Source organism: Amphibalanus amphitrite, unplaced genomic scaffold (genome assembly GCF_019059575.1).
Source record: "Amphibalanus amphitrite isolate SeventyFive unplaced genomic scaffold, NRLGWU_Aamphi_draft 000714F_arrow, whole genome shotgun sequence".
NCBI classification, from domain to species: Eukaryota; Metazoa; Arthropoda; class Thecostraca; order Balanomorpha; family Balanidae; genus Amphibalanus; species Amphibalanus amphitrite.
Window position 1 is genome coordinate 286,404 of NW_024882208.1, and position 70,392 is coordinate 356,795.

Below are 70,392 nucleotides of genomic sequence, written 5' to 3' on the forward strand. Positions count from 1 at the left end.
CCAGGCTTTCCCAATGGGCAATGACCGCTACTTTTCATTCACATCCTAGGTATAGATTGATCGGGCGTGAACATGTTTGCATGGCTTGTTTTCATTTCTGATGTCTCTTTACTGTTTCATTTTCTACTCCATAAATTGAAGTGAAGGAAAGACGATCATATAAGCAAGGGAGCTCCGAGGTCTGATAGAAGCTGTTATCCATGAAAAACCGAACGGTTCGATTCCACCATTGGCACATTTCAAGGGCATGGGTTTTACGCCGCTGTCTATTCTTGTTTTACTGTTTGAAACGATGTTCGATTGGTTCACAAACGGTTCCAAACACATCTTCGTGACACCAAACAAACGATTACCACTCGATAAATTCAATGCAGCTGCATTAGGCCCATTGGTAATTCAATCAATAGGTGTACATTTTTTAACAAGGAGCTAATACAACCGATACCTCGCCGTGAACTAAGACGTGCATGCCCATACGTCATGTTTATGTCCTCGACAGTGACACGGAACGTGTCCAACTGCGGTTTAACGCCGGCTGTAATTACTTAACGTGCCACATTATTCCACGAGAGGCGATCGCCAAATTACCCCGCTTGATTCACCGTCCACATGGACATATTTTTGGCCTGATTGGTGCGGACAACACACAGGTGACGGTTAGCAAATAACGGAGAGGCCAAAAACACAAGAACAGACAACAGGCACGGGTTGACAGGAAGGCGGTAGCGGGCCCGAAGCCCTGCCAATCACGTCATAATGCAGTTAACACGCTACCGCAATCCAGGCATCACGTCATTTGGCGTCACGTCTCCAATGACAAGAGCGCTGTATTTGAAGGTCGACCCACAAGGTCTAACAGTCCGTGACGTCACACCAGTCGACATACCCATCAATCTGACACGTGTATGATGCCTCTCAGTCTGTCTACGTCATAGGTTTACTTGGTTTTCCGACGCCTATGAGTCCCACCCCACCCCGCCCCACCCCGTCTCGGTCCTCTCAGCGCCCTGGGCTGTGACGTCACGGCCCGGAAGCCCTCCAATTAGCTCGGTCCAGGAGCGGGCCGGTGGACGCGGACAATGGGCCGCCGGCCGGCCGGTCACTTTGATCCGACGCGTGACCGGCGGCCGCTGGACACGATCAGCTGAGCGGCGCCGAGCGCACGCGGCGTCACAGGTCAGCTGCTGGGTCAACAGGGGTCAGTGGGGTCAGACCGTCAGCTGACTATCAGTCAGCTGATGGTCCGTCATAGGTCAGCTGCCGGGTCACCGGGGGTCAGACGGTCAGCTGACCTATGGGAATCCGTCACAGGTCAGCTGACTCGCTGTCAGCGACAGTGGCACAAAAGTCTAGCGATTAGTCGACTGATTGTTTGAATTATTATTTGACTTCGGCGGAGTTTGTCGATACAGTATCGGTAACATATGCTTCCTTTCTGGCTGAAGTTCACTATGGTTAAGCGGACCAGAGACCCGAACGGACGAGAAAGGGGAATACGGAAGGGGAATAAGGAAGGGGAACATAAAGGAAGACGCAGGGAAGGGCACCTGCCAATAGACGCGCTCGAGCGACTCGTGCCGGCCGAAAAGTCAACGGAAGAACGGCTGAGGGCGCTTCACGACCCGGGGGAAGTCATAAATCCCATAGCGATCACGATAATCCACTGTGAGAGGGTGGGAACGAGCGGCTCACTGGCCCACCTCTGGCGGGGCGGCGGTGGGAACCGATGAGGTCCGGGTGGGACCGCTGTCCCGCCCGGTCGGTTCACGGGACGGGGAGAGGGACCGCCCCTCTGACTGACATCGCCCACTATCGACAGACCCCGGAGCGACTAACGAGCTTCAGTCCCCAGTTTCCCCGTCAAGTGGCGCGGTGAAGCCTCCCGCTAAGTGCCGTGCCGCGGCTGAGTTAGTCGGAGCCGGTCTGATCACTACCCAGTCCGATCGGCTGGTTAGTTTTACGGCCCGTGATGGCAGCGGTGTGATTTGAGACGCGGAGAGGGCTCCCGGTCAGCCCCGCTGATGAGGTTACCCCGCCGGGACCGGCAGGTGGCTACTCCTCAATCGAAGCTGATTGAGCCAGTTAGACGGCAGATGAGTGACGCAGTTATACCAGCAATAAATGCCGTAAGTAACTTGGTGAGTGCACATACGAACGTATAAACATTAATGGCGAAACGATGCGGATAGCGGATAGAAACGAACACATCCTTTGCATGATCATCTTAAATAACCAATACATATGTGTTCAAACGATAAATAGGTTCAAGAGATGAGAACCTCTGATATACACAAATATCATGCTTCATTGTATTGTGCCTGGCAGTCTCGGGAGAGGCCCACCTCCGCCCAGCCCTCGGGCCTGAAGCCAGTATACCTACCCGGCGGCTATGCGCGGCCCGTCGGTCCGCCGTCTCCCACCGTCCGCCGTCTCCGCTCCGTCTCCCAGGCGTGCCCATAAAGCGATCGACGTTTACTGCACGTATCGACCGTCTTCCGGCCGACGTCTCCATCGGCGGGTGAAACTCCCATTACAGGCTCGGCGCCGGCATCCCCGGGACAGCTGCGTGCCGACATTTTAGCCGCGTCTCTCCGAGCGGCGCCGTGAGAGATCGGAGACAAATTATCCGGCCGAATCGCCATCCAGACCGGCCCGTAATTAGGCGCACCTACCGTCTGTTTGGGGCCGGATAGCGGACAGGACAATGTCATCGGCTGTAATTCGATGAATTCGATACAGGATGGCGGCCAGGCCCAAGTCAAGAAGGTGAAATGAGCTGAAACACAAGGTCAACTGCACGCTAAGACTTACGAAGAGCAAATACACACAAAACAAAACCACAATTAAAAAACAAACAGCGAACAAAACAAACTAATATTCAAAGCATGAGTAACTCACAAACGAAAATAATCAAATAAATAGCTGCAACGCCTGTCGAAACTCTGCCGCCCGACCGGGAAAACACAGCCGTACTCGCCGGCTGTGAGTGCGTGTCGGAGTCGCGCACGGCGCCCGGTGACGGTGTGCGCCGTCCGAAAGTGACGGCCCGCCCGAGTAACGTAACGTGGCCGGCCGGCGTCGTGACGGGCGCCGTGACGGCTCGTGACCGGCGCACCGTTTTCACGGAAACTCGTGCCGGCGCGAAAGGCGGCACGTGCGTCTCGTGAGGTGCCGGCTCCGGCGGCCTGGCTTCAGCACGCCACCGAACCGGCCGCCGCCGTGGGTTTCGCCGCGTTTCAGCCACACGAACCGACGGCCACCCAGCAAAAAATCTCCTCGGACGAAACACAGCAGCCGAAAGAAAGCGCAAGAGGAAAATACAGAGCAAAACACTCAGAAAGGAACACAGTGTGACGATTAAAGAAACAGTACGAGGCAGCACAAGTCCATCGCATATTGTTCTGCATATAATTAGAGATAAATTGTTTGTTGGAATGATAACAAGAGGATGCAGAGAGACACCAGCCGAAAAGAGGACCCACCCACCGAACCCTCCCAGCACACCCAGCTGGCCACTGACGTTCTCAGCGGCGGCGGTGGCGGCGGCGGCATGACTTGCCCCCGCCGTCCGTCTCATTTGGGTCCGTCCCACTGTCGGCAGCCGTGCGATAAATGGAGCGCCACTGAGCTGGCCGCCCCCGCCCCCGCCCGGCGCCGGCCGCCCGTTCACCTCCAGTTGGCGCGCTCTCACGGCGTCGAGCTCGGGTGCGCCAAGCTGCTTCATTGCGCCATTAGCGCCGCAATCCAGCCACGCTTGAATACGTAGGTGAGACGGTGACGACGCGCCGCCCGGAAAAAGGCGCCGATCGCACGTCGGCCGGCGCGCCATAAAACGACCGAAAAAGCGCGCCACCCGAGCGCGCCGGTCAGCGGCGCCCAGGCGCGGTCAGGCGGGGCGGCGCGCCGGGCGCGGCGCGGCTCCTCGTGCGAGGGCAGCCGTCAGGACGGTGACACCCCCACAGGTCGGACAGCCGGCACGCTCAGAACAGCGCCGCCGAATGAACTACGAAACGTTACAGCGCGGTCGACAGTATGAGCGTCGGCAAAAATTCAATTCATTTCATTTTTTAATCGTTATATTTCTTATCCCTTTATAGCGAATATCGGCTACTGCCACTGATCACTGGGATCAGCCGCTGAACAGTTCCCCGCTGAGCCTGTGTGCTCTGTTAATCCCACTATCCATATTCTGCGACAAAACATTCAGTCTGCATTGTGCTACACTCTGGCCTGAACCCTGTCACGGCTCTTCACGACGTGTCTGACTGTCTATCAACCGTAACCGCGGTCTGCCGTTCCCGTGACGTGAAACATGACATAGGTATAGTTTTGCCGGCCACGGGCCATCAGTTGATGAAGACTAAAGAGCCGTTCTCGAATAATTACACTCGAATTTGTAGTTTTACCATCAATTTTTTTATTCATTCGGGGATTTTATCAATATGCTCATATAACGTAGAGCCCCCATATAACGTAGCGTTAAGTATGCGGCTGCTTTCGGCCATTACCGAATACAATCGAAACAACAGACACGAATAAAAAAACACTCCGCAAAAGAACCTAAATTTATTTAAACTTTTTTGCAGGGAATTTATCAAAATTTTACATACATATTCTTTGATCTCTGGGCGACCGAATCCATCTTGCCGCGCCGATCATACGCCCCCGCAGCCTGTCGGCGTTTACGGCCGAACCGCCGCACCGCACAAGACCTGGCGCTCGCCGCGCCGCGCCGCGGCCCGTGTGTTGCGGCACAGCATACCTGCCGCGGCGCTCCGGTGCTATCCACCGGCCGAGTTTCCCGGCGTTGCAGTCTCCGCAGCGCCCGCTCGGACCCAGCCTGGACGACGAGTCGCCGTCACGGATGACGGATAAATCGTGACTTGGGACGAGAGTGGGATCGGGAGACGTGCAGCGCTATACAGACTGAATGTTTTGTTCTAGACATGGATACACCAATCGCAATGCACACAGCACGGGTGAAAATGGTATTCACTATTTATTCATGGTGTACGGTTTCGGGCTTCCTCATCGGTCTTATGACAGTAAGTCGTGGGCTTTTGTTCATGAAAGTAAAATACAGAAAAAATGATTATTTTCTTTTCAAAATTCAAGTAACATTCAATTATTAATAAATAATGTCGTAACTCCAGAAAGATGTACTTTTAGTCAGTTTGCAATACCAGCTCTTTTCAACAAGAGCCGTCTCTTCAAAGCCATTGGCTTTTATTTTGCCACCAGGGTTGATGGCTACGATTTTTTCAATTTTTTTTTTCTGACTTGTTTGCTCTATTTGTTCTAAAAAAAATCGCATGCTTCAACAAAACGTTGACAAGAAAAGGTTGAAAGACGTGTCCGTGGGCATTTAGATAGCGCACCACAATCTTTCCTAGCACTGTTTTCAAAAGTTGTTTGTTGTTTGAATCAATTTAAACACGCGCAGTGGAAGGGTTTCGAGAACTACGCCCTGCGGAAGGAAGAGATCTCAGCTCCTACGGAAGCCAAAAAGACGGAATTCGGAGGGTGGGTGAAGGCGGTGGCAACTGTATTGTGTGCTTATCTCATGATACTAGGTCAATATTGTCACGGCCAAATGAGGACAAACGGGGTCAAATTTGCCAGATGAGGGTCCATGTTGTGTTTACACGTCCATACCTCAAAGGTACCGGCCGAATTTCTTATTTCCTTCACTATACGACGGCACATATAGTTTAGAGCATATGTAGAGAATCTCTAGTTAATCTAGCCATAATAATGACTAACGAGTACAGGGGTGCGGAGCCGTGGAATTTTCAGACGGCTCCGACTCCGGCTCCGGCTCCGAGTAAAATGGTCCGGCTCCAGCCGCAGCGGCTTCGGCTCCGACTCAATGCATACCCTATGCGATCAATTAAATACGAGTGGAAGAAAAAAGGCGATTGGATTGGTACACGCTGCTTCTATATTTGCATAACAAGGCTATTTTCTCAATAGTACATGCAATCAGCGAACAGGGTATATAAGCGCGTGGCGAAATATTATATATAGATATCTTTCTCAGAAAGAAATATTCGAGGCATTAATGGCCGGAACCAGGAAACAGGGAGGGGAGAGACGGCGGTGGGAGTGCAGTCCACTAAACTGGCTTCAAAACACGGGTCGTCACCTGATGACCGGTCCTCAGGTTCTGGGGATGCAGTAGACGTGGGGAGAAAGGAGCAGACAGGAGGTTGATTGCGTACTGTGGGACACTGAGATTCCGTATTCATCTTTTTTCATTCACGTGATGGCCCATGACGTACCACATGTTTTAACTACTGCCTGGCACTGTCAAACCGAACTACTAAAGATCACAATATATAGTCAAAATATTGTGTTTCCACACTCGTAGCTCAACATGTTACCGGTTGGTTTTCGTATTTCCTTCACCATAAGATTGTACATTTCTAAGTCTTCACAGAGACCTTGACGCGAATCTATCATTAGCAGTGGTAACCAGCGCAATGCAAAGAAGGAACCGTCCGGCGCCGGCAGCGAGAATCGGCCTGTATGTTTGACTTTACACACCTGTTACTAAAAAAGTTGTAGACCGATTTATTTATTGCTTTCACGGCAAGATGCGCAATTCAATGTTCGACAGGTTTTGAGAATCTGACGTTAATAAAATGATTATGGCGTGAAATATTTGCGAAAAAAAACAAGAGTGGGCGAAATTCACCCCACCCCTTCCACTGTTCGTGTTAACAAACGTGACCTTGCCATTTCAGGGCCACTTTATCATCCAATCTGAATTCACAGCCGATGAATGCATTCCACGAAAGTGATCGGACTCAGTTTGTCCGGGGGCGAGTACTACCGCCGTCCGTCCATCCATCACCAGTCCATCAGTGCTGGCCAGTCCGGTCCACCAGACTCTACCGCCAGTCTCCCGGGACAGGAAGGAAGCCACCGATTCCATTACCTGACCGGCCGGCGAATTAGCGTTTTTATGGTCATTGCCGAGAGGAGCTGTGAGAGCCACCGGGAGCGGCCATTTCGGGCGTGCCGGCCCGTTCCTTCATTAACCACCTGAGTGATCAGCCGCGGCCAATTTCGCCAGGAAGTCGGAAGAGTGACGGAACGGGCCTGAGTGGTGAGGAAGGCGGGTACGACAGGGTCCTGTCAGCGGACCCATTGTCGATCGGTGTCTCCGCATTGGCGTATGTCTGGTTAATTAGGACCCTTTTAACATTCCCTGATTTTGCGAATTCCGACAGCGCTCGACTGGATGTCAGTGACGAGGTACCTAATGCCTCGTTAACACATTTATCGAGTCGATCCATCTGGTCTCTAACAGAAGGATGTAAGCACGCCTTTATAGGTCTTTAAATGCGACCTTTTTAAAATGCCACCTCTTACCGCGGGATGAAACGACACGAAATCCAGATCCAGTTCCCTGGTTCTGGGATAGAAGAAGTTCAGGACATCCAAAGAGCATTGCGCTTAAAACGACACCCAAGGATCGTACGGAACGGTGGCCGGACTTATACTAACTCACCACAGGAATAAAGGGATACAATGAGGGATGCAACGCATGATACCCCACTAGCAGATACAGCGGATGGGCTGAACAGTGAACATCTCCACAGCTCCGATACCGGGTCAGTGGTTCTCCGTAAGTGCTGCAGTATTATACCGGATTTGCCTCCCGGTACCCCGGTACTGCGGTACTCAGAGGTCGTGCCGCCGTTCACGGCTCACTGCCGGCCCTACCAGCCGGCGGGAGGAAGGGCGGGGTCACGGAGAGGGTGAGGGCGGCGGCCGCCGGCCGGGGGTGGGTGGACCGCCGGGGCACCGGGTGACGCCGGGCCCAAGTAACGGTCGGACGGGGGCGGCGCCGGCGCCGACCGGCCGATCATGGCCCGTCACCGGGGCCAGCACGCGCTGCGCGGCCGGCCCATCACGACCCGGTCACGGCTGTCGGCGGCTCGGCGGCGCCGGCCGGCCGCTCGTGACGCCGCCGTCGTGTCGTGTCGCCGCCGCGGAGAAGAGTCGCCCGTTCTCCCCGGTCATGCCGGCCGGTCCGAGGGCCGTCACCCAGCGGCGCGCACCGGGCCGGCTCCCCGCCAAATTAGCAGACCGCACCACTGTGGCAGACACTGAGCGCGCCGTGACTCCGGCCCAAATTAGGGGCCGGCTTCCGGGGCTGTCACCAGGCAATGAGTTTTACCTCTGACTGGCGCCCAAATAAGGAAGACGGCGGAAATTCAAACCACAATTGTTCAACAATGTTTATCGTGCTACTAGGTAATTAGAGCTTAATCTGCTAAGCGTCATTTTTATCACCAATTAACAAATGAAGCCTTAGCAAGCCTTGACCGCAGTAATTTTAAACCAACACAGAAGCTCATAGCACTCACAAGAGTTTCCATACTGCTTTCATTAATCTTGTAACTCTTTCACCTTCCATTCACCCTTTTAATTCTTTCATCCTTCCGCCTTTTTCATTCGTCATTGTCATTAACCGATACATCCAGCTATTAGATTCGTCACACTCGCTAATGTATACCAACACTACCTCAATTTACCGTCCGTTCTTCTCGCGTCACGCGACGTAACCGACTCCCGTGCCGGCCAACAAAGGCCGACCGCCGCGTCCCGGGTCTTCCGGCCGACTCTGACCAGTCAGGCCCATCGGCTGCCCGTCCCGGTCCCGGGTCGGCGTCGGGAGGGACCCGCTCCGCCGGCCGAGTGCTCGTGACACTCCCCGGTGCCACGCACGAGCGGAGTCGGTCGAGAGCTTCTGTCGACGCCGCGGGTCGAACGATGTTGGACACTAGGCTGTCACCGAGGAACGGTCTCCGATCCTCGTCACCGATTTGTTACCTGTTTGCCATCGAGATGTCTGCGAGCAGTCACTGGGTTGTCACTTACCCGGCCGTCACCGACCTCTGTCAACAAGCTGTTAACGTGCCGTTACCTCACCGACCCCCGGTTACCGAACTCTGGTCACTACATAAGTAATGACCAGAACCTGCCACCGACCCGTCACCAAACCCTGTCATCAAACCATCACCGAGTTCAGGAGTGACCAATCCCTCACCAAGCCGTCATCGAGATCCAGTCACACCGAGTAGTCATAAAACTAAAACCGAGTCGCCGCCAAGGCCGATTACCAAACTGTCATAGAATTGAAACTCCCGTCATCCAGCTTCACTTGTCCACCCATACATGTGTCACTAAGCCCCCTGTCGCCCCCACGCTGAGGTCACCGCCGATCTGATATCGCGACCGAAGGAGCACGCTCGGCAGCGGCGCGCGCGCGCTAACCGCGGCGGTAGCGCGTTTCCGCCGTAAAAATGCCCTGGGCCGGTGCCGCCTATAAAGCTCGGTGAAGCGTGTAAATCAAAATAGATGGACGCAGTGGCGGTATCGTTAGCCGGCGGCCGGTGAGAGGCGGCCGGCGCGCCGCTATTGTCTCAGTGGCGCGCCGCTTCCGCCGCCGACGGGAGCGCGCCGCGCGCCGCCGGGGCGCCCCCGATACGCAGCCGGCCAAATCAGGACGGCGGGCAGCTGAGACAGGCCGATCGGTAAATGGAAATCATTGGACATGGGTAAAACTTGGAGCTGTTTTCATGGCATAAGATAAAATGGTGGTCAACAGGCCACAAAATAAGTAAAGCAATGCGCCACAACTAAAATCTAAATCGTGCTGGCACAGCGTTCTCTTATAATCCAGGCACTCCCATTCGCATCCATCAAAGGAAAAGGACGCTTGGACAGATCAGTTCTGTCTCGCACCTCAATAAAAACCATGTCACTGACATCACAACGGTAGCACAGACGAACTCCGTACAGGCCATCCTCCAACTATCTACAATCTGAGCCATTATTGACCTCAGATCTACCACTGTTCTGGAGTAAACGACCCGGCCGAGACCGACAGGACGGAAATGACCCGGCCTCACAAAAGGCGCCACATTTAGGGGGCCTCAGCGGCCCTGTCCGATCACCTAAAGTCGCTTCAGCCAGCCATCATGAAGTAATTAGCATAGCGGTGTGAGCTCCGGTCGGGTCGGTCGGTCAGCCGGCGGGCGCCGCGGCCCGGGGTGTACTGCCGCCCCTCTCTGGGTCCACTGCGGCTCCATTAGGGCAGCTCGACACAATGGCTGCGACGCGGCGCCGTTCCCACCACGCCATAGTCTGTCGAATCTCAGCGCGGTCCCTCACAGCCCGGCGCCGGCCATCGGTCTCATCTGAGATCTGTCGGAGCCATTGTTCTCCGTTCGGCCTCCCTGGTCCGACCCGGCCGCCGATATGTCTGTCTGTTCGATAGGCCGCCCTCCCACCGGGATGCGATCAGACAGGTGTGCTCAACGTGCTTAGATTCACCTTATGAATGTAACTTTGAAGAGTACTTGAATTGACGCAAAATTTAACCAGCGCAAAATTGGCAGGAACTAAACCAAGATATCCACCAATCTTGTGAGTCGAGTTAACCGAGTGGTTTGTTATGCTTAAGAAGATGATTAATAAACGCTAACTCATTTCCAACCACACCACACACAACAGCGAAACTGGACAGTGGACACGGAATAAGTGCGACCAATGCGTTGAATCTCAGGGCTCATGTCGAGGAAAAGCAACTTCATGTTCTCATTTCCAAATGCATTCAAAATGACGTTAACTTCTTCCTCGCGCAGACAGAAATTAATAGACAGGTTTTAACGTTTCTGTAGTAAAAGATGTAGCGAGAGCGATGAGCATGTCTACTCCCGCGTGAGTCGATTCTCGATGTGGGCAATAACTCACAGCAAGTAACATTGATGAAATATACCTACACTGGAGAAAATGATTTACTTATTACGGAGCGAGCGAAGCGAGCGTAGTCTTTCCTTAGATTAACGGAAATTTCTGAGTATGAGCGGCCGGCCGTGGTCACGGTTTTGCGAGGCCTATATCTCAGCAACCACTTGACCGATTTGCATGCGGTAATTTTTGTAGGGTAGCTTCATTCCTTCTACCAAGTATTGGACTATTCCCGATGCATGTGGGTGACCCCTTATGCACGTGCCACGTGCAAAAGGAAGAGGTGTCACTTTTGTAATAGTTGCAATATCTCGGTAACTACTGGGCCGATTGCGCTGAAAGTTGGCATGTAGGTAGGCACCCACTAGGCAATGCATATCCATGTGCCAGAGTTGGGCTGCTGCTGCACGTGCGCACGTGCAGGGGTCGATTCCAGATCTCGAGAACGGCTGGACCGATTGCGCTCGAATTTGGTACACGGATACGGAGCAGTTAGTAGGGTACCGTGCACAAGTCAGTTGGGACCCATTTTGCACGTGCGCACGTGCAGGGTGCCGCTCCCAGATCTCGAGAACGGCTGGGCCGATTGTGCTCAAATTTGGCCCATCGCTAGAGACCGGCTAGTAGGGTGCCGTGCACAAGTCAGTTAGAGGTACCCCTCGCAAGTTCGCACGTGCAAGGCCTACCCTCTCGCTCGCTCCGTTAGTCGCCCCAAAAGGCGTTATACTGGTGGAATGACATCCTGAACCTGAACGATTAAAGGAAAAAACAGCATGACCAAATCGAAAACGTGGCATAGAAAATGGAAAATAAATATGTTGTCTCATGTCTGTTTTCATGTACAAAACAGTAATGCGCTAGATGTTTATCTTATTATCATGATAAGTTCGATTTTTTTATGCGAACGAGGAGTAGACAATCGTGTAGCAGGCAGGGGAATAAATAACGAATAATTACCGATTAAACGCGTTTTAAGAAGCCACTCCATGACCTTAGTACAAAGTGCGGCCGTTGATGCATGTAAGCGTCCTTTCAAAACTGCAACCAGTGGTAAGGACACCGAAACGGAAAAGTATAGAAATGAGATTAATGCCACAAGTGCCATGTTACGTGTACTTTTATTTTCAGGGGCTTGCACGTTCGCATCTTTTTCTAAGATAGGCAGCTGAAGGTGTACATTCATTAAGTATAAGAATACTGCATTGCAACATGCAACAATTATGAGTCGTTAACACCCAACTCACCTAACCACAAACAGCATGGTGCACAATGCTATCACAGTGCTACCAGGCACCAGCAGACTCAGACGGCAGCGTAGACCACTTCTTTTGTAGATATTCAACACGGCTCATTACGAAAAAGGACATCGCCAGGTAAACAGCCGTAATCCGTCACCCGAAAGCCAGGCAAGGGAAACAAGTACCCAAATCGAGAAAGAAAGAAAGAAAGAAAAAACTCATCGCAGGCACAATTTCAATCAATGGCGGCTAAACCTGACAAAACCATTCCCATGTCTTCCACTCGACTCGGAGTGGATTGCCACTCAATGTCGCCATCAGTGTAGTGTCTCAACCTCATCGCCCTGTCCTTGGCACAGGGAGCGGCCCCAGCGAGACAGCGCTCGCGAGTCGCGAGACACGAGCTAATCAGAGAGCGGCGGCCTGCGACTGACCGGTCGACCGGTCGGTCCTCTGTCCGCCGCTCGCGGCGCGTGCCTTTAATTGGCCTCAGTGGCGTCGCGCCCGCCGCTCGGACACGTAATGAGCAAACTTCCTGTCGACCGGCCAGTCAGTGTGTGAACTATGGCGTCACCGGGGACCGGCCGGACCGGGCCGATCAGAGACGGTCCATGGCGCCGCTCTGAGGACAGCGGCCGGGGCCGGGGCGGGGGCGGGGGCGGGGGCGGGGGCGGACCTCTCAGGACCGGTCCGCCGACCGATCTCACGGGAACTCTATTGGCGGCGCCGGTTTTCGTAACTGGATCCGGCGCGTTCGGTAATTGTTTATAGCCGTCGTATCCAGCGCAGCTCTCCGTCGCCGTGATCCGTGTCTGAGGATCAGAGTGCTCCGTGGGATGGAGCGGTATTGGGCCGACTGCGCCGACCGGCTCCTTACCAACCGACGGGCCTTGTCCTGTTGGTACCCTGGGTTAAGCGAACATCGTGAACAGGTGGAGCTAGAAATTCAACATGGAGCTCATTCTTCAGGCTTTTGCTACAAACGTACATATTTCAACAAAAGCCAATTAATCAAGTGCTTGATTAAACAGCCCTGGCAAATTCCGATGTCTTGTAATATGTTCCAATTTTAAGAAGATTCCAGATAATGAAACATATGGGTACTAATAGGGACATTCCCTCATATTTGAATACATTAACCTCCTTGTGTGAGCAAGTATGTAGGTGTGCACATACCAACTTTTAACAGGCCGAAAATAAAGGACAGCAAAATGCAATCAGATATCACATCAGAAGAGCGTGCATGCCAAGGACGCGGGACGCAAAAATGGAGTCGACGTTTCTGGTACCGAGGGAGGGACGGCAAGGAAACTATTCAAATGCGTTACCCAGCGCCGCCACTTATTCATTAGGGTCATTATAAAACAGGAACACAAGGAGACTGGATCGACTGGATGGGATTCCAACAGCCACAAAAATCACATTTTACGCCTGAATAGACCGTGCACGTGCCACGTTCACTTCATAGAAGGTGCTGGAAAAACCTCGCCACCTACCTAACATTTCAGTACAAATGCGAGAAGAAAAACATACGTGATGGCTTGTCGAACCCACCATCACCTGAACAAAGCAGAAGGTAGTCCAATTTCAAACAATGTTCCACAACTTTATAAAATGCAGAGAGATGCGATCGGACACGGGGCGCAGGGGCGGCCATTTCCGTCAGGTGTCGGTCAGCGCCAGCGCCCCTGCACCGGGAGCGGGGCCGGGCTCTCAGTCGCGTGACCCGGCCGCCGCGCCGGCAGATGGCGCGATCTGAAAACGGCACCGCGCTAATACGTGCTGGCGTGACACGAAAATGGCCGTAAGAAATGGCGGCAGTTAGTAAAACCCACAGCAAAGTTGGCACTAACGTGTTACGCCGCCGCCACCGAAAACTCATTTTTCGGACTGAAAGCCGAATGGAAAGTTTGTTTGTACATAATGGATTATGAAACTAAATAGAAAATTCAGCAGCTTGGCGAATGCTTAGGTATCGTAAACAAACTAGTCTGGTCAGGAAATGGAATGAGAACGTGTCGGGAAGAGAGAGAGAGAGAGAGAGAGAGAGAGAGAGAGAGAGAGAGAGAGAGAGAGAGAGAGAGAGAGAGAGAGAGAGAGAGAGAGAGAGAGAGAGAGAGAGAGAGAGAGAGAGAGAGAGAGAGAGAGAGAGAGAAAAAAATGATCGGATTCATAAACTCATCTATAAGACCGATGTTACTGGGCACTGGTTAAAGGCTATGGGCACTTGCAGAGGAATGGGGGGGGGGGCGCGAGCTCATTTTCGGTAGTTCGACGGGCGCTTCTGTATACACGACTCGCTCTTAAATACAAGACAAGTAGAAGGTCCTGAAACAGGCGATGTTCCCAACATCAGCTTCATTCTTCTCATATCTATTTTCGAATATCAAAAACTATTTTTCGTGTATGGTTTTCTTATTCAATGACTATAGATCTAATGTCGATATTTCACCAGCTTTTTTCAGCGAACACCCCTGCGCTCCCCTCCAAGACAGTCCGGTCTATACGGCTCCGCCGGTGCCGGCTCTGTGTAGAAAGTGCGCGCGGCCCTCCCTATCGCCCGTCCAATGACCCGTGGTACAGCCCCGGCCACGCCGCTCCACAGAGCGGGCTGGGTCGCGCATGGCGGCTCAACCGGCAACACGCCGCGCCACCAACCCGTCCACGGGGTCATAGACTGGCTCAGAGGGTGTGGGAGGACCATGGACTGGCTCAGAGGACCATAGACTGGCTCAGAGGACCATAGACTGGCTCAGAGGGTGTGGGAGGATCATAGCCTGGCTCAGAGGGTGTGGGATGACGATATACTGGCTCAGAGGGTGTGGGAGGACCATAGACTGGCTCAGAGGGTGTGGAAAGACTAAAGGTAGGCTCAGAGGGCGTGGGAGGACCATAGGCAGGCTCAGAGGGTGTGGAAGGACCATAGGCAGGCTCAGAAGGTCAGCCGTCAGACTGGCTGAGGTTGTGGGAGGACCATAGGCAGGCTACGAGGGTGTAGAGAGGACCAAAGGCAGGCTCAGAGGGTGTGTGGGAGGACCAAAGGCAGGCTAAGAGGATGTGGGAAGACCATGGATAAGCTCAGAGCGTGTGGGAGGACCAAATACAGACGACGAGGCTTTAAAGATAGCGAGTCGAAACTTGGGAGATATATCGTTGACGTTCAGGAGCGCGATAGAAACTTATGAACGGCTGCGAAGATGCTCAGCGAGAATGAAGACTGAGTGGCGACTAAATGCGGACAACTCCGGAGTCAACTGTACTGCTCCCACCCCTGCTCGTTTACACTGCCCGCTGGATAGGTACTTGATCACTCGTGCATCGAAGCTGGATGGATGATCTGTGCTGAAAGTATGGCTTCGCTCTGATAGTTCTGATCCGAACACCTTCTCCATCTCGATTCAGTCCTCACCACCCAACGCTAGGCAGACACTTCCCTGTCCCTAGTGAACCTTCACGGAAGCCCTTCGCACCTCGCGAAATTCATCGACTTTCCGTTCTTTTCACCCGTCGCATACCAGCAATGCCATCCCGCTGTGCCATGCCGTTCTCTATCTGATATGCACAGTGCACACTTTCCTACATCATACCACCGAAGTACGTAGGCATACAGACATGCACGGCGTCGGGCAGACACCGCACCCCGGCCGACCAGTTCCGCATTGTTCGCACATGCAAAGGCATAGATGAACAATCAAGTCACAGGCGGCGCGTTGGTTGGCTATCGAGCCGTGAACGAGCAACACGAACCGGCGGCTACCGAACGACACGAGCCGCGGGCCCGGCCGACCGGGCGGCGCCGCCGCGCTCACACAAATAGAAACTGGTATCATCGGCAAGCGAGAAAACGAAGGAGAGATGTGATTAACCTGGAGAGGGAGGAATGCTAAGCATTTATGGTATTTCAAGGTGAATTTCCAACAACAGAAAAATAGATGCGTGTCATGATGCAATTCACGGAGTCCTTCACGAGAATGATGTGGCGCCCCTCCTGCGGTGAGTGTGCATCACTGGATCCCGTCTGTGGCACCGGCTCCCTCCTGAGACAGTGTGATACCGTCGCGGAAGGAAAGGAGAGAGGTGCCCGGGGTCCACCGAGGAGTACCGACCACCGGCCGGTCGCGGTCTCATTTCCGGTCCGGTCAGCGCGCTAATTGCTCGACACAAAGGACAGAGATGGCCAGATAGGCGGTCGCGGGTGCCGACCGACACAGATAGACAGAGCTAGCTGTCCTCCGGGTCAGATCAGAGCAGATCGGGACAGATCAGAACAGAGCGGGAGACGTGGGACGGCTCACACATCGATCGCAAGGTATTGATCTACCGATTATTGCCCATTGGTTAACAAGGTATCGGGTATCTTCCGGCCTGGCTGGTCAATGGGTGTCAAACGACATTGAATTACGGGATAGGAATGATAACCAGGGGTACATCAGACATCAGCGTCAATTAAAAGATCAAACTGATCAACAATGATCAATGGAAAAATGGAAATGCCATTGGCCAGTTCAATCTGTTAGGCAGCTGATGATTATTACTTAGACAACGTTTAAAATCACGGTTACTTACTTACTAACAACTAAGTATTTATATGCACTAAATTAATGAACGAATTATGATTTAATTTTACACCAAATTCAAACAGCGATGCAAAGGCACTCGACAAAATTGTATTCGACTCCTGTTCTTTGATTTCATACAATACTACATATAAGCACCGAACGATCAAATACGGTGGAAAGTCTGCCTCTGCGCGTGTCAAACAATTATGACCAATGCGGATTTGCATGCTTCTTGCTCTGATTTTTATACACATCTTCACTTTCCAAAAAGCTGCTATCCCAGATGCATCTAGATACGTGTCAGTGCAGAGCACGCACTCAACTGACGCATCGAGAGTTATTGTGACTCAACGCGGGGCTGAACCACAGAAGCTGATGAAACACCGAAGGATCCTGATGTGGCATATGTGGTAACGGGGAACGTGACGGAAATAGCCGTCTTTGTGGTCTGTCTGTGATTCTACTTACATACCTTAATTTCCTAGATGCCTTAGCACACTCGCTCACTCGTAATTTAGTGAGGAACAGTTACCTAACGATAGCTTATCAGCCTGTTGATACGGAACTATGTTTAAAAACTAACAAAGAAAAATTCATCAAACGTAATTAAGAACACCCAAGCAAATAAAAAGCCTATGGCAATCATTGGCCAGTTTGTTTGTTTGTTTGTTTTGTTGGGTTAGGCCCTTTCGGTCCAATGAGACCATTTCAGAGCCGGGAGGATGATAGGATATAGGGGGAGACATTGGTCTGGGCAGGCACCCTAGTGAGTCGCCGGGGCTGAGCCCGTCCAGAGGACAGGCCACCCAGCCCCAAGGCACTCACTGCACCCGGCTACGGGGTGCGCTCCCACGGGAGCAGCGGTGCCGCTCCAAGGGAGCAGCCCGCATGAGATAAAGATGCCTGTCCAGCCCGGAGGGGGGTTGCGGCGTGGAGGAGAAGGATTTCAGTATCCTGAGGATAGAAGCACGGAACGGTGGGAATTGGCCAGTGCACTGGTGGTGGTTATCAGTCTGGTAACTGATACTCTGAGTGTAGGCGACTGGTCAGTGTCCCAGCGACCTGGCCCGCCCTCTGCCGGTTGGACGTGACACTGGCAGTACCGAACCTGGCCGTCCCCACCTCCGCTCCTCAGAGTCTCGGACCCAATGTGACCGGGTGCAACAGACGGGACGTGGATAAATGGGTGCTCGAGAGGCAAACAAAAACAGCGGTGGAAATAAATGGACATTGGAAGCGTCTGAAAATCAATACACGACACCATCATTTTTTCGTCTCGAGCCCATTTTCACCATGCGCCTGATTAGGTATGAATAAAAAATGTCATAGACGTATAGCGTAGAAACCCATGTAACCAGAGTTCTCATGTTGCTCAGATCATTTTCTGGTAGTTAGTCAAGGAACCACAGAAATTAAGCCAGCTCCCGCAGCAGAACAATCGTCCCACCCAGCATCAGACCATAAAGCGTTGAAACCTTAGTGGCCATTTCGATCGAAGGGTCCCGGCGGGTCGAGCCCCACTTGTCGCGTTCATCATTGCAGGATCGATTGAACACGCTAATGACTTCGGGTCAGCGGCCGAGCGAGCCCTCCCTTCGTAACAGAACTGTACGTAACGGGAAACCTTAGACTCTCGCGAGGTCTGACCGACGCTATTCTATCTCTGCCCCCACTGTTACCACCTTAGCCAAGAATTCATTGTTACCGTCTAGTCTCAATGTCCCTCTGATAGTAACCCCAGTCTCTAGGATCGGCGTCTCAAGACCGTCCATCCGACAACTGGTTTTCACTTGGCACTACCACTAGCACCAACACCAGTGTCAGCACCACATAACCGACCATTTCCAGTCACCACTCAGCTCACCAGCACCACTGGGACGACCGTCACCACTCCACACCGCCGCGGCCGCAATCAATGATGTTCCAATTGTCCCGCCCGGCATTAGACGGGCCAAATCGGCCATTTTCCAGGAAATTAATCATGGCGGAGCGGGAACAGGGCGCCCAGGGGAGCCCGTCGACCGCCGCCGCCCGGCCGGCGATGTGCGCTCAAATTTACCCGCGTTCCGATTAAACATGCATGAACGAATCGCCACCGAGGATCAATCAGTTGGCCCAGACTGGACCACGGGTTGAGCGGGCGGCCCGGCTGCAGGAAGGGGAGGGGAGTCGTCGAGGGCCAGATGTCCTCAGCTGGAGCCTGGAAGGATGAGATTCATGTTATGAAATCATTTTCGTCACCGGTAATGCCTGCAGATGGGCGCGGTATGTTTGCAGATGAGCTGATTGGACGTCCAAACGGTCCATTAACCATCGGTGGTTCCCTGGAGGTCATCAATGCATAACCTGGGTCACGACATACCAAATTAGACTCACTTATCGCGCATGATTGGAAGTCTGGGATTTCTGCTCGGCGTGCCTAAAGACCTCCTCTGAGGGCGCCAGTTTCAGCTCAACGCAATTCGATAGCGGCAAATTCGAAATGAGGACAGCAGCACCTCTCACCCGCAAGCCATGCGAGCTTCCACCTTTGAACTAAAGTGAGCTGAAGATGCCGACGGTGACCCCCAGTGTGACTTCTGTGGTCCTGTACCGCTCAGCTGTGGTCGGGTGCCCCCAAATTTGACCCCTGTGACTGTAGTCACCGACAGTGACCCCACATTTGACCTCTGCGACCTGAACCTCTGATCTGCGGTCAGGTGACCCCACATTTGACCTCTGTGACCCGCAGTCGCCGACAGCGCCGCCCCGGGAGCGCCGTCCCGACAGCCGGTGACGGACGAGCTGGCCATGTCGGCAGTTTTCGGCCGCAGAGGACACTTCCCGGCAGTTCCCGGCCCCGGAGGACACTGCTGACAGCCGGACCGTCCGCTGCAGCGCAGTGGCTGGGTATTCAACTGATCAGCCGCCACATTGCAGCGCAGGGATAAACTGTCCTTGGATGGATTGTTCCCAGAAAGGGTGACTCAGGGTTGGGGGGGGGGGGGAAGTGCGGGCTGAATAACTCATTATTTAGCTTTAGATCGTGTCTGTCCAATCCGGGCCGGACTGGCTGCTCCTGTCCGTCCAATCCTGGACCGCTCCTGTCGGCCCAATCCCGGTCAGGCGGCGCGGCGCGGCGGCCGGCCGGCCGGTCCCCGGCCACTCTGGCGCCGAGCAGCTCCCGTCCCAGGGGGCTCCCCGTGCTGCGTGCCTCCGCCGGCCCCGCCCCGGCCCGCCGGCCCCCGGAGACGCCGTCGTCCCTTCCCGTGCTAACGTTGAAAATGAATTCCTCGCGTTGCCATGGCGACGGCGGCCCGCTGGGAAAACAGGGCCGCGCCGCCGTCCCAGCGGAGAAGGCGGCGCGCCGCTCGAAAATTCAAAACATAATGTAGCTGCGGAGCGAAATGGGAGCTCACCGGCCCAGAGCTGGCGCGAGACCCGCTCCTGCTTCCCCAGCCGCCGCGACCGGGCCCCGAGGCGCCGGTCAAGGTCAGCGTCCGGTCCGTGACATAGCCTAGCCTAGGTCAAGGTCAGCAGCAGGCCCCCGTGACATCGGTCAAAGGCATCGCCCCGGTCCCCGTGACATAGGTCAAGGTCAGCGGTCGGCAATGTCAACGCTCCTCAAGACAAGTCACATCAATTAGGACTCGCATCTTGTCTTCGGTATACCGACACAGGTGACGGTCTCAAGTCCAAGGTATGTACGCCACAAATATCATAAGTAGAAATAAAACATAAGACCAATGTCATCGGACACAACACACAAAGAAGGTAATGTCAGGAAGTGACGAAACTCATGCAAAACGGCAGAAACATCAGTTAAGAACATATGTCCGTTTATCCTGAAGGCGCGTATCCCCCGCACGACGCGGCCGCGGCAGTCGTGCCGTGCGGTACAGCCTAACTTCAGGCGCCGACTACCAGCGACATCTAGTGACAGAAAAATAAGCAAGTACGGGTCCTCTGCCGTTCGGCATGGAATAAGGTAGGTGGGGAAGCAAAACTACCGTCCGAGGGCTGGAATGGACCCACGACCGCCAGCCTGCTGGTCTGACTGCCATTGGTATTGCATAAAAAATGGGAAATAAATGATCAGCGACCAAGGCCGTCGAGTATTTCGAACTTAAACATGTGACAGCACACATGCATCACGCCTCTGCTGCGTCCCTCCACTGAGTGTTGCCAGGAGGTGTCTGTCTGTGTCAGCCTCCCCCCCCCCCCCGAGGGACACCAGCGTCCCATGACCATGACAGACCGCCCCGGGCACAGCGCATGCCAAGACGGCCGGCGGGGGCTGAGTCGCCACCTTTTCACGTCGGCCGCGCCGCGCGCCTATGCATTTTAATTACGGCAAATTTCTCTAGCGTGCCACTTGGCTGGCGGCGGATCGGAGGAATCTCCGTCCGGGGAGCGCCGTCGCAGGAGACGCATGCCGGGCGGGCACCTTCAGCGCGGTGTTAAGACTAAAGTTGTAATTGGTGGCGGCTCTCGGGAGGCCCGTTGCCGGCCCGAACTGGCCGCCGGGAGCCGGCCGAGCCCGAGCGGCGCTGGCAGCTCGTTATCTCCGACACGTGATACGGGCCGAGCTCGGAGCCGACACCGGAGTGGGGCCCGGAGCGCAGCACGGGGAGGAGCGCGGGGCCGGTCCCGCCCCTCAGGTGAGACTCGGGCAGGGCTGCCCCCCCCCCCGACCGGACCCCCGCCGTGCCCTGAGGCGGAGGTGGGGACAGCAGGTGAGCAATAATAGCTCAATCTGGGGTCAGCAATCTTCCAGAAAGTTTTACGACGGAGATTTCAGTCATGTCAAAAGTTGATGAACAACAGTCAACTCTGAACTAACCACGAATAAACAACTTTGACCAGCTTCGCTTGCGAAATGTCTGAACGCTTACATAACAAAGATTCAACGACTATGGATAACACGAGGTCGTATTAAACCTTTACAACAAAACGAAAATATCAAAAACATACGAACTTTTCTTTGTACACATGCTCACGTAAAAGGCTATCACACCGGCACGACGTGAGAATCGGTCATGAGTAGTGGAGTATCGTCAAGCTGGTGGCGATTTCACTGACAGGCAGTGACGAGACGAGCAGCAAGCAGCCTGAAGCATTCGCCGTTAGGCCCAGCAGTCAGCACCCTCTGTTATCCTGCAGTGGTCAGTGACCGATGACCAGTGACCAGTGACCGGTGACCACAAAATCCAGCAGACAATCACAACAATGTCTCAGAACAGACACGGCACGACAAGACAGCGCCACAGCTGAGAGGGGAGCGCAAAACCACTCCACCGGGTCCTCCCGTCTCGTCTGAAAGACGGCACCCGCAGGGAAGGGCCACCCGTCTGACGCACGGCACCCACAGGGGAAGTAACGGACGTCTGAGGGACGGCCACAGCACCCACAGGGGAAGTAGCGGTCACAATCGAGTCATCGATATCGTTGGACCGCGGACCCGTCCACCCTGATCGGACCGACTGGTAGGAAGTGGCTCAAGCTGTAGTACTTGACTGTCTGATGTATCCAGGGAGCTGTCGTCACCGATGCCCCCAGCGCCGATCGTCCCTGTGACCAGTGGTCGCCACCGGTGAGCCGGCGACACCTGGGGTGGCACCGCGCCGCCTGACCCCGGGGGCGGCCAAAGGGTGGCGTCAGGGGCGCGACCTTTATCGGGTCATTCCATTAGCGGCCGAAGACGGCGGCGGCGGCGGATCCATCAGCCGGCAGCTCGGTTTATTTGAGCGCACCCGCTTTATGGCCGCATCCCGACGGCTGAGGCGAATTTAATTTCTCCTCCGGTGGAAGTGGTCATTTCTTGAAGGCCGCCGCTCCGGCGAGGCTGGGCACGAGCGCCGCGGGGGTTCGGCACATTTCAGCGCGGCCCCCCGGGTGCACTCGGTCGAAAGTAGAAAATTACGGCCGCGCCCGGGCAGCTATAATTCTGGCTCCCGGCGGAGGCGTCGCGAACAACGAGAGCGGCGCTGGCGGCGCACAGCGGCCCCGGTCCCGGCCCGCCGCCACGACGCCCCGGGGAGCCGCCGGCGCCGACAACAGCGCCGCGCAGAGCCGCCGGCCGCCCCGGCGCGCTGCACGGAGGTACTGGCCGCCCACAGCTACTGCCGGGAGGTACCGGCCGCCCCGGCGTACCGCTCCGAGCGGCCAGCCGCCCGCAGCTAGTGCCGGGAGGTACCGGCCGCCCAGGCGTACTGCTCCGAGGTACCGGCCGCCCAGCCCGCCTGGAGGTACAACGCACCGTACCGGTCAGTCGCAGCCGGTTAGCTGCCGGGACACCGTTCGGTTTACCCGAGACCCAGTTGCAGGTGAAGTTGGAGGTTAGGATGCCGACGTAAATGAGTCATCGTATAAAATCGATCGCTTGGTGTACGGCCAAACGCGTGTGGAAATGACTGTAAGGGCGGGGTCATGCGGGACGAGGGAAGGGTCACACGGGTCGGAAGAGAACGAGAAGGCACGGAACAAAACAATGCTACCTACTAGTGAAGTCAGTTACGGAAAATCGGAATACCGATCGATACCAAACCAAATGCCAACCATAAACGTGGAGAAATACCGAAACCAAACCAACTTGGGAACATAAGGGAAATACCAACTTTTTACCGATTTCTTAGCCTCTTATACATTAGTGGGGGCTCATGATACCAACAAAATACCAAACACATTAGGATTGAAATACCAGATACCAAGTTGGTATCGGTTTGGTATCGGTATACCAAAAACTAAAAAGTCTGTATCCGATTGACATCTCTACTACCTACATACCAGACGAAGAGACTGCACTGAATGTAGCGGACAACGGCCAATTACCACCAGTGAGTTTGGCTCAGTTTCTGGCAAGTGGTACGGGAAAAACGGGAATAGACTCCATTGCAGATGAAAATCATGATAACCAAGACTTAGTTGCCATGGGAAATCCACAGGCCCTCAATAGGCCTAACGAGATCAGTTGTAGCCTGTAGGTATTCCCACAGTGTATATAAATAGGTATTCCAATGTTGGATCTCGCTCTCTTGCAGTGGAGTGTTGAACCCATGATTCGATTCTGCATTACAGGTGACAGGAGGGACAGACCAGCTTTGTGGTGTTGAGCGGCTTCGGTTTGGTCGAGCACGAACCAGCACAACGGAACACAGCGATGTCGAGGTTACATTATGCAACCCATGCAAGACACACCACCATGTCACATTTTGTCAACATCAACAATCAACTCCAGCTCATAGAATATAGCTGAATAGGGATTATCTTTAAACGCATCAAAATTATCTTGCGGGCGGAGCCACTTCCTAAATAAAATCGTTTCGAATACACAAAACATAAGGAATGATGTTCCTGTTGCTTGTTGACAGGAAACATTACGAAACAAAACATCAGAAGTCTCTTGACAACTATGGTAAAGGATGAAGACTCCAACACATCCCTCCTCCTGTGTCTCAGGGCGGCGACACTAGCGCCGTGGTGCGGAGCCGGCCGGCACCAGCCACTCTCGGGCGGCCCGCTCGGCTAATGCTCGCTCACGGCGCCCACGGGAACCGGCCGACCCACCGCGGACAAAACATATTTTGTTTCGCCAAGGTGTGTAAATACTGGTCGTCCGAGTCCCCCGAGAGGCAAAAACTGCCGACGGCGGCAGTGTTTGCCGGTGCCGGCCGGGGGGAACATTAACTCTGGCCAGGGTTCATAATGTCCAGGGTACGATATGCCCAGTGTCGAAATGGCCAGTGCCTTGAATAGGCCAGAGTTCATAATGTCCAGGGATTGCATGGTCCAAATGCGGCCAACTGGCTGCAGATAGGGTATATTCAAAGAGGCCAGGGTTCATAATGTCCAGGGCACGATGTGTCCAGTGTTCGAAATGGCCAGGGTTCATAATGTCCAGGACACGATGTGTCCAGTGTTCGAAATGGCCAGGGTTCATAATGTCCAGGGAACGATGTGTCCAGTGTTCAAAATGGCCAGTGCCTTGAATGGGCCAGAGTTCATAATGTCCAGGGATTACATAGTCATTGAAAGTGACGTCATTATGTAAAAACACGGAACCAGCTCAATGCGAAGCAGTGCAGTGCCGAAGGCAATGCCTTAGGAGAGATTACAGGCAATAGTAAATCAAATATTTTTAGGTTAAGTGGTTATGCATCAGGCTTCAGGCCGAAGGCCTGAAGCAGGCGCGGATACAAGGGGGGCCATGGGGGCCATGGCCCCCCCTTGGCCGATTTTTTTTTTCAAAAATAAAATAAAAAGTTAAAAAGCTGAAAAGGGGGGGGGCCTCCTGAAAATAAAGTGGCCGAAATCCGATGAGTTTTTTTTTTAACCTACCCACTTAGTTATTTCTTAGAAGACTAGCTGAGAAGACTTCTTTGTTAGAAGATTGGTAAAGCTTTTCATAACTTGGAGGTCTCTTATACTCACAGAGATGACCACTTTTACAGGGCCTCCTAACCTGCACAGAGGGCCTCCAAGCCTGCACAGATGTCCTAACAAACACAAAATCTCTTAGCCTACACAGAGGCCTCCACTCGCATCCGAACAAAGGGCCTCCTAGCCAACACAGAGGGCCTCCTAACTCACACAGAAGGTCTCCTATTCTGCACAGAGGGACTCCAAACCTGCACAGATATCCTCTTCGCCAACACAGGACCTCTTAATCTCCACAGAGGGCCTCCACTCGCATCCACACAAAGGGTCTCCAAGTCTGTACTGAGGGCCTGCGCTCGCATCTGCACAGAGGGCCTCCTAGCTATCACAGAGGGCTTCCTAGTTCACATACAAGGCCTCCTAGCAGGGGCGGATCCAGGGGGGGGCGATAGGGACTATAGCGCCCCCCCCCCGGGCGACTTTCTCATTTTCTTTTTTTTTTTGCAAAAAAAAGCATGATAGGGGGCCCCCAAAAATAAAGTGGACGAAATCCAGGCTTAAACTTTTGGGGGTAGGTAGGGCCCCCATCGATGGGGGGCCCCCGATTCGGAATAGCCCCTCCCTTGGCAAAATGCTGGATCCGCCCCTGGCCTGAAGCCTGATGCATAACCACTTAACCTAAAAATATTTGATTTACTATTGCTTGCAATCTATTCATGCGAGAAACTATTTCCTTATCTCCGGTAGGCAAACATCATTACCTTAGGTTAGGTTAGGTTAGGTTAGGTTAGGTTAGGTTAGGTTAGGTTAGGTTAGGTTTCGTTCCTGAACTCTGGCCAATTCAAGGCACTGGCCATTTTGAACACTGGACACATCGTGCCCTGGACATTATGAACCCTGGCCATTTCGAACACTGGACACATCGTGCCCTGGACATTATGAACCCTGGCCATTTCGAGCACTGGACACATCGTTCCCTGGACATTATGAACCTTGGCCTCTTTGAATTTACCCTATCTGCAGCCAGTTGGCCACATTTGGACCATGCAAACCCTGGACAATATGAACACTGGCCAATTCAAGGCACTGGCCATTTCGAGCACTGGACACATCGTACCCTGGACATTATGAACCCTGGCCTAAATAATACGCACCCGCCGGCCGGCGGCCCAAATGGCCCCCCGGTGACCGACGCGCCGCTCCGGGGCGGCCGGCGCGCGCGCACACTGCGCCCCGGCGGCCGGCGCGCGCACACACTGCGCCCCGGCGGCCGGCGCGCGCGCACACTGCGCCCCGGCGCCCCGGCCGACACCCGGGGGACGCCGGCACCGAGGCCATTCCGGCGAATATTATGACCAGCGCGAGCACTTTGTGGCGAATACACTGCGCACTGGCCCATCTAGAGGTGCAACAAGTACTCCTCGGGGACCACTGGCTCAAAAAAGACGAACGTGGAGCCTCATCGCAAAAGTTGGCGGAATATATTGCGCCAATTGCAAAAGTTGCAAACTCCAAAAGTCTTTTAAAGGTCAGATAAATAAAAGCAATGCTAATTAGGTGTGGAAATTAGCTATTACAGCAGACAAGTTGATTGCTCACCATGTCTCCATATGACAGTGAATATTCGCTGAGCGCCGACTTACCGTCTGATCCTGGCCCGGGACATTCTGAGGTCAGATGTTGGGAGACCTCGTCGGCAGATACCAACTGCTGACAGCACCACCGGCAGCTGACTGCGTTCACACCTGAAAAAGAACAAATACTGTGAGAAAAGACAGACTCGGCGTCATCTGAACTAGGGCAACGGTAAAAGGGGAAGGGAATGCTGAAATCTAGTCGTGAGTGAGCACTCAAAAAGTTTGCACGTCATAAAAAAATAAAATCTACGGATGTTCTGATGTCGAAGGATTTGAACCAAGGAATTAATAAATACCTGCTGCACAGCCTCCCATTCCGCTGGACGGTGGATTACCCCGTCCGTCAGACCTGGCCTGACACCTGGCGGCGGCTGGCGTCATTACACCGCCACCTAGCGGCCGATACCACAGTCCCGGGATCACACGGAGAAAAGGCACTCAGCGCATAGCGCAATGAAATGATCATGAATAGAGCTTATATCAAGTTTCGTTTTTCTCCTCCGACGGAAAAAAAGGAGAATATGGCCGTGGGCGGCTACGATGTGATGTACCGAGACAGGCTAGGCTCTTACATTCGGCGCATAATGCCGAGCTGCCTGAAATAAAGAACGCCTGAGCCAAATAATCATTCATTTAGCTCGATGACAGGTTTGTCAGCTTTAAAATGCAAATATGGAATATATCAAAAAGTAATCAGGAGCTGAAAAAGATCCTGATCACGCTCATTACACCAAAAATGGCATGACATTTTGCCTGCATTTCATAAAATAACACCTTGCCTAGCGAGACCAGAAGCAGATAAATACCAACAGCTGTAACACTTGTAAGCAGGTATGTGCACGCCACAATGTTAAGGCCCAGCACCAGTACTCTACAGTCCCAGAACCAGAAGCCTCTGTGACCATCGAACGACCTCAAGACGTCTCACATGCAGACACTTTCCTTTATAACAGCTAAACTTGGGATTTCAGCGGAAGAGCTCGGCATAGCTGCACAGACTATACAACACCAACACTGCGGAAATTTGTCTGCAGTTCTGGTCTCACTAGTGTTTATGACCAGCCGTCTCGCCCTGTTCCCCATTACCGCTCGTATATATTCAAGAACATTTCAACTTTCCCAGTTTTGCACAGACTGTTCGTCGGCCTGAGTCCCCGAGTTTCGTATGTCCCTCGAGAAAATCCCTGGTTGATGCTCCAGGTTCCCTCACCTTCCACAACATTATAAAGTCACATCAACGGGCACCAGAGGCAGATGATGGAATTAAGTCGCCTTAGAAATCGGAGTTAAAGAAACACTCGGTCTGCATAATCGGACCCGATGCTGTAGAGTGTAGATGAATTATAAGATGCCTCTGAAAATGCGTTCATATTCTTGGAATGGATCGTGAAATACTCACTTAGTTTTTCATATTTGGAAGCCACCCTACCCGAGGACCTTTCAATATTTTCCGAGTTTTGGTATTGTGTTATAACCCGCGCCCCGCTGAGGGGGGGGGGCAGAATCTGCCCCCCTCCCGTTTTTCGCCAATAACTTCTAAACGCGTTACGCCAGCGACGTCAAACTTTCAGTACCTTATCATACATCAATTTGACACGTTCCCTGAAAATTTGAGCGAAATCCATCGGATTTTTTTTTGAGAAATTGACGTTTTAGTGACGTCATGTTCGCCATTTTCGCCTCAAAAACGGCAAAATTTCAAACGCCGCTAACATCTTCATTTTTAAAGGAATCAAGACGTCACAAAAAAGGTTATACGTGATTCTTCTTTGTCTATCAAATGACTATCTCGGATTTTTGAAAATTTTGGATTTTGGCCCAAATTATTTCAAAAAACTGACTTTTTTGGGAAAATAATCATAAAATCCAAAATTTTGAGTGTATCGAAAAAACCGGAATATATGTCAGAGAAGTGGTCTATGTGCACCTACATACCAATTTTTAAAAGAATCGGTTCAAAAATGTGGGAGTTATTCAAAATTTTATGACGTCACGACACACAAAAATTTTGAAAAAAAAAATGATTTTTTTTGGAAGTTCTAGACCTCGTACGGAAACAAAAATAGCACCATTCGATTTGCCGTGACAAACTGCATCAGATAGATACCTTTTTAGGCCTAAACAACCAACTTCAAAATTTGACCTCACTTGACCTGACCTGGACCTGACCTCGACCTGAAATTCATCCAGAGGTGGTCCATATCCAGAGGTGGTCCATATCACTAATTGAGTGTGTCTATTGAATTCTATGAGTAAAATGACCCATAAAACATGTGTCGCACATGCCCTTTTCTATATTTTGTTTTTGGTGACCTGACCTGACCTGACCTTGACCTTGACCTTTGAATGACATTGTATGCAACGAATATTGTCTTGGTAGTCTAAGAACACGTTTTGGGCAATCAACTCAGTCCATTCTTCGGCAACTACGGTGCAAGGCCGATACTGTAGAAACTTGCATTTTGTACCCTTGACCTGACCTTGACCTGACCTCTGACCTACTTAACCAAAAAATTTGGGCTCTTAAGATCCGCTTTGTTGAGAGCTTTCGATTGCCGTTTTCCCCGTCTTTCTACCACCACCGGTTCGGAAGTTAGACGGGGGGCAGAATCTGCCCCCCCCCCCCAGCAGGGCGCGTATGGCTGAATAGCCCAGCGGGGCGCGGGTTAAGCTCAACGCCCATTTTCAAATTGTAAGCACAGGGCAGATCAGAATTAGGAATAAAACTCCAAATTCGAAGCTGGCTCGGATTTTATTTCATAATAACGGCGTCAGGTCAAGAATCAATATCATTACATGGACCATGCTTACCGCCAACACTGCCTTCAGCCCCGTTAGAATTCCGCCTGGGGCCTACGGAATCACGGATGCAGGCACGGAGCCCAGCTGGACCCGGGCACCGGAAGGCGGCCGCTTCAGCAGGGGGTGGGGAGAGCACAGAGAGGACAGAGCACGGAGAGCTGGGCAGAGCGCGGGAGGTGCATTATGCATGAGGCGCCCCGTCCGGGACCGCGCCTCCGCCGGGCCAGAGGTTACGGCAGAAATCTGCCCGCGCCACACCCCTTCTCTCCTCGTTCCCACACCCGTCCCCAGGCTCAAACTGTCACAGACTTTCCCGCTATGGCTTCATTTAGTGGGAAGTGCTCATTTGGTCCAACAAGCCAATGCAGCACCACTGGAGATAAGAAAACGGTAGAAGTAGGCCAAACGCCTAAGCCAACAGCTGCCCAGCGGTATGTAACGGTAGTGATTTTATGGTCAGCCATCCGCGGACAGCCTCCCTGAAGGTTACCCCAGTAAAGGGCTCACCCCGGGGCTCATCGGGGGCGAGGGGCGGCCTCATCGGGAGTAACGATCATTGACATCCGAAACACGGAAGCCAGCGACTGTGCGACCGGAAAATCGGAGTGGTAAGGGACAGGGGCGGGATAGAACGGGATAGTAATTGTACTTTATTTTCCTGAACATGATTTGACAATTGACCGCGTTACAAAGATGGCCTGGCATCTTCAATAATAAGCTGCGATGGCTTATTTTTGATAACCATAACAAATTTAGCAGTAAATACATCAAGCAATTATATCGAGCGCATTTACGCTCGTCCAGCTTTACTACGGCCAAAATGGCGAGATCAACTCATTTGAAGGTATCGACATATTTGTGTCGGGTTACCAAATACCTGGGACACGGAGAATGCCGCCGCGCTCCGTTACCGCCCCAGTTACAGGGCAGTACCGGTCAGCCGGTCGGCGGGGAGGGCAGACGGAGTGGCGCCGCAGCTGTCCGTTCGTCCTCTCCGGCCCGCCGAGACGCCGCCGACGCCGGATTATTAATCCGGAGCGGCGCGGCCGCCCGTGGGCGCCCGGGCGCCGCTCCCCGGGGGGCGCCCGGACCGGGCGGCGCGGCGCCCCGCGGCGCGCGCCGGGGCGCCGCCGGCCTCCCGCCGGAGCCGGCGGGGGGCGCCAGTCGCCGGCGCCCCGGCCGCCCGCCCCCCGCCGCGGCCCGCCTGATGACTCAATCAGCTGGCCCCGCCCGGCCTGCGCGCCGCCAGGACGGACAGAGATGTGGAGAATGAGACCAGATTTACCAAACTGAGACCCGCCCGAGCCACTACATATGACTCCGATATCAGCAGGGGCGTGAAACAGGAGCGGTCCATTCGACAAAACCTACTTATATCCAAAACACTTAAAGGGACCCTCCCACCTTCAAAAAAGTTAATGAATTGACATGAAAGTGATGTCGCTCGGTTCAGCAAGAGCAAAAACGAATATCTACCAAATTTCATCGAAAAATCTTCACCGGTTTTCAAGATATTAGACTTTTACTTTTGTTTACTTTTTGGGATCTCCGCTGTTCCTAGTGACTTTATTTGAAAGTGCGGCATATGTTGCGCGCTTAGCAGCATATACCACCGCGTGCTACCAAACGTTTTAGTCAAACATTTAAAAATCGTTAGATATCTGCGCTGACGTCACACATTCAGAGGGGTATTCCTATGCATAAGCCCCTCTGAATCAAAATGTTGCAATTTTGAAATTCAATATTTCCGATTTAAGGCATTTCTCGATGTTGTGAGTGCCGAAACCGGTAATTGTGAGCCAGGGACCCCATTTTGGCTATCTCAACTCAAATCTAATGTTAAGGTGGGAGGGTCCCTTTAACGGTGAACATTACGTCAGCTCACACGTATGTATTGATACTCTGAAGTCCAAGCTACCAATTCCTCGTCCTGACCCTGCACAACAATTCATGCCGAAAGCGCCAAGCGGGATACATTCACTGATGACGAGTTCAATGGTCCATTTCGGCTGTTACCATCGGGGCTGCAGCTGAGAGGGCGCTGTCCAATTCGATATAACTCGTAACTCGGCTAACTCGGTCACCCCCAGTTGGAACCCGGTTAGCGTCAGTTAGCCGGCTGACCGGTCGGACACAGCCACTTCCGCCGGCTATAGATCTGCTGAAGGTAATGAGGCACTGCATAGGTAAATCATTTGCTTTGATAGGTAATTGGCAAAACATGGCGCAGAACAGGTAGGCATTGCAATAAATACTTGGAAAGGTATCAGCGGCAGTATCTAACCAGTTAACCTTTTCCACAGCACTCAAAAGTGATCAAGCATTCGTGCAATCATGCATACTGTGCAATGTGCAATGTGCATATTAATTTGGAATGACGGTCATAAAAGCGCATTGCTGTGGTGAGCATAATTGTTTTTATTAAGAACGCGGTCGCTATTCTTCCACATGGTGCATAGGAAAGTAGCAAGAAAAAACGCGCATTTTACATTATGCAGCGATAATATGTGTAGGTGATGTATTGTGCATGCTGCTCCTTATTATAACCTCAAACCACAGCCTTGCTTTGCGTGCCATGATTTAAGGATTTGCATTTACGATTTATTTTAGACGACAACATAGTTGCAAAATACCGCCTCCTGGGCACTTGAGCAGGTAGAAAAACGATCCAAGGCCTGGCCTGAAACGAATCATAGTTAAATGGGGTTGGCGTATATAAAACACAATGATATCTGTGCGTTTGTTGCAGCTGCTCACCAACTCCCTAACTAACAGCCACGCGCCGTGAGCGCGGACCTCAATCAGCAACAGAGGGCAGCTTAGAGGCATAGCACATCCTCTACCGAGCAGAGTCTGCTCAACAGACAACATACATATACCAAAGGACGGTGCAGAAATAGGTACCAAAACGTCTGCTACCGGTCAGGCAGTTCCTCTGCCCGGCCGCTGCCCAACATGTGTTTACGACGGCGTTGTAAAGCAGCGGTTTACGGCAGCGCTGGAGAACGGCTGGTCGGTACGACAGGGGCGCAGACCACTTGGGCGCACCCTGCTCTCCGTGTGAGGGATGAGATTGTTTGAGGGATGCGGCTATAGTGGGCCGGATGACAGACCGAATGTGATTTGTATGACGGTCGTATACAGAGCACGTCATTCGTCACATACGGACAACGAGACAGTGAGGGAGTTCACAAACTCATCGAGGCAAGTCGAATTCAACCATCGAGACATGAAGTTGTTAAAACAGACTTAGGACCACGCGATGGCTGAACTTCCCTAGTCGCATCGAATGCTGTAGATATCCTTGCTCATTAGCCATCACTTCATACCTGCACACAGGTAAGAGAGCTTTAGTTTCCTGTTACAAAAACGAGCTTCTTCAATCCCTTTCCCAGCTCGGCTCTGGCAGCAATGACGGCGGAAGTGGCGGTAACAAGCTGCGCCTGCAATGAGTCGCGGGGATCGATTTGCAATGCATGCATACTGCCTGCGGACACCGTTCGACCGCTGGCGTGTAGAGACGGCCACTGCGACCATCGAGCCCCGACCGGTCGACAGTGGGACGGCCGCACGGACCGATTGGTCACCAATTAGTCGCCGGGGGACGGGGGCCGGTCTGATTAAACGGCCCCCTCCGGCCCGGCGCGCGGTCCCCCGACATCGACAGTGCAGCGGACCGGGGACGGCACGGCGTGCAACGGCAACAAATACACGCTCAGCGGCGACGCTCGATTCGGCGGGCAGCGGAATCGAACGGCGGATAGGCTCGATTACTTCCGCAAAGGGAGCAGCGGCGGCACCGATGGCCTTGTGACTTGATTGCCGCCCACTTAGCTATTGATGGATGTGGGTCTGAACAGGGCACCAGCGATTTGAAAGATGTCTCGGGGATTGCTGTCCGGTGCCCGGCGTGCATAATCAATGCATATATGCAATAAACGGTTGATGGTTATAGATCAGAGATTCGGTGAATCTGTGATATCGATGATCCATGTTTGAATACGTTGGGTGGAATGAGGAGACCTGCTAGGCACATCAGCTAAAAACAGGTGGTAAGCAGGGTGTGGCCGAAGATCTTGCAGACTCTTCCAACCGATACTTCATTAAACCTCCTTCCTGTCATGCATCAGCTGCAACTAAGGGCGAACATGAATTGAAATCCCATATGTTCAAAATGTTGAAAAAACAAGAGCATGTTTTGAAACATATTGTTGAGGACTGTTGAATGGAAAACCGAATCACTTGTTCCTGAAAAAGGCGCGCGGGACGGAGGGAAGAACAAAATCTGTACTAAGGCCACACGATAGCGTTATTCTGAAAACTAGCAGCGATTAGTATTGAATAGCAAACGTCCTTGAATTTGCTGTCATTTGTCAAAAATCGTCAGAGAAGGGCCAGGAACCCGCGACAAGCCTATAGTGCATGCTTATTTACTATTTTTACTCATCGCGGAAGAACATCACAAAAAAAAACAAAGCCGCGTTGTACGATTTCCCTAGTGACCCGCCTAGCCGAGAGCGTCTGCCCCTCCTCCGGCCCAAGGGAGCTGGGGGTGCCTCTCTGGGGAAGTAGACCAGGGATACCTCTCTAGCCGGGGAGAGCTGAGGACTCGTCCACGAACGGCAAGACCTGGGGATGCCTCAAAGTTGCTGCAGGCCGTGGAGTACATACCTACATTTGAAGCGGGTTCTTAGGTGTTCTTGGTTAGCGTGTTCTTAGGGCAGCCGGTATCCCCCCCCCCCGTCTCCCAATCCACTGGACGGGGTGCTGTGACGACTCGGAGTAAGCCCATCATCCGCCGCGCCCCGGTCTGCGGCGGCTGCACCTCTGGGCCGCCGGCCCGGCCCGCTCCGCAGCCGGCTGGTGTGCTGGATTGATTCGCCCGGGCGGCCCTTAATGAGCTCCCCGAGGACCCGACCACTAATCGGCACCGGCGTGGGCGCGGGCGGGGGCGGGGGCGAGGGCGGCGGAAAGTTGGCGGGCCCGCCGCTCCGTGCCCCGGAGAGCGGCCCCAGCGGACTCGGCGCGGGCGTGGTCAACAGCACAGAGCGGCGGAGTGGGTTCGGTGCAGGTCTGGTGCCGCCGCACCCGGCCACAACACAGACCCGGCTGCAGTTGGAGGGACTCCTCTTCACATAGCGAGACAAGTGCCGCAGCACTGGGCACACATGGGCCACAGCGTCAAACTGCACAGTGCACATAACTCCACTCACACGACTGCAACACTTCATCCCATCCCACATACTATTCCACCATCATCAAGCCGAACCCAGACCATCATATCCGACACATCCTGGGTCAAAACAGTCGACCCCGCCCTGGCGGACACCAGATGACAGCTTTGCTGCGCAGTCTCTTCTCATGCGCTCAACTGGGATACAACTAGGAAAGATTTAGGGTCTAAACTCGAGTTCAAGCCAGATCCTTATTTATCCCGCTGACACCACAATACTGTCCGAGGGTTTGGTGGGTGCCTGCAGTTGCATTAAAACAAAATTACATGCAGCCCAGAGCTCACGGTGCTCTCACGCTGTCCTCAGCGGCAGGAAGCGCTGGCGACCGGGAGACCCAGTGCGTCGACGCCAGTCGCCGGGCGAATGCCACCGCTAAATGTGAATGTCAATCAGTACGGAGGCGGGCCCGGGGCTGCGGCCCTACCGGCGGTGACAGGGGACTTCCTCGGAACTCGGGATACATGAATGTCGTTCAGCGGAATCGGAGCCGGCATCACAGTATCAACGTCCGCCACAAAGGGTTCGAAGTGGGCGTGGCAAGGGCTCCAGCATTCGAAATGACTTGCGATGTCATCATCCGAAACATAGCAAAAGTCCATGGTCTCATGTGATGCAATATCAAAAACTTTTGAATATATGTAGAATCGAACAACGAAAAACGGCATTGACTAGAACAATGACCATTAATTAAGCTAAATTAATTAGAAGCCAATATCAATGACATCAGAGCTTTATCCGCACAAGGTGCTCACGTAAACACAGGCTGAACTGCTACTGCTGCTGCTGACACCACCAGCATCAGAAGTGGTTCCGTCACCGCTGCCCCCCACCACCGTCACCACCTCCACCCGTCTCCGGCGGGCCGGCGGCGCACGGTCGTCTCGGCCGGCGGTCCCTGCGGGCCCCCGTCCGGGAGACATGCCCGCCGCTCCCCGGAGACACTGCGCCAGATCACCGGGCGTCGGCCAGCCGTCTGGAGGCCGCCCCCCGGGACCGGCCGGCCTGCAACCTCGCACCGCGCGCCGAGCGACCAGCCGGGCCGGCAGGAGAGGAGGCCAGCAGCCGCTGTCAACACGGACAGGGAGCTACCGCGAGCAGAGCAGAGAGTCTATACATATAGAGTCGCTGCCAGCAGACAGCTACCGCGAGCGGCGACGAGCAGAGCCACCATGTTGGAGATGGAGGCGGTACTGATACTGAGGGAAGCTTTTGTCCCTGTTCCCGTGCGACGAGAGCACTGTTTTCTGGCGGATTGCGATAGCGGTGGACAGGCTAATCTGTCGACAGGGGCAGCGGTGCCCTGTCGACAGTGTCCAGCGGCGGCAGAGGGTCCCAGTAGCGTGTCAGGACCGCCTCTGGTGACAACAGGAACACCAGCCCCGCACCTGGCCGGTGCCGTGAGCGAGGACCGCCGACCCGCTCGTTAGTGGAACATTGCCGCATTCCTCCGCCCCGTGGCCACCGTCTCGTGATTCCGCGCACGCCCCAGCTGGCAGCGAACATCCATGTTCACGTCAGATCTGACATGACATTTCGTGTCCAGCGGGTGAAAATGTGTGAAATTCAGAGGCATGTTTTTCATGCCAGTAAAAATGCAATAACTAGCAGCATAATTAGCCAGCTGATTGCGTGCGAGCTGCAAGTACATATAGATCACAAACACAATGATGGTTTGACGTGATGACATGATTAATGCATGTTATGGTGTTATGACTGCCCGTGTCACACCGGACACTCATATTGGAGCTTCTGACGGGCGCGCCGCGCGCGAATCCGGCGCCGTGGCCGCGTGTTTACCTTCCGCCGGCTCTCCGTCAACGCCGCCGTGACGTCCGGCTCAAGGGCGACCTTCGAGCTCCCGACATGCCTGGCGATCGGGCCTGCGCGCCGCCACCGCCCCCCGCCGCGGACCCCGGTCCCCCGGGGCCCCGCCGCCGGGCCCCGGTCCCCGGGCGCGCAGCCGCGGGTCCCCTGGGCCCCGGGGCCCTCGGCCGCCGTCTGCAGCTCCGCCGGGAGCGCCAGGTCCGCTGCATCGAGCGGCTGGTCGGCCCCGCCGGACCGAGTTCGGCTGTTGGCGGTCCGGGGAGACGGGTCGGCCCGTGTACCGGCTCCACCGGTCCTGTCCGACCCCAGAGCGGCCACAGCGTCTGGACTCGGCTGCGGCGCGTGCTCGAGAGGCACCTCTGGCCATCTGGCCGGCCCGGGCCGCCACTCTCCCCTGCTGTCAGCGCCCCCCCGCCCCGTCCCCCGGCGGTGACCCCCCGGGGACCTGAGGTCACGCGGCGGCGGGAGGCGGCGCGCCGCTGTGAGGCCGTATCGACCGGCGGGCGGCGGCGGCGCGGGTCCCGCGGGGCCCTCAGTCCCAGTGAATTCCCAGTCGACCTCCCGCGGGACCTACCGGCGGCGTTCAATACTCCTGCAGGGCCGCCGCCGGCGCCCCCGCGCCGACCGGCCGGCCGGCCGCGCGCCGGCGGACACACCGCCTGACCTTGGGTCACCGGCAGGTCAGGGCGTGACCTGAGGTCACATCAGCAGACATGAGGTGAGTAGACAAACAGGTGACATGTGTCGGGGATGGTATAAGTTAACAATGCGGTAGATGTAGTGACTTCAGGTCCCTTGTTGACTAGCACAAGGCCTTTACCAGGAAACGCTACATCCGGTCACAGGACAGAGTGGGATGAAGGGTGAAGGGATAAGGCCAAGGGGAGACATTGGGCTGATTCGATAACCAGCTTGTGCGCCGCGGCGGCTGAGCCGTTCCCGTGGGACAGGCACGCCCCGGTGGAACAGACAGGTCACCCGGCTGCGCAAAAGGTCACCCCAGAGGAGTACGCTGAGCTCCAATGGGAACCGGCCCACAATCGGCTGTCGGGCGGTTTGAACTGATGAAAGTCAGCCCGGAAAAAGGAAGCATGATCAAAGATGAGAATCGGTTGTCCTAATGATAAAAGACGACGGATGCGACGAGGGGTCACATACCAGACATCGAATGACCGAGGAGGATTGTCGGGTCAGGTCTCGTCAGCCTCAGGCGTTATTTGCATGATCCCATAAGACGGCATCGAAGGAACGCTGCTAAAGGTCACCCCATCCTAAAGCGAGCGGCGGAAACTGTCGACATGGCAAGGAAATGCCAGTCTCATCACATGCGGGCCCAACGACGAAACAATGGATAAGAACTGTGGACACACAGAGCGAAGTTTACGAGCGGCGAACACCGGCTTCGCCTGCTGGTCAGTTTGACTGAAGTGGTCGGAAAGCCGGCCTGGATTACGATATGTGACGACCATGGTGGAAACACCATTCAGTCGGTAGTTATGATTCGCCCGGTGATAAGGCGACACAGTTTTGACAACTCCAGTTATCAGTTATATAGTGTGTTATGACTTCTGAACGATAAACAGAGCCAAGGCTGATTTACTGAGGGTGTGCCCGGTATAGCTAAATGCTGTGACACTACCGTGGGCCCGTGGGTAATGGGTATACGGGGAGCGGGATCACGGGCTAAGCAAACCGTCATTACGGCATCCATCTGCTGCGTACCGCTACACCAACACAAAAAGAAAGGGTAAATGACTCGCGACCTCGACGTGGTAATGAATGGAGAGTCGACGAACACTGACGATCGGCAAGGGAAATTGTGGATGTCCGTTGCGACCCATCCCGTACTATAGCAAGTCGTGGTACTGACAACCATGTGACTACGGGCCCCAGCCTTATCTTGAAGAATCTTGGGTACTCGCGCTCGCACCCGGGCAGCGTATTCGCCAATTGTATTACACGAATCGGCCGACCAATAGCGTGCCTCCTGAGTGACGTCAGCGTGGCGTCATACTTTCGGTCCTCGCCCTTGGTGGCGTCTATTGAAGCTAGGTTTTAACTTAATGACATTTAAGCTGTCTAGAGCATGTTGTCGCCGTGGCGAAGTGGTTAGAGTATCGGACTGGTGATTCCGAGGTAGGTGGTTCGAATCCACTCGGCGACTTCGATTTTCGTGTCATCTGTCATTGTGCGTTTTTTATACATTTGCAACGGCGTGCACCTAAGAAATCAGACGTAGGCATTCTTCTAATGAATATGTTGCATAAGATAGATATTTGCAGTCCAACCGATTGGTTCGGTTTCGGTATTTTCCAATGGTCTTTGTTTGTATTTGGTTTTGTAGCGGTGTTCTGATTTTCTGTGATTGACATCACTAATGCATAGTGCATACTATGCGAACGTAGCCAATGGAAAGACAAATGGTGCTGGACGATGGCCATTCATTGATTAATATTTCTCACTGCCAATGGGTGATAGCACGCAGCATTGACAGGGGCGGCGCTGACCTTTTGAAAGTAGGTGGGCACTTGGCAAGGTAAAGTACCTAAAAGTAGCGAAAACTAAGATGAAAAGTAAAAATCGCACGCTGGTAAGCATAGCTTTTCGTGTAAGAATCACCATGCACAAAAAAAGTTCGGCATAGCTGTTAGCGTAATCACGGGACGAGATATCAGTTTCCAGCCGTCAGAGCGTCATCTATAGGAGCTATGCCCTAACTATAACTCTTACATTTCAGCCGCCAGGGGGATACCTAAGTCCCCTTAACCCGCGCCCCACTGGGGTCTGTGTATAACACGCCCTACTGGGGGGGGGCTATTCATAGCCCCCCCTCCTAACTCCGAAACTACTGGGCCGATCGTCAAAATTCAAACGGCGTCTGATAGCCCCGGAAAAACTGTCGAGCGAAACCTAATTTCATTGAGCTCGAGGTCACCGATGACGTCACAGGTCAGGTCAAAGTAAAAATTATTAGCACTTTGGCTTGCTCACATTTTGGGCTCTGGCCGCCGTCTTACAAGTCAGATCAGGCTCATTTTTGGTTTCCACACTCGTGAACAGATGCTCTAGATACCTTGAGGGTACCAAACTTGTACTTTGATTTTCAGGTCAGGGTCAGGTCATCACAGGTCACGAAAATATTATATCATGCGTCGGTCACGTGACACATGTTTTATGGTCCATTTAGGCCATAGATTTCAAATTTGATGTCGTCTATGTCATTCGAGGTCATTTGGAGTCGAATTTAGCTTAGGTCAGGTCACTTTCAGGTCAAAAAAGGTCAAATTTTGAAGTTGAAATTTTTCAACAAAAAAGGTGTCTATTGGATGCAGTTTGAGCTCAGGAACACGATGGTGCCATTTATATTGGTGTACGATGCCAAATACGTACTGAAAAATTGATTTGAAAAATTAATAATTGTGAATTTTTTGCAATAATGCGTATAACTTGGCCATTTTTGAAGATATTTAGCTAAAACTTGCTAGAGTTAGTCATAATCATGCGTTCTGTCACATATATTCCGGTTTTTTCGAAAAGTCAAAAACTTTTTGAAAAAAATATAAAAATATAAATTTTGAATATTATTATATAAACTTTTCGAAATTTTCAAAATTTTGAAAATCCGAGATAGCAGTTTGATAGCGCGGTCAATTCTGAGTTCTTTCATGCAAAGAAATTGGATCTAGCTTAAAAACTGAGCTCTTGGGAGCGATTGCCGTGGTTCAATGTTTTGCGTCGAAATCGGACGAACATGACGTCACTCTGACGTCATTTCCGGCCGACCTATGGTAGCTACGAAGTTCAAATTTTGACACAAGGTGTCAAATTGATGCAGCCGAAGGTACTGAAAGTTTGGCGTCGATCCGTCAAGCGGTTTGGAAGTTATTGCAGAAAAACGGGAGGGGGGGCTATAAATAGCCCCCCCCCCCCAGTGGGGCGCGGGTTAAAGGAAATAGTTCACTTTCACGAATTTTTTTTTTTTTTGCAATGGATTTGTGATTTTTTATGTTCAAAATGATCAGCAAAGAAAATAAAACCTTTTTACAACAAAAGATTATTTTCTATATTTTTGATATAGGAAGAACTTTTCAGTTTCTGTAAGGCACACGCGATCCAGTATGAAAAGAGCATGGGTCCCGAAAATTCATCAAAACTAGAGAAATTATCGCGGCCACCGGCATTTGGGCGATCTGCTCGTGCTTTTGTTACTGGAGCGCCTCACTGGAGCGAATTTCTCTAGAGTTCTCGTAGATAATTTCTCTAGTTTCTGAAGAATTTTAGGGACCCATGCTCGTTTCATACTGGATGCGAATATATGCAAGGCACACATCCTCAACGCAAGACACATTTTTCGGGACGAGAAATAGAATATCTTTGCCTAGGGTGATCGTTGGGCTGTAAAAGCTCCTGATTTATGCTCGTCTCAGCCCAAGCTACGGAACTGCTATTCCAGTTCAAAACCCATGTTAAAATGTGAACTATTTCCTTTAAGATTTATAAATTATATTAGACGTTTATGAAGATAACTTGGGACTGGTTGTTAAGTTGCATGCTCACGGCGGGCTGTTATCAATTTATCTCTATACATGTCTTATCTGATCCATGAAATAATACAGGAATCCGTTGTCATTCGAGTGTGTTTCATAATAGCTTTTCCGACTTTGACGAATATCGACAGTGCCGTAACAAAATTGGTAGTTCAGGTATAGACTGCAACTGCAGTTCTTTTGCAACTTATTCCTTAATCAGATGAATACTTGTCAGAGATTTATTGGGCGTACGATATTGGCGTGCGAACGTAGGGGCCAAAAATGCGCGTCTACGACCGACTTCTTTTTAAGAGAAAAGAACCGCTAAAGCAAGGTCTTGATCCACCGATCTTTCGTCCACCACACCGAGACTCTAACTACTCGGCTACGGCGACACATACATGTGTAATAGCCATATACAATTCCAAAAAAGTCTCAACTCAAATCTAGCCTCAATGCATGCATTGTCGCGGCGGATGGCTATGACGTCGCACTAGAGATGTCGCTAGTTGATGGGCCGATTCGTGTAATACAATTGGCGAATACGCACCCGGGCACACCGTGCACGGCACTCACCGGTCTCCGGGAGTGCGGGCAGGTCCAGTCCGGACTCCGGGCGGTCCCCATCCGGAGTGCGGGCCACGTCGGCAGACGGTGACGCCGTGTCCTCCTCCGCTGCCGGGGTCAGAGGTCACGGTCAGGGGTCACGGTCGGACGGCGACGGCAGTGACAGCCACAGCTCAAATCAGACATCACGACCGACATTCACCGTCCATCAGAAATTGTAATAACAATCGCGGCGAAAACGTGGATGTCCGGCGAAAAATGACTTGCCTATGGATTCATGACTGCTGAGTGGAAAACAGACGGAAAGACCACGAGGTGACGTGACAAGACTTACCAAAAGGCGTACAGAAATGTTAAAAACATGCAAACACGGCATGAAGACCCACCCTCCCCACTCTCCGTCAGAAACAAGAAAATGGATGACCACGTGCGCATTTGTTTGTTTACGTCAAGGTTGGCATTATTCGGCATTTCGAATAGAACGCAAAAATCGTGCAATATTTTGTGCTGCCAAATACATCACATAAAACACTTCATAGAATAGAGGAACGAGGAACACTGGAAAAGGCATTATTTGTGAATTTGAAGAAGACTGTAGCTCATCGCTATTGGTTTTTACAGAACGGCTGCAAATCAGATCAGATTTTTGAGATGCAAATATCGATACCTTATCGTCGAGCGACGCGTGTTCCGACTTACAACGTTGACGCTTTGGTTTCAAGTCATGGCGGTGATGTCAGAATCTCATTAAATGTGACATATCTCGAATGATTATCAACTGATTCGCGGCCTCCCCTCACCCGCTAAACGAGCAGTGACTTCATACGACCCATTATCATTGATGTTCGCCCCATCCCCTCTCTACGGAGTACGGGGTGCACTCACGCTTGAAGGCGCGCGGCTGCGCCTGTTTCCGTCTTGTCATGTCGACTCCGGAGCTCCGGCTGGGGCTAGTTGACTTGGTTCGGTGTCCGTCTTGGTCTCCACGTTTAGCGACAGTCACTATGTCTGTCCTCGACCCTCGCACCTCATCAGTCACACATCACGTCCAGCCAATGTTCCGCCTTAGCCATCACATACCTAACACCTCAATGCACTGTCCCCCAAAGCCAATCTCACTGTCCCGGCCCGGTTCAAAGATCTACGCTCGTCGCTCTCCTCGCACGCTGTCCTCCGCGCTCCACGTGCCCGCGGCGCCGCCACCGACAGGGAACTGCCGCCGGCCGCCGCGCCGGCGGAGCGGCTGGACCGCCCAGAGCAGCGCCGTCGGAGCCGAGCCGTCAGGTCGGGTCGCTCCCCCGACACCGCCGGGGGCTCCAAGGGTCCGGGGGGAGGGGGGGGGGGCGTTCGTCGCAGATCTATGGAGCGACTGGGCTGAGAGGACTTCACTCAAACGTTCACGAATGGCTCATGGATTTGGGAGACGGATCACGGATAATAAACGGCCAGGCTAGGAAATGCACAAACTACGCCAGGGTAGGATAGACCCATGGTCAGTTCGAGCTTATCTTCCTCGAGGTTCACTTCACCGTTCCGGAGTCCAGCGGACGTGCCATGTCAAATCACTATACAGTGGACTGAAACACTCGTTCTGACACGCCGACGCCACCGTCCACTCCTCACTTCTCCCTGACCCGACGTCACACCTCCCTCTCCACTCTCTCCCTGACCCGAGGTCACCCTGACCCTCCTCCTCTCTCCCCTGCCGTCTCCGCCGGCCGACTGCGGCCGCGACTAGCTGTCAGGTGGCTGCGCCCCTCCCCTCCCTCCCCTCCCGGCGGGGCGGCCGGCCCCCCGCGGCCCGGCGGACCCCGGGGGGCCGGCAGCCATACAGCTCAATCATGTCGAGGGCGACGGCCGCCGACCGAGAGAGCAGGGAGAGGGAGAGAGAGAGAGAGGGAGAGGGAGAGAGAGAGCAGGGAGAGGGAGAGGGAGAGAGAGAGAGAGAGAGAGAGGGAGAGGGAAAGATAACGCATTTTCGTTCTTTGCTTACACCTCTCTCTCGGTGACCTCCAGTGACCTGGAGATCGTCCAACTTGCTGCTGCCACGCCCAGCTTCACGGCCTATTCGATCTGCCGGTCCTGGGTCCGGGATGGCTAATTCTCAGATCTTCATCTCACTGTTCACCGTTCAACTCATCAATGGGTTAGATGCAAGGTGTTGGGTGTAGCTACATTCCAAATTACACGCGGCTTTGAGCTAAATTAATATCGGAGCGTTTAGTGAAGTTATATAATGCACGTTGTCACTGCAACAGATAACAACAGAGCGCGCCTCCAGTCCCTCGAATACGCATTATAAATAAACGATGAAATAATTTCCCAAGAGCCCGGCATGATAATGTGAATATCCTCGTTGCATATGCGCACGTGAAAAGTCCCTCGCTCTACACAAATGTATCGTATAATTAAAAAGGGAAGTTTTCATTATGGTTCAAAGTAAACCATGGCCTTCGTATTCGTAACTCCATTTTTACTTTATGGTCAGAGCGCAAGCTCTTGTCCATGCAGCAAGCTCAAACGAGCCGTGATGGCCGTGAACTAACCACAAAACATCAGTTATAAAGTCGACCATTCCCGCGAGCTGCTGCAGTCCCCCCCCCCCCCCTACGTCATGCACACACACGGGGCATATAGTCTACGCTATATATTGTTCTCCGACCGGGAAAGACAGTCTCGCGCGTCACCGCCGCCGGCAGGGACCGCGTCACCTAGCCCTCCCAGCGAAGAGCGGGGCGGGGCGGGGGGAGGGGTCCGAACAGCGGCTCAACGGGCACAGAGGGGCACAGGTAGAGGGGGGATAGACAGAGGGACACGCGAGACGCCGGGAGCCAACACAGACCTCTCACCAACGCAGCGGCCAGACAGCGCTCAGCAGGCCTATCGATGAAAGCACACATTCTCTCTCTGATTCTCCGTCAGTTCCTGTTCGAACTGTGAGAGTCGGGGCCCCGCCGGTCGGGGGCACTCTCCGCAACCGACAACCCTCGATATCCCCGGACCTCCGCGCATTACAACATGGCGAGACAGCCGCGAGCCCCGCCCGACATAATAAGAATATAAGAAACACGCAGCAATGAACTGTCCAGTGCCAATTACCAAACACGATTTCCACACAATCTTAAAAAAGACGAGACTCGACATAAAAACAGCTCAAATCGACAGCTCACTGGTTTGGCTGGAAAATTCGGACAATCGAAAATAATGCCCGCGTAATTATTGTCACACAACTTAATATACGCACTAAAACACTAGCATGCGTCGTTGGTTTGTACAGGTCGGCGGTGCAGCGACCCAACTAAGTACTCGTAACGCGGCGGCGGCTGCAGTACCGGCGGCTCTGGCGGCCGGTACTGGCCCACCTCTATCCCCTGAGATCATCACCAGGCGCCGGCGCCGCAGCAGCTGCTCAGGCCGCCGACTTTTTCTGTTTCTTTTTGGCCGAGCTCTGTTTCGATCCGAGCTCGGCGATCCGTTCGTCCACCTGATGAATGAGCTCCTCGAAATCGCTCTGAAATCGAACGGCACTCGGTTATTGCCAAAAACAATGACGAATGCATACAAAACATTCGAAATGAAAAAAAAAACATACAATGCTTCGTTTTATCGTCCTTATGCGAGAATTGCATGCTCACTGCTCAGTGTACGGTCCGAAGCCACATACCTAAGCTTTTTATCGTATTTCATTTTCGAGAGATTATGCTAATCCACGGCGAGTACCTTGCTACATCTACACAGCAAAATACCGCGACATATAACCAAAAGAAATCCTTAAAGTTATAGGGCAGAGATGCACCAGCTTAGTCCGCCACACTTATCAATGCTCACCTGAGAATACATGAGCTGAAGTTTGAGCCCCTCGAGTTTGGAGCCGGGCTTTCTGAGCAGCTCGGCGGCATCCTCCAGACAGTAGACCACGCTCTCGGAGGGGTTATCGACCTGCCGACGGGTCAGAGGTCAGTGCAGGGTCAGAGGGTATTACAGAGATCAGCGTTCGGTCAGCAAGGCTGAAGATTAATAACAAACCGCCGGTGAAACACGGTTGAAAGAAAATTAGGGAAAAGTCAATTCCTGTCCCACAGCCAGATCAGAGTCGATCTAGGTCGAAAAAGAGGAGTTTTAGGGCCGTCTGCTGAATCGAGCGTATTTCAATACCTAGTCAAAGAGACGGAGAGCGGAGCAGACACATCACAGCCAAGTCCCCCACAGTCAGAGTCAATCCAAGAGTCACAGTGCCGCGCAGACTCACCATGGCGGAGTAGAGCGTCCTCCTACAGACGTCGCACTCCTTGTCGTCCTCCTCGAGCGCCGCCGACTTGCGCGACCGGCCCCCCTTCTTGGCCGATATCTTCACCGGGTCGGTGATGCCTGAAACCGGGAGAGAATAAATACTACCGTCTGATCACGCAACGGGTTCAAAGTCGTTTAGCGTTAACATATACCGAGCAAGAAAATGTCCTATAAAACAGACGCACAAAGCATGGGATCAGCTGACATCACCAATCAACTGAACAATAATGTTTGATATAGCTAGCCCAACTCATGATAATTGATAACACAAGGACCCCTTCCACCCTCCCATCCCCCATTACGCCTCTGTTCGCCCTCCGTCCGTACCGAGCTGCTGGAGTCGCTGTTGCTGCTCGTGCTGCTGCCGCTGCAGGTCGAGCAGCAGCGGCTGACAGCGGGCCAGGGCCTCGAGCGAAGCGCGCGGGTCAGAGCAGACGCCCAGCACCAGCCGGTCCAGCGAGAACACGCCCGGCTCGCCGCTCAACTTCAGCTGCGGGTGGACGGGCGGGAGAGAGGGTTTTATCACTGCATCCTGCTGAGTGAGATCTGAGACGCCATCAAATCATCGCAGCGGCATGGAAACATATTACCAATAGACTAAAACTCTCTGATGCAGTGCTAAATGGAACCAAGAGGAAAAACGCACTTCCATTCAAACAACTAACTGAGCCTTTACACAACTCGGATCTGCTATCCCACCTACCAAGAAGCTCCTTTCACACACAAATTTATACCTTCTAACGTAAAACGCAATGATCTATCAGCATCTGGGTATTCACCGTCATAATATCCCACGAATCCTACCATCCCCACTTCCACTGGGTCGATCTCCGTTCCTCTGTGACAGGGGACAGGGGACACTAACGGTTTCTCATTTCAATCACGCACCTTATCGTAGACGTCAGTGGCGGAGGCGAGCCAGTCGGGCGTGGCGAAGAACACCGACTCGGAGAGCGTGTAGCCGGTGCCGACCGAGGCCGTGAAGGCGCGGGGGAACGAGACGACAAACTCGCCCGGCTGCTGCACGGCGCGAGCCACAGGAACGCTGCGGGACCGAGCGGGGTCAGGTCAGGGCGGCAGGTGAGGGACAAAAACAGTCAGCCACCGGCACGCCAAGGGTGGGGGGAGCGGGGACAGGGCAGTGATGATGGGTCGGTGGTACCGGAGCGCTGAGGGGACACGGGGACGACGGACAGATACAAATCAAGGCCCTTTGACATCGTACGTACAGAGTACCGAGTGCACACCTTTCTGTCGGTAGACACCGGTCGTGTCATAAGTCGCTGTGTCACTTTCACACGTCATGTGTCGAGTATCACGTGTGAGGTGCCAGTGTCGCAGTACGTACCCCCGGTCAGCCAGCAGGTCGGGCGGTCGTGTCAGTGTCAGTCTCGGTGTCAGAGTGTCAGTACGTACCCCCTATCAGCCAGCAGGTCGGGCGGCACCATGGCCGTATCGGAGGGTAGCCACACGGGGTGCTGTCGCAGGTATCCGGGCATCAGTTCGGTGAGCTCCCGGCGCAGCGCCTCGCCGCCCGAGGCCGGCACAGAGTACCACACCTGGAACAGCGGGGGAAGCGATGTCAGTCTAGGCCTGAGACGGCTGGGGCGAGAAAAGACACCAGTGTTGAATAAACGGCGCCATTCCATGGAGTGGTACTGTCGACCTATACAGCAGCGACTAGTACGAAGTTGAGGAGATACTGTCATGGCACATGTTTTATTGCATTGCCAGCCGGAAATGGTTACTTCACTGATGCCTCTTCTAAGCTGCGCACATATTTGGGGATGTGAGTTTACCAACCTTTGACGCCCCGGTGTGGAGGTACTCTATCCAGGGCAGCGAGTGCGGGTCCGAGTACCAGCAGCCGGTGGTGAACGCCATCGACATGTGCACAGTCGGTACAGTCACACCTGCAGGGGGATAAAACACGATCAGTTGCTCAGTGGTCAGTCTGGGAAATGTGGGACTTTCGAGGAGCGAACAAGTAATTAATCACTTACACGAACTATGATGCATTACTGATGAGCCATTATTTCTGGCGTTCGAGGGAGAGGTTTCGAGCAGCTGTAATAGTTCATTCTCATGAAAATAAAGCAGCAACAGCAGCAGCATATAAGCCTAGCACCGGAAACCCATTGAACTTCAGTAAGAACCAAAACTTTGTCTATAAGGAGACTCACCCATGACCTGTCCCATGGAGCGCAGGATCGACCCCGGGTTGTTGCTGAGCACCTTCAGGTTCCAGGCGAGCCGCGAGGTCTGCGACTTTTTGTCACAGACGAAGCCGTAGCTCTGCGCGCCGCAGTCGACGCTGCCCGAGTACACGCAGATGTGCCGGTCCCGCTCGTTCACCACCTGAGCGGATGGGGAGGGTCGGGGTTAGTTGAGCGCTGGTGGAAGATACGGTAGAGTTATCGGTATGGTTGACAGATAGCAGGGTTTAGCCAGGTGGTGACAGATTCTGACAGGACGATGACAGGTTGTGACAGGCGACTGGCAAACTAGTCAGTTACCGACAGGCTCTAAATAATATGACAAGCTCCGCAGCGTGTTGAGACTGATTGACAGCAGTCAGCCAGAGCCGAGTGTGGGCAACATTTGAATGGATCTAGGAGAACTGACAGGGAAAGCTCAATACGACCGCAAAATTACGAGTAAAAGTTTTCATTTGACAGATTACGGTCACTGATCCACGGGTTACATCCGACCATTGAACTCTCTGCCGATGTTACTCAATCTGTGTGATGGTCCACATACCTTCCAGTACTCATCCTCGACCAGTTCCGGTTTCGGGTCACTCTGCTTGAACAGCAGCGAGGCGGTGTTCCTCGCCACGCGGTAGAAGGCGCCCAGGCTGACCGTTTTACCCTGCGGAATACGAACGGGAAGACAATTACCTGTCAGTAATGCGACACAACCACGATATCTAGCACAATTCACATATTAACTCAGCTGGGCATGTAAAACACACAGCACATAAGGCATAAACATAAACCAGATATGAGATAGGCACCCACAGCCAGCAGAAAAGCAGCACCCTGTCTAGATACCAACCACGAAAAAAGATAACCTTTACACATTGCCCCCATGATATCATAAGCACTTACGACGCCGATATATGCCCACACATTTGACCCGTCTCCGAATCCCAGGCCCGCCCCCGATTCCCTCTCCCGTACCTTGACGATGCACTCTGCGGCGTCGTCGTCATCCTCGTCACTGTCCTGTTCGTCCTCGTCGTCGGTCTGCAGCTGCCGGCAGCGGGCCTGCTGCTCGCGCCGGTGCCAGTCCGTCTCCACCTCCGTGCGCAGGCGCTTCCTCTCGTCTGAGAATATGGGGTGGCATGGAAAGCGTTGCTGTTATTATAGAACGTTCATTGCGAGACATTGTTTGCTGTCACGAAGGAGGGAGTTTAAGACGTGAGCAGGCTAGTTATTAAATGCTATAAGCATTCATATCACGATGAATGTTCTCAAGTAATATTCTGAGGCAAAATTAATTTTCGTCTTCTGGTTTTCGCACACGAATCAAGACAGCCTTTTATTTTTCTACTTTATTTTTTTTTTGTGTGTAGCGACAACTAGCCCTATGCTGTTACACTACTAACTTCACCCGACCTCCAACATCGACCAAGTTGTCACGCTACCTCCCACCTTCCTAGATCGTTCCTCCGCTTTCTTACCTTCCGTGAGCATGGTGTACCCGACCAGGTACTTGAGGTAGATCTGCTCCAGTTTGACCGCCCGGTCCTGCGCGCACTTGGGCATGTGGATCAGATCGGCCACGGCCGGCCAGCGTCGGCCGGCGATCACGTCGTTGAGCCCTCCGAGTCTCTGCACGGTGTGGTAGAGGCCCGGCAGGTCGATCTCCATGCCGCCCACCAGCGGCAGGTCGTCCATGTCGATCTGCTGCTGCTCCAGGTACCGCCGGATGGCCAGCAGCTCGCGGAAGTTGGGCCCCCACCGGCGGAACACCTTGTGCACGTAGTGGTTGTACGCCACGAAACGCATGTCGTCGTCCACGCGGCATTCGGGCTGGGGAAAGGCGGGCAGAGGACGCGCTTAGAATACGGTAGGGAGCAGTCAACAAACAAACATCGAGACACTCAGGTCCTAGTTGACTAAATGCCAGGCCACCACCAATATCAGTTTCCTGTGGTCTGTGTGGCATACGTGAAGTACCTTCCTCTAGAGGCGGCGATCCATGCTATTAAAATGAACAACCAGTCCCCATTAAAAGCTTTCAAACCATCCAACTGAAGAAACGAGCCCTCAGCCCACACCCCAGACAGTAAATGTTTCACGAAGTCTAATACCTTGAATCCTGGCGGCGGCACCACGCGGCAGAGCCCGTACTGTTCGGCCTCGGGTCTGATTTTCTCGATGTAGCGGAGCGGGTCGGAGAACTCCTTCTCGGTGGGACGGAACACGGGCACCTCCTGGAGCACGCCCAGCTCCATCGTGGACACCTTCCGCGCCCGCCTGACGTACGGGAAGGGAGAGAGGGTCAGGTGAGACATGGGGACAGTTAGAGCAGTTCACTGGCGAGCTCGAGACCGTCAACGGAGGCTACATGAGAAATATGGTTGGTTTGTGGAAGAGGAATTGGACTAATTTGTGCACTTAGAGTCATAGCAGGACATGTGTGTCAACTAATGGAATTTAAATAATCAATAAATACTGCACGAGTGGAGCCAAGTATTACTGAAAAAAGCAAGAATAGCAAGCAAGTTACAAACATCACCTCTTCCTTCGTGTGACGATCTCACTCACTTGGCTGGCGCGGGGCTCTGCGAGGACCTCCTGCTCTGCGGCGTCGACTCCCTGCCAGAGTCCTCCTCGCGGTCGAACCGGCGCCTCCCGCGTGCCGCCGGCGACATTGGAGACGCCGCCGAGAGCCGCTCCGCATCCGAGGACGACGAGGCCGCCTCGTCACCGGTCTTCTTCTTACCGCGCGCGGCGGAGGTAGGAGGCCGGCCGGCCGGACTGGACTTGGGAGAGGGTTTGGGAACTGGTGTGGGTCGGTCGGAGGATTTGGATGAGGGTTTGGGTGTGGGTTTTGTGGCAGCGGGTGTGGAGGGGGTCTCTGATGAGGTTGAGGTTGCTGGACTAGCGGTCGCGGCTGACACTGATGCAGCCTTCTTGGCGGACGGAGCTGTCTTGGAAGACGGCGTCTTCTCAGCGGGTCGTTTCTGCGGTCGGCTCTCCGTTTTTCCGCTGCCTGCAGTCTCCACCGCCGCCGCAGTACTGGTGGCTCCTGAACTGCTCGTCAGAGGCGGTACCACGGCAGGAGACGGCGCCGCAGTCGCAGCTGGAGCGGCGGGGACCTTCTGAGACGGGACGGAGGGCTGGGCTCGTACCTCTGAAACCGGTGGCAAGGGTCCCGCGGTGACGGTGCTGGCACTTGGCTTCTCCGTAGTCGCTGCAGGCCGGGCGGGAGTCCGCGGTGGAGCGGCTAACGCTAGTGTCTGGGCCGCGCCCGCGGCTGATCCACGGACCGGCGCCGCCGGGACCGCTGGTTGGACAGGGACGGCGGCCTGAGGGGGACGATGAGTGGGGACGGGGACGGGGACGGACGGCGCCGGAGCGGGGGCTGAGACCGGCGCTGGGGGAGGTACCCGGGGCGGTACAGCAGAGATCTGTACCGGTAGTGCGCGGGACGCCGGTGGTACGGGCAGAGGGTGAGCCGGAGCCCCCGCCGCCGCCGCCAGGGACCGCGCCGCCGCCGGGGATACCACGTTGGCTGACCGGGACGGCGTGGCGCTGGCCGGCCGTGAGGAGGGAGCCGTGGCCGCCGCGGAGCTAGTGACGGTCGGCGCCGAGGTGGGTCGGGTCGTCACCGCCAGCGAGCGGGCCGAGTGGGCCGGTGACCAGGGAGCGGGGCCGAGCGGGCCCGCGGCACCGGCAGCTGACCGGCCCGGCACCGAGCGGTCCCTGGACGGCGCCATCGGCACGGGCGCCACCGGGACCCTCCCGGGCGCGGGCGGCACCACTGGCAGCGGAACCTTGACGTCGGCCGGCGAGCCGGCGCCGCCGTCCGCCCTGCCGGCCACCGCCGGGGCCGGAGCGAACGCCGCTGCCTGCCTGAGCTGGGCGCGCACCGCCGCCTTGCTGTCGACCGGAGAGGTGAGCGGCGTGGGGACGCGCGGCAGCGGCAGCGGCGGCGGCGGCGGCTCGAGCCGGGCCGGCGGCGCACTCAGCACCGCCACACCGGTGCCGTGCAGCTGAGAAGCGCCCAGCAGCGCCAGTCGCGGCGCGAACGGAGACGCGCCGGCCAGCAGCGGGCCAGAGTAGGGCAGCGGGTAGTGCAGTGGAGGCGCCGCGCTGCTCGCCGGCAGACGGATCAGGCCCGGCGGCGGCACGCGCGAGGCGAACCGCGCCGCCGCGCTGGTGGCGGCGTCGGCGCTCCGCCGCCAGTCGGCCACCGAGCCGCCGTGCGGGTGGACGGGTTTGATGGGCGCGAGTCGGTCGGCGGGCGCGGGGGCCGAGGAGGCGGCTCCGGCGGACCAGGTGGCGGGCGCCAGTGGCCGTTTGCCGGCCGGCGGAGTCTGCAGCAGCGGGTACTGGCCGGCGCCGTACGAGCCGCTGGCCAGAGAGCCGGCGGCGAACAGACCGGCTGCGCCCAGCTGGTACTGCACCTGGCAGAGGAGGCGGCGGCGTGTCACACAAACGGAATACACAGGTGGGATGAAATAATTCAGCAAAACGTTACATTCAGAAAAAATGATTATTACTGGAGAGTGTAATAGCCGACCCAATGATGCAGCGATCGCCAAAGACTTCATTCAGCTTTAGGAACGTTAAAAGAACCTCACTTACGGTCTCAACCATCACATATCCCCTCACCTGCTGGAAGCGCGGCTGTGGCGCCGCCGTCGGCTGCGGCTGCGGCGGCTGCAGCTGGTGCTGGACCAGGCCGGGCGGCGGCTGCACGCTGCAGCGAGGCGCCGTCACCGACACCAGCTGCAGCGGCCGGCCGCCCACCTCACCGCCTCCCACCGGGTACGGAGGCCGCAGCAGAGACACCGGCATGATGAGACGCGGCGCGGCCGCCAACAGCGGCTGGGAGACGGCAGAGGCCGCCAGCGGCTGGCTGGCGCGCTGGGCCAGCGGCTGTGCCAGAGAGTGGACCGGGGGCTGCGCCAGAGAGTGGACCGGGGGCTGCGCCAGAGAGTGTACCAGAGGCTGGGCGATGGGCTGCACGGCGGGCTGAAGTGTAGCCTGGGCAGCAGGCTGGACAGGACGCTGAGCTGTTGACTGGACGGGAGGCTGAGTCACTAACTGAGCTGGGGGCTGAGTCGCCGGCTGGACGGAAGACTCTGCCGCTGTCTGAGTCGTCTGAGGTTGACTCGGAGCCGTCACCACCGCCTGTACCGGCGGCTGGGAGACAGCCGGAGACTCTGACGGCGGGTCCCGCCGCTGGGCCGGCGACTGGGTCGATCCCTCGGCAGCGCCCTCCGGCGGCCCGGGCCGTCCCTGTCCGCCGGACGGCGGCCGCTGTGGCGCCCCCGACCCTCCCCGGGCCGGCTGCGGTGACAACCCGCCGGCGCTGGACTCCGCTGCCGCCGCCGTCGGCTCCTCGGTCTGACTCTGCACGGAGCAGTCTGTTTGCTGCGCCGCCGCCGCCTGGGTCTGCGTGCCCGAGGAGACGTCCGCGGGCGGCACCTCCTCGTCCATGTTGACCTGGATGGCGATGGTGCAGGTGGAGCGCTCGGGCGCCGCCGGCGGCTTGTCCTCGCTCGTCGACGTCGCCTCCGAGACGGTCTTCACGGCGTCGCTCGACTGGCGCAGGGATGTGAGCGAGGAGAGGTTCTCGTCCGAATCGAACTCGTACACGCCCATGGCCGGCCGGGAGTCGGCCAGCGAGCCGCCGGAGCGAGCCGCTCCGCCCCGCCGCTGGGTCAGACGACTGATCCTCCGCTGCGCTGACTCCTTCAGTTTGGACAGGAACGAACCGTCTGTCGATTTCGACGAGACGCTCTTTTTCTTAGTCGGCGTGTGCCGTGCGCTACTGGACGGCGATGAGGGCCGAGGTCGCTTCTTCTGGGTCCGATCGCTTGACTCGCGGTCGGTTGAGTGCCGTGTGACCGACGACTCCCTCTTCAGACCGCTCTTGGCTCCCGGCGGCGGGGTGGCCGTGCCGGCGCCTGCCTCCACCGCGGTCGAGGACGCCTCCCGTCTCTCCACGGTGGGTCTCCGCTCGGCGGAGGCGGCGCGGGGCGCGCTGCTGCCCGCGGTACTGGACACCGCCGGCGCGGTGTTCGGAGTGGACCGCTCGGCGTCACTGGGTCTGGCCGGCTGCCGGGACCGAGGTCTGATCACGCTGATCAGATCATCGTCCGTGTCCGTATCGATAATGTCGTACGAGAAGAACGCCTCGCTGCGCTTCCGGAGTGTGCGGCGCGGTTTGTCGGCGGACGGAGGTGGCGGCGGCGAGGCGCGCTCCTCGCTGCTGGAGGTATGCGCCGGCGCGCGGCGACGGCTGGCCGGCCGCTCCTCCGTGCCGCTGCTGCTGTCCTCCCAGCCGTGCCGGCCCGGCACGAACGCCCGCTTCCGGACGGCGCCGGCGATCGGCAGCGACTCGGGCCGCCGGGAGCGGGTCACCCGTCCCGACTGCTCGCTGTCCGAGCTGGCAGCGTCGGCCGGCGGCGGCGGCGGCGGCGTCTCCCACGAGCGGCGGCGCCCCGTCCCTGCTCCCGCCCGCAGCGGGCGCCGCGCCGCCGGCTCCTCCTCAGAGCTGGAGGACGGCGGGCGGCGCGGCGGCGGCGGCGCGCGGGCACTGCCGGAGCGGGGCGCCCGCCGGGGTGGTGGCGCCCGGCTCGACTCCGAGCTGCTCCCCTCCGATTCAGCGGGCTTGGACCGGCCCGGCTTACCATCCCGAGATTCCAGCTCCGAGTGAGACGCCGCGGGCACCGCTGCCCGACCGTTCGGCCTCTTCTTCGCCGAAATCGGTTTCGGGGATTCACCTTTGACAGAGCCGGGATCTGTTCTGCGCCGAACGTCACGAGCTGTCTTCGGCTTTTCCTTTTGATTCGATTTGCCTTCACTTTCATCTTCCGAACTAGAGACAGGCTTTTTCCTCTGACTAGATACAGCGCGTTTCGGAGGATTTACCTTCTCTTTTTTGCTAGATTCATCCGATGAGACATTATTTCTTCTACTCGCTGGCGTACTATTCTTCTTGACAGCCGGTTTCGCTTCCGCTCCAGACTGTTTGGCTGGTCCCGGGGAGTCTTTGGGCACCTTACTGTCCGGCTGGCGGGTCTTTGCCTTGGCCTGCGCCGTTCGCTGGCGACTGGCCTCCCGGGTGGTGCTGCGGCTCGTCTCGGTCTCACTCTCCGAGGAGCTGGAGCCGGCCGTCCGGCGCGCCCTCCGCCGCTCCCTGGCCGCGGCCGGTACCGGAGTCCTGTCCCTCCCCGCGGCGGCCGAGCCCGGCCGGCGCGCCTGCCGCCAGCCGCGCCTCTCCCTGCCCCTCGGCGGCGCTCTCTCCTCCTCTTCCGAGCTGCTCTCGTCCTTCCGCGCCTCCTCTCTCGCCTGTTTGCTGGCCGGCTCCGGCGTCTTGTTCGCCTTCTTGGCCGCCGGTCGACCTGCCGTTCGGCCGGCCGGTGTTTTCTGTTCGGCCGGCGGGGTGCGGTCCGAGTCAGACTCTGCCGGCGGGAGGACGGTACCGTCTCGGAGCGTCCTCCCGGCCGGCGGCGCCTCATCCTCCTCCTCAGATTCCTCGGAGGAGGAAGAGGACTCCAGCGGTTGTACGCGGCGGCCGTCCCGCAGCGTGCGAGGACTGGCGGTCCGCTCGGCGGCCGGAGGCTCGTCATCATCACTGCGCGGTACGGGCTCCTCCACCCAGAACCAGAACTTGCTCTTGGAGCGGCTGGCCAGCGCCACCTTGGGCCGGGCGGGCGCGTCGCCGCCGGCCGTCCGGCGCTCGCTCCTCTCCGAGTCCGAGGGGTCGTCGTCGCTGCGCCGGCCAGGCCCGGAGTCTGCGCTCATCCAGGAGCGGCGCAGGGCGGGCGGTCTGCCGGGTGCCTCCCGACCCGACCTGGGGCGGGGAAAAACGGTCAGTCTTCTGATAACAATGGAGTTTATATAGGATCGAGAAGTGACAGATATTTGATAGTCGGAAAATTATCGAGGCACTGCCATTTTACAGCAGCTTCAGGACATAAAAAATCGGTTTGGATTTACAGAATGCGAAAATCCTTCAGAGAAAAAATCGATTGCTGTGACAACCCTATAAACATTCGAACATCCCTCAACTCAAAGCATGTATGTATACAACACGTTGGTAGAATCCCGTCCTCTGGACGCTCACCTGCCGGACTCGGCGCGTACTTTCCTCCTGTCCGCCTCCCTCCTCATTTTTCCCGCCATCTGCTGCCGCAGTCGCGCCCTCTGTCGGATCCTCGCCACCGCGTCGGTCGCCGGCCGGCGGGACCTGACCTGCGCCGCCGCCGCCGACCGCTCAGCCGCCGCCTTCGACGGCCGGCCGTCCGAGGCTGGCGGCGCGCCCGGCCGCGGTTTGGATGTCTCTGAGGCGCCCGGTCGGGGTTTGGACGTCTCGGCGCCGGCCGGCCGGGCCCGGGACGGAGCGCCGGAGCCGGCCGGTCGCTGTCGGGCGCCGCGCGCGATCTGGGCCCGCGTCAGCCGCGCGAACGGCCGCTGCTGTTTGAGCGTGGTCAGTTTGATGGCCGGTCCCGAGGACGGGTAGCGCAGGCTGCTCGATACCACCAGCCTGAGACGGGAGAGATGCAACGCGTCACCGGGGTGCACCGATTCAATCCAGTGCGAAGCTGTGCATTGTTCGGGGCACAGACTTCGGAGTAATAAAACATACGGACGGTTAATGCAACAACGGCGAACAATGAATATCTTAGCTTTGGTTGAGCCAAAATAAACAAAAGTATACCTACGTAATGTCGAACAACTATTGACGAGCTCAGTCCTCTCAAACTACCCCTACAGTCTCCCCTCTGAGCCCACCTCTGCAGCATGCGCGCCTGCTTGTCCACCGCCTTCTGCGCCCGCAGCTTGGCCGACTGCGACTTCTTCTTGGCGATGAGGCTCGAGTGTGAGAGTTTGCGGAGCACCACCTGGGCACGCTTCAGCGCCGGCGCGACCTTCTCCGAGCGCGAGCTGGACACGGAGGAGGGAGAGTCGCGCGCCGACCGGCTGTGCAGCGCTGCAACGGCAACACGGGGAGCTCATGTGCCGGCTAAGGCCATATCAGTCCGTGAACAAGGTTTAGTTCATGTGTGCAAAAACGAAGAAGAATAAAGTTAGCTTCCAGTTTAGTTGAAAGGGTACTCAATACTCACCACTATTGTGCTTCTGAAAGAGCGGTTTTGTCGCCGACATTTTGACGTGCCCGTTCTGGCGGATCCCATTAGCACTCTTCTGATCCTGCAACACCGGAAAACCTCAATATTATTATCACCTCTACTCTACAGTTTACACACCCATAAATAAAGAACAAGACAGTAGTAAAATTTCAATGCAACCACATCGAAAGCAAATCACGTCTATGAAGTAACAATTCCACTGCGCTCCCCCGCTGCACACTAACCTTGGCGCGCGCGTTGGCTCCGGCGCGGCCGGGCGAGCCCTCGTGCCCAGCGGCCGCCGAGGAGCGGGCGGGTCGCCCCGCCCGACTGCCGCTGCTGCCCGGCAGAGGCGGGTGGTTGAACCGCTCTAGGTGTGCCGGTAATCGAGACGTGCCTGGGGGAGCCGACGAGGGGTTAACATCATATGGTGGTCTGCATGGGATGAGCTTCAGAAGTCGGGGGTGTTGTGGAAGAAATATATACCGCTAGCTTATTTCTTCAAAAATACTGTTCAACTTTTTCAGTTTGAAACCCGATTGGATACTGGAGGCCGCAAATCACAACACAAAACGTTATCCCTTCCTGATGCTTTCGGCCCCGGGATAATTTCGAAACGTTCCACATTCCACTTCTAATCTCCGAATCAGCGCACTTGTCGACGCCGCCGGTTACCTCTGAAGCAGAGGAAGGTGATGAAGTCCTCAGTCTTGGGCAGCGGCCCGTCGGGCGGCAGCGGCGCCGGCGACGGCGGTCGGGAGGAGGCCGCCGGCGGCGACGGCGGCGCAGAGCCCGCGCACGGCGTGGCCACGCCCTGCGCAAACTTGCGCTGCGCGAACACCTTGCGTTTGCTGAGCAGCGGCGACTCTGGGGACGGCGCGCTGGCCGTGCGGTCGCGCACTGTGTCGCGCTTGGAGCGCGGCATGGCCGCGCGCCTGGCGGGACACAGGGAGAACGGTCATGGGAGGGCCACAGAGGTGGGATCTGTGACAGTGGAGAACGTCCGCGGGTCTGGCGGGACACAGGGAGAATGGTCATGGGAGGGCCACAGAGGTGGGATCTGTGCCAGTGGAGAACGTTAGGCCGCGCGTCTGGCGGGACACAGGGAGAACGGTCATGGGAGGGCCACAGAGGTGGGATCTGTGCCAGTGGAGAACGTCCGCGCGCCTGGCGGACACAGGGAGAACGGTCATGGGAGAGCCACAGAGGTGGGATCTGTGCCAGTGGAGAACGTCCGCGCGCCTGGCGGGACACAGGGAGAACGGTCATGGGAGGGCCACAGAGGTGGGATCTGTGCCAGTGGAGAACGTCCGCGCGCCTGGTGGACACAGGGAGAACGGTCATGGGAGGGCCACAGAGGTGGGATCTGTGACAGTGGAGAACGTTAGGCCGCGCGCCTGGCGGGACACAGGGAGAACGGTCATGGGAGGGCCACAGAGGTGGGATCTGTGCCAGTGGAGAACGTCCGCGCGCCTGGCGGGACACAGGGAGAACGGTCATGGGAGGGCCACAGAGGTGGGATCTGTGACAGTGGAGAACGTCCGCGCGCCTGGCGGGACACAGGGAGAACGGTCATGGGAGGGCCACAGAGGTGGGATCTGTGACAGTGGAGAACGTCCGCGCGCCTGGCGGGACACAGGGAGAACGGTCATGGGAGGGCCACAGAGGTGGGATCTGTGACAGTGGAGAACGTTAAGGATATTGATCTTTGCCTGTCCATGGCAAGGGGGATGAGTGGATTAGTGGAGCACAGGCTCACACTAAGCTGCAGTCACCAAAAGTAAGGCAACTACATGCTGATTGTGATGATGAGTTGGAAAGCAACAATCAAGGGTTGCCAATCAATAATATTTGATTGAGCTGTTCTCTACATACATTGCAACACAACTTCAAAATCTTCAGCATTTATGCTTGAGGTGGATACATAACAAATTGGTCACTTTTCCGCAATGAATTGGATAATATGAAACTCAAGGTAAATTACAGCATAGGTATTAATTAAACATTTGAAATCATCACATTTCACCTCAATGGACATATTAGAGAATCATACAAATATTGCCACATTCTTTTGTAAGGCAATCTATAAGTTCTAACTGTAAAACTATGTTCAGAAAGAAAATACATGTAAGCATAACTCCTTGGGTGATCAGATTACATACAAAACTGATAATTGCTTATTGTGGGAGGCAAGAAATATGTTCACTTGATTTCACTGAAACAAATTAGGTACCCAACATAAAACATACAGTTATGACATAAGAATAAGATATACAACATAACATTCAAATCCTTAAGAATATAAAAATTTGAAGTATATATTATAACAATATTTTTCACACCAAACATATATAACTTATATTTGTCACACTCTGAGCCAGGTAGTTTAATTTAAATTGTTAGGTTAAGTTAGGTGAGTTGGATTAGATTCAAATATTTTTGCTTCTAGTGTACCTGCTTTTGGGAGTTAAGCATCATAAGAATCTAAGTTATTATATGGTTTGTGACATTATGTCATGGTATTTACTCAATTTCGAGCGCAGGGTGCAAAAGGTGACATTCACCTGTGTTCCAATTTGGTGATGTTTGTTGAAGATGTTTATCAGGATGCTTATTTATCTTAACTAAATAGTATATTGCTTTTTCATTTTTGTTGAGTTTTACTATCAGTAGGTTAGGTAAGGACATTGGTATTTATTTACTTTAGGTCCGCAAAACAGAGGGGTAATTAAAAGTCATTCACACGATACTCTAAGACCTCCTGATTTCATTTCTGATACTTATTCCTTCTAGAAACCAATTTAAAAGAACCAGTACACTAGTATCACCAGTATCACCACCAACGGCCGCGGCCCCACCTCCGACCGGAACTGCACGTGTCAAAAGACCGTCTGTGCGGCGCACCCGCTACAAATGGTCCAACCAAGGTTGAGCGAAATTACGGATGATAATAAATTGTAAGGAAAGTGACGTCAAAATAATCGAGGCGGAGCGGTGCAGTGCCGAAGGCAATGCCTTAGGAGAGATTACAGGCAATGGTAAGTCAAATATTTTTAGGTTAAGTGGTTGTGTATCTGGCTTCAGGCCGAAGGCCTGAAGCCTGATGCATAACCACTTAACCTAAAAATATTTGACTTACCATTGCTTGCAATCTATTCATGCAAGTCACTTTTTCCTTTTCCCCCAGTAGGCAAACATCAGTAGGTCAGGTAAGGTAAGGTTTGGTTATGTTCTGATCATTTTCTCATGCTCTATTACCTTTGCTAAATATTTTCTCTTTTTTATTCACCGTTTTCTTGTGCTTTGGTATTATGACGTCATTTTCATAACGTCGAAAACTAATGAATATCCGCATCATTTTTTTTCTTTTATAGGGCAGCGTTGTATGTTTCGTTTTTGTCGCGGAAGCTTGCTTTCTTCAGTGTATATTGTGCAGCAGTGCGGTGTAATGTGCTGGGGTTTTAGTATCTTATTTTACATTTTTGATGCATTTAAGCATCATATCTGAATTCAGGACATCAAATAGTGTAAGAATGTGCATTTTTTCTTGTTGAAATAATATTGCGGACCTAAAGTAAATATTTACCAGGACATTGACATCACTCACATCAGCCCATGAAAATACCCATCAGAACAGCTTGATAAAGTGAAACACTGATGTGAACTGTGAAGAGAGAAAAAGGTGAATTCCACAAAATAACTCAATAAATATCTCAGGTGAAGCTATTTCAATAACAATCTTCAGCTTGGATTTTGATAGATTTAAGTGAAGTGGCTGTAGCTGCAGCAGGTTGGAAAGTCAAGCAGCCTGCCTTTTTAATTACCTTATATGATGTTTGCGATCAGTAAACAGAAGATACACTGAAAACAACCGATGTCAGTGTATTATTCATAAAAATACACCGATTCTCGCCATTCATAGCACATCAAACACGGACATGAAAATGACAAACTCAGACACAAACAACAACCACCGATCCAAAATCACAGGCACTATGCGTCAGGTACGTATGAGACGCGGTATCAAGAGAGTACGCGCCACTGGCATTATCCTGGCTCTTATCTCATATGACTCACAGATCAATGACAGACATATTGATATTTTGATTGTAATACAATCAATTGTGCAATTTACTCAATTTAATTTTCTTAAATTGTAAAAAATTGAAGGAAAATACTTTCTCTTAATGTCCAAATAAAATAATTGAAGCTATTAAATTTGTGTTTTATCACGTGACATCTTGAAAAGGTCCTGCATCAAACTTAATAACATTCCAAGGTTTTAGTAATGTTGATGCTGTAAAATTATTTATTGATGTCAAAAAATTATATATAAAGTGCCTGTACCCTTCACAAAAAATTGATTTTGGATAAAAAAATAACTTTTATCATAACACAAAAAATGAGCCTGTCACCTAAAGCAATTACAGCCATTTCATATGAAATTATGAATTTTTGTATCCATCAAACGAGCGCTTTTAGAAAAAAGCTAATGACGTCATTCTAAAGGTGCATGTAGCAGCTATGCATCAAACATGTGATGTAAACAATAGCAATCCGCATAGGGCAGCCTCGGGCAGTTTGTGTTTTGAAGTGCATAGGTGCATTTCATTCCAATTTCATTCTAGTTCGTGCCATAGCCCGAAGTTTGTGCTGCAGGTCTTGCCACAGGGAGTTGTTGGTGAGTGGTTAGTTCAGTGCGTTTGTGTGACAAGCGGTTCCAATGCATGAAAGGACGGATCTACAGTCCCGGTCTGCTGATACTGAACAAAAAGTCAGGACTCAGGGCTCAGGTTTTTTTTTGAATAAAATGTATGTAGTATTTAGTAAACAGCGTATCACTATAGGTATAGAACATGGAGTGCCAAGTCTAAAGCCACAGAGCATCCTCACCATAAGCTCAATCATGTGACAGGCAATTGAGGGCCTCCAGCATGGTGCGGACTGCGGTGCACAACACCAATAACGTAACAGGGACTTGCTAGCAACGAGGGAGCAGTGAAACGAAACACATGACCCAGGGTTAGGGTTTTGTGATTTGGATTGCCTTTTTACCTCTGTACACCAGATTATTTTTTTTGACAGTTCTGATAGTTTGACATTTGACATAGCTTGAATTGATTGCTTGGACTAGCCTCCTGAAACCACTTCCACTTGTGCTATACCTACCAATTCATCAACATCAACATACCTACTGCTCAGTCTGTGCATTGCCCACAATATGCAGTTGGTGTTGTGTCACTATTCACTAATAAACTTTTTTCCAGGACAACTATAACAATAAGGAAGCCAACATGAATGGAACACACCAACCAGTGGCTTTGTATGCTGGTGTGGAAGGGTGAGCAATTGTTATCCTCAAAGATTGTCAATTATTTGGGGGTTGAGGTTAGCTAGACCAGAGTTGGTGTGCATGACAATAATTGTTTATCATAAGATGCCAAATGGTCTGTCAATCTTTTCAGGAATCAGGGTTTGATGATCAAATCAAGTCAAATCAAGGTCAAAACCAGAGTCTCCAATAGTCAGCAGTTACCTGCTTGAGCTCCTAGTTAAATTATAGGCATTGATAAATGATAGCCTTAGCAAGGAGCAGACAAACCTGTATAATACACTTGTATCTTTCAGTGGAGGCAGTCACTCTGCCATTGAGCTTTATGACTCTGCTGGAACATGTGTGGCACAAAGCTCAGGCCCATGCCTCAGTTTTGTTGTAAGTGTGCCTTGTGATACTAGTGTTTACTGTTTCTTTTAGATGGATTGTAGCTCATATATACTACCAGTATAGCGCCTTTTGGGGCGACTAACGGAGCGAGCGAGAGGGTGAGCCTTGCACGTGCGAAATTTCGAGGGGGTACCTCCAACTGACTTGTGCACGGCACCCTACTGACCGGTTTCTAGCGATGTGCCAAATTTGAGCACAATCGGCCCAGCCGTTCTCGAGATCTGGGAGCGGCACCCTGCACGTGCGCACGTGCAAAATGGGTCCCGACTGGCTTTTGCACGGCACCCTACTAACCGGTCCCTAACTGTGTACCAAATTTGAGCGCAATCGGTCCAGCCGTTCTCGAGATCTGGAAACGACCTCTGCACGTGCGCACGTGCAGCGGCACCCCAACTCTGGCACATGGATATGCAGTGCCTAGTGGGTGCCTACCTACATGCCAACTTTCAGCGCAATCGGCCAAGTAGTTACCGAAATATTGCAACAATTGCAAAACTGACACCTCTTCGTTTTGCACGTGGCACGTGCATAAGGGGTCACCCACATGCATCGGGAATAGTCCAATACTTGGTAGAAGGAATGAAGCTACCCTATAAAAATTACCGCGTGTAAATCGGTCAAGTGGTTGCTGAGATATAAGCCTCGCAAAAGCGTCCGCACGGCCGGCCGGCCGGCCGGCCGGCCGCTCATACTCAGAAATTTCCGTTATTCTACGTAAGACTCCGCTCGCTTCGCTCGCTCCGTAATGATATATTGTTTCAATTTCTGCTTTATTTTTAGTTTCTTGTGTGCATTTCAAGCTGTTACTAAGTGGTGCCTACATCTCTGCTGCTGTTGTGGCAGATAAATTTTTCATTCTTTGTCATTACTGAAAACTTCTGACAGTGTATTCCTGCTGTAGAAAGTATTGTTCTGCTTTGTCATAGTGTAGTTTTGATTGATCTCTATGCATCCTCCATTGCAGTGGCGGAAGTCATTCCGCCATAGCTCTGTTTGATGCAGATGGAAAATGTCTGGCAGAGTGCCAGGGGTCATGCATCAACTTCTTAGTGAGTAGTTGTGCATGGTTTTGTAGACGCAAGCATGAATCAGTTGAGACTGTGTAATCCGTGTACCGGAAAGTACGGAAAACATGCTACCAACTGAGCAATTCTCGAAATAGCTTCAATTATATTGTCCCGTTCTGGATAAATTGTTGGGCTTCAGATAAATCATTTCAACGTGCCTGCTCACTGGTAAAACCAAAGTGACTGATGGCTTTGAATACTAATTAAATTTGCTTTCTTTGAGAGGCTTGTAGGTTTAGCGAAGTGGATACTTATCGTGACCTGATGACCTGCAATCATAATGTGTCATTGGTGCGGATCGATCGCACTTTGGTCCTTGAAATAATCGGGGTGTTGCGTCGAACACGATATGGTTCGGGGCGTTTGAGGTTGGGGAGGGTGGGGGGGGGGGGGATGGGACGCCTTGATAAAAGACCTGACTGTGCTGATGTCATTGCACAATAGGTAATTTAGGTATGTATTTTTTGTTAATTGACATCCGTATCATTTTTATCGTATATGTATTGTTCGATTCGTAATAAAAAGTCGTGGGTGCTGCTAAAATGCATTGCATCGGTCAGTCGGTTTTAACTTTTATTTACAAGCTATCGGAGTACTATTTCCGCTAACCTGCCCGTGCTCGTACCGCCGGGCCGCAGCTGATCGGTATGCCGGAGACGGAGCGGCGGATCCGCGCGCTGGTGGACGACGCTCTACAGAAGGCCGGACAGCCGGCGCACACCACCCTCCGCGCGCTGGTGCGTACCGGGATCCGGAGTTGCCCGTCAGCACAGACACCATACACATTGTCACTAAGTTTGTTGAGTTTCTGGCAACAAACTTTGGCGATGCATCACACGACGGGGCGAGTCGCAACTGTTTTGTGGCGATGTTCTGACTGAGTTAGGTCGTATTTAGGGTCTGAATTTATTTGTCTCGTACCCGTGGTCCGAGTATGAGTCCGAACTTGTTTCGCCCCAAGGGTATGAGTCTGAGATTTCCCTCTTCCAGACCTGAGTCTGAGTCCGTGACATATTTCCCAGGGTCTGATTCGGACCTTATATCGTCCCACAGGGTCTGAGTCTGAGCGGCTGTGAGGTGGATGAAACCAACGAGGCGTTCCGTCAGAACCTGCTGGAGAACCATCCGACGCTGACCGAGTCGTGTTTCGTCTGCAGCGACACGGTCGGCACCATCGCCACTGCCTTCGAGGACGGTAAGCCGCCGCCTCTGACCTGCCGGGCGGGTGGGGTACAGGGGGGGGGGATCGGACACGGTGCCCGGTGGACCCGCGTAGTGCGCGGGCGGCGGCTACTGGCTACGGAAAGATAGCAACAAATGTCCGGTAGCGGATCACGCGAGTATCGCAATAGCCGGGCGATTAGCTCGAGTGCTTAAGTGATCTGGCTTTCATGACGTCCCAGTTTCAAGTTTGATTGATTGATGAGTGACATTGGTTTTGAGAGATCCCGGATATCAATGCTTGTGCAGCCATTTTGTCATGTGAGCATTACGGATAAGTGCGGCATAGTCTGCCGAAGTCGTTTTACATTGCTGATACGTCTGTCGCCATTCATTTCTATACAAATGTTCTTTTTCATGCCCTCGAGATAGACATCGGTCCTTTCCAAATCCAAACGAATGCTGACGTACCTATGCTCTTCACGCGGTTACATTCCGGTACGTGCCGTTGAAAAGGCCGCTCAGTGACATACCTCCCCATCCCGTCTGTCCCCTCGGACAGGTGGTATGTGTCTGATCGCCGGCACCGGCTCCAACAGTCTGCTGCTGAAGGCGGACGGTACCACTCACCGCTGCGGCGGCTGGGGACATCTGTTTGGAGACGAGGGAGGCGGTGAGTACCCGTCAGAGGGGAGGGGAAGGAGGGAGTGGGAGGTACGGAACAGCGGCACGAGCCACCGCTGCGGCGGCCGGGGGCACTTCTTCGGAGATGAGGTAGGCGGTAAGTACTTAGTTAGAGGGAGGGAGGGGGAGGGGACATAAGTTTGCTGACTATGAGCCCTGTCGCTAGTCCGGCAACCATCGATCACCTCCCGGCCCGGCTCACTTTCACTTCATTGAACCATTGCCAGACGGGGTTTATCCGGGATTTCAGCCGTGTCGCTCTGCCGGAATCCCTCCGTTCGCGGGGATTTTGCCGTATTAGGAGCCGACATTCGATGTGGTTTCTCTGAGACAGCTGCATTAGCCCGGCAGCGATTGTCGGGGAACTTTGCCATCGGTTGATTGCGATATATGCAACGTATGTTGATATCGAGTGTTACATCTTCCGTCGACAGATACCACTAATGGGTTGGTTGCGAAACATCCCTCCCCTCCGATTCTGTGAACCTTGTCCGGCCTCCCCCGTGTTGATAGCGCGTACTCGAACTGCACCGCTCGCCCGACCCATGGCCACACCTCCTGCCCCGGACGTGGCGGGACTACCTGTGACGGCTGACGCCTTCAGAGGCACCGTTTGCGTCATCACCCCTCGCTGAGCTCACCAGTGTACTTAATCGCGGCTGTCGGCTATCTTAGAGCGAACCAAGGAATGCGCGCGAAGTGTGACTATTGCCACACATTTCGATAAATCCCATGGGTCAATGTCTGCAGTTGAAGAAGGATTTGGTGTTTGCGTTGCACATAATAAGTCCCTAGCTTTATACAGTTGTCTTGCACATTTGAGCAATTTTTTAGCATGGATTGTTGGTCGGAAACCGGCACCTTTTGTCCTAAGGTATGAGATGAATATGACATAGGCGGGAGTTCGTGGCGTTGCTGCTTTCCTGCCGCTTACATTACATGGGGGCAGCGTTGTTTACCGAAGCGAAATCCGATCCTGATCCGACCACTGCCCCCCTAATCACCTGCATTTGGGGCCGGCTGTGGTCGTTAAACGGTATTGGGTTACCCAGGTCCTCAATGGACCCCAACGGTGTCATATGGCACACGACGATAATACTCCGATGGGAGACGCCGGGCCGGTACCTCCCTGCAATATGAGATCATACTCAATCCCGCTCAATCGGACCGCAGTGTAGTTAATTCCATGTTCTGTACCGCCCTGTAGCCTGGTGGATCGCCCACGAGGCCATCAAGTGGGTGTTTGACGAGGATGACAACCTGAGAAAGCCGCCGCACAGCACCGAGGCCGTCCGAGAGGCCATCTTCACCTGCTTCGGCGTCACAGACAGGTAGGTTAGCCCCCGTCCGTCCGTCCGTCCGTCCGTCCGTCTGTCCGTCCGTCCATCCGTCCGTCCGCCCGTCTGTCCGTCCGTCCGCCCGCCCGCCTCTGCCCGTCCATCAGTCCGTCCGTCCGTCCGTCCGTCCGTCCGTCCGTCCGTCCGTCCGTCCGTCCGTCCGTCCGTCCGTCCGTCCGTCCGTCCGTCCGTCCGTCCGTCCGTCCGTCCGTCCGTCCGTCCGTCCTGTCCTGTCCTGTCCTGTCCTGTCCTGTCCTGTCCTGTCCTGTCCTGTCCTGTCCTGTCCTGTCCTGTCCTGTCCTGTCCTGTCCTGTCCTGTCCTGTCCTGTCCTGTCCTGTCCTGTCCTGTCCTGTCCTGTCCTGTCCTGTCCTGTCCTGTCCTGTCCTGTCCTGTCCTGTCCTGTCCTGTCCTGTCCTGTCCTGTCCTGTCCTGTCCTGTCCTGTCCTGTCCTGTCCTGTCCTGTCCTGTCCTGTCCTGTCCTGTCCTGTCCTGTCCTGTCCTGTCCTGTCCTGTCCTGTCCTGTCCTGTCCGTCTGTCCGTCCGTCCGTCCGTCCGTCCGTCCGTCTGTCTGTCTGTCTGTCTGTCTGTCTGTCTGTCTGTCTGTCTGTCTGTCTGTCTGTCTGTCTGTCTGTCTGTCTGTCTGTCTGTCTGTCTGTCTGTCTGTCTGTCTGTCTGTCTGTCCGTCCGTCCGTCCGTCCGTCCGTCCGTCCGCGGTCACCGCTCTGGGCGGGGCTTTTTTACCGGAGTGAGGGATGTAGTGAAATAATCTTGTGAGGGGTATGCGCTGTAACAGCTACTGTGAACACAGTGCGGTTCGTGTCTAATCCATTATCCCTGGCGCTCGTGGAACACTATCATGTTTCATCATTGTTTGCAGATGCCCATTGCATAATGTCCGCAGGCACCGCCGTATCAATGGACATTTCGTTATGAGGCTATCGCTCTGTTCAACTTCAGACACTTTCCGAGCTGTCCACTCCATCTGATTTGCGCGTTACCTTCGATTCGTGTTGCAGCACTCGATTATTGTTCTCAGTATATGACTCCGCCCCTTTCTCCGGCCTCCCCGTTTTCCGTCGTCGCGTCCCTCCCCCCTTCCCTTACCAACGCCACGCCCCGGCTGTTTACTAGTAACCCATGCAGTGTTCATCCGTTTTCCCACCCGTCCATTTTACTATCATCTGTGTCATCTGTTCAAAATACGCCCACGTTTTGTGTAGTCCCCGCCCTGTGACCGTGTTTGTTGTTCGGTGTTGTGTGTGATGTGTGACGCCCACGTGCTGTTTGTTGCCCTTCCTGTGACCGACCCCCTCCCGCGCCCCGCGGCAGGTTCGGGCTGCTGGCGCACGCGTACACAAAGTTCGAGAAGCAGCGGTTCGCGGCGCTCTGCGAACACCTGGCGGCCGCCGCGCGCCACGGCGACCCTCTGTGCCTACAGCTGTTCAAGGAGGCCGGCGCCTGGCTGGGCCGATACATCGCCGCCCTGCTGCCCAATGTCGACAAGGTACGGCAGGGGACGGCGCCTGACTGGGGTGTATTATACATCGTCACCCGATGTGGACAAGGAAGGGGTGGGGACGGCGCGCGGATGGGGTTGTATATCGCCGCCCAATGTGGACAAGGTAGGGGTGAGATACAGTGACAGATAAGAGTTTGGTGGGGACAAAAGGAAAGGTGAGGAGGGATCCAACAAAATGCGGACTAGTCCGAGCTAATTACCCAACTGGCACTACAGCCCAGATTGCCTTCCATGTAACCATTGAAGATCCGCATCAACAAGATAAGTAGGTAATTGTGTAGACTTACGTCAACAAAAACGGATTCGTCCTGTAACGGGCCTGTTGACCTCGATCGGCCTGCAGCCGCCGCCGCTGGGCGGCACGATGGTGTATCGACTGCTGCTCAGTGGCCTTTGGTAGTTCTGCCGCCCAGTGGCAGGGTAGGTGGTCACGTGGTGCAGGCGTGGTGATCGTGTGTGCCGCGCGCCGCCCCGTACGGTTTCGGCTAACCGATCCGTAGTATCCATGTGCCAATGCATGGTGTTTGTGTCTGGCCCGATTCGTGGCAAAAGGTCGTGCGGAGTGACACAGCTGGGAAATGTCCTGGCGCATGGTGTGCGACAACGCAAAGTTGTTTATTGTAAGGGTCGGAACGGTTACGGGTAATGGCTACAGGGGTACAGTGATGTCATTTGATGGAGAGTCGTCATGTAAACGTCACAGAGAAGGGGTGACGAGGTAGACGCATGCAGCCATTATCGGGGAAAGTTGTCAGCTCCTGACAGTTTCTATACGTTTTGATAGAGGGCATTGCTCAAGGTGTCGTAGCGTTACGCTGCACAAGGCTGGAAAGTGAACACTTTTTTATTTCATGCGAGCAAGTGGCGCCACCTTATAGCAGTACACGACAATAGCAGCCCCTTTTTCCTAAGTGACGGTAGATACACAAAAGCAAGCCATTTGATTTATCGTCCCTCTTTGTGACCTTCTCCCACTCCCCGCAGGAGATGCTGTCTGTCGAGCGCCGTGTGACTCCCCCTCCCTCCCCACAGGAGATGCTGTCGGCGGAGCGCGGTCTGCAGATAGTGGTGGTGGGCGCCGTGTGACTCCCCCTCCCTCCCCACAGGAGATGCTGTCGGCGGAGCGCGGTCTGCAGATAGTGGTGGTGGGCGCCGTGTGACTCCCCCTCCCTGCCCACAGGAGATGCTGTCGGCGGAGCGCGGTCTGCAGATAGTGGTGGTGGGCGCCGTGTGACTCCCCATTTCTCCCTGCAGGAGATGCTGTCGGCGGAGCGCGGTCTGCAGATAGTGGTGGTGGGCGCCGTGTGACCCCCCCCTCCCTCCCCACAGGAGATGCTGTCGGCGGAGCGCGGTCTGCAGATAGTGGTGGTGGGCGCCGTGTGACTCCCCCTCCCTGCCCACAGGAGATGCTGTCGGCGGAGCGCGGTCTGCAGATAGTGGTGGTGGGCGCCGCGTGACTCCCCCTCCCTCCCCACAGGAGATGCTGTCGGCGGAGCGCGGTCTGCAGATAGTGGTGGTGGGCGCCGTGTGACTCCCCATTCCTCCCCCACAGGAGATGCTGTCGGCGGAGCGCGGTCTGCAGATAGTGGTGGTGGGCGCCGTGTGACTCCCCCTCCCTCCCTACAGGAGATGCTGTCGGCGGAGCGCGGTCTGCAGATAGTGGTGGTGGGCGCCGTGTGACTCCCCCTCCCTGCCCACAGGAGATGCTGTCGGCGGAGCGCGGTCTGCAGATAGTGGTGGTGGGCGCCGTGTGACTCCCCCTCCCTGCCCACAGGA

General features: G+C 54.3%; 3 protein-coding genes across 10 annotated transcripts in view; 1 reads left to right on the forward strand and 2 right to left on the reverse strand.

The window, feature by feature from the left end:
* Positions 1-22,722: 22,722 nt before the first annotated feature.
* Positions 22,723-42,699, reverse strand: LOC122365082. Its single transcript, XM_043335992.1, has 4 exons — positions 42,398-42,699; positions 41,522-41,620; positions 26,519-26,664; positions 22,723-22,785 (listed from the first exon to the last, which is right to left on the reverse strand). Exons 1-4 carry the CDS (start codon positions 42,435-42,437, stop codon positions 22,723-22,725), a joined length of 348 nt encoding a protein of 115 aa, XP_043191927.1. The 5' UTR covers positions 42,438-42,699.
* Positions 42,700-44,144: 1,445 nt separating this feature from the next.
* On the reverse strand, positions 44,145-61,089 carry LOC122365083 (serine/arginine repetitive matrix protein 2-like). Its single transcript, XM_043335993.1, has 20 exons — positions 60,947-61,089; positions 57,798-58,057; positions 57,368-57,519; positions 57,120-57,204; positions 56,785-56,983; positions 56,117-56,536; positions 52,651-55,843; positions 50,578-52,442; positions 50,121-50,286; positions 49,488-49,839; positions 48,985-49,130; positions 48,563-48,673; positions 47,986-48,160; positions 47,606-47,715; positions 47,219-47,361; positions 46,691-46,847; positions 46,130-46,292; positions 45,762-45,880; positions 45,341-45,451; positions 44,145-45,023 (listed from the first exon to the last, which is right to left on the reverse strand). The coding sequence occupies exons 2-20, from the start codon at positions 58,045-58,047 to the stop codon at positions 44,922-44,924; spliced, it is 8,019 nt and encodes a 2,672-aa protein (XP_043191928.1). The 5' UTR covers positions 58,048-58,057; positions 60,947-61,089; the 3' UTR covers positions 44,145-44,921.
* A 577-nt stretch (positions 61,090-61,666) lies between these two features.
* LOC122365092 (N-acetyl-D-glucosamine kinase-like) overlaps positions 61,667-70,392 on the forward strand; it is a 12,462-nt gene continuing 3,736 nt past the window's right edge. For 5 of the 8 annotated variants that reach the window (XM_043336009.1, XM_043336012.1, XM_043336011.1 and 2 more), the window contains exons 1-8: positions 61,668-61,803; positions 62,390-62,463; positions 63,812-63,896; positions 64,553-64,651; positions 64,968-65,109; positions 65,638-65,748; positions 66,967-67,090; positions 68,427-68,601. In XM_043336009.1, the coding sequence (XP_043191944.1) occupies positions 62,417-62,463; positions 63,812-63,896; positions 64,553-64,651; positions 64,968-65,109; positions 65,638-65,748; positions 66,967-67,090; positions 68,427-68,601 (783 nt within the window). In that variant the 5' untranslated portion in view covers positions 61,668-61,803; positions 62,390-62,416. Of the gene's footprint in view, positions 61,804-62,389; positions 62,464-62,750; positions 62,836-63,811; positions 63,897-64,552; positions 64,652-64,967; positions 65,110-65,637; positions 65,749-66,966; positions 67,091-68,426; positions 68,602-69,648; positions 69,837-70,392 lie in introns of those variants that run through there. The other 3 variants (XM_043336014.1, XM_043336010.1, XM_043336013.1) reach the window with 3 other exon arrangements.

Bases quoted from the DNA above. Each gene is read 5' to 3' on its own strand.
- LOC122365082 (XM_043335992.1), bottom strand. From the start codon at position 42,437: ATGACAAGACGGAAACAGGCGCAGCCGCGCGCCTTCAAGC. The intron at 41,621-42,397 runs GTGAGTGCACCC...TGACCCCGGCAG, and splicing joins GCAGCCGCGCGCCTTCAAGC to CGGAGGAGGACACGGCGTCA. The intron at 26,665-41,521 runs GTGAGTGCCGTG...GTTCTTTTTCAG, and splicing joins GCCCGCACTCCCGGAGACCG to GTGTGAACGCAGTCAGCTGC.
- LOC122365083 (XM_043335993.1), bottom strand. From the start codon at position 58,047: ATGCCGCGCTCCAAGCGCGACACAGTGCGCGACCGCACGGCCAGCGCG. The intron at 57,520-57,797 runs GTAACCGGCGGC...CGGCTCCCCCAG, and splicing joins CACCTTCCTCTGCTTCAGAG to GCACGTCTCGATTACCGGCA. The intron at 56,984-57,119 runs GTGAGTATTGAG...TTGCCGTTGCAG, and splicing joins CTTTCAGAAGCACAATAGTG to CGCTGCACAGCCGGTCGGCG.